The sequence below is a fragment of the Parasteatoda tepidariorum genome, chromosome 4 (assembly GCF_982258835.1).
Source record: "Parasteatoda tepidariorum strain Cologne lab strain chromosome 4, Ptep-v5.0, whole genome shotgun sequence".
In the NCBI taxonomy this organism is placed as follows: domain Eukaryota; kingdom Metazoa; phylum Arthropoda; class Arachnida; order Araneae; family Theridiidae; genus Parasteatoda; species Parasteatoda tepidariorum.
The window spans coordinates 100,334,316-100,403,253 of record NC_141758.1 but is presented as its reverse complement, the minus strand read 5'-3'; the positions used below and the strand labels follow the sequence as shown (position 1 = coordinate 100,403,253).

Sequence of the window (68,938 nt, the reverse complement as noted above, 5' to 3'; positions counted from 1 at the left end):
GGAAGTGCATATTTAATTGACAGTTAATTTACGAAACAAAAAGTAGTGTTACTTAAAAAGTCAATAACGGGTAGACCCAAATTCTCGTTTTCTTTTCGCGTACTCTGAAAACATTAGCAAAACCGGAACTTAAAAAAGTTCTTTTCTAATTGGAAAGTGAAATTAATGAAGTTGACGCGAAGACCGACCGTGTAGACACTCTTCAATCATATTCTCGGCGTGTGATTGATAAAATAAGATTTATTTATAAAAGCTACGGGGATTTTTTAAAGGGAAAGGATGTCAACCGCTACTCAATAAAGCGTGTCAAATGTACCACAAAAGAAGCCAAATGAGAGTACTAGTTCTAAAAAGGGCGCCATATTTGTTTGGAATTATATTAAAAGTTAAGTGGAACTTCTGGGTCACGTGTCGAATTCGGTTTGAAAAGCGGAAGTGGTTTTCAGAATTCGTTACAGCAAATTATATATTTTTTTTTACAATATTTGCCCTATGACCAAAATATTCTTTTTTCAAATAAATAGTTATGTTCTCCAAAACAGTATCGGTCCTAAATTGTAGTTACTTAACAAAATTGAAAATTATTATTTCATTTGTAGAAAAGATTTAAAATAAATTCGAAGAGATTTAAAATAAATTTATAAGTCAATTCGCGATCGCAACGCTCGAGTACGCCGTCTAGCGGGAGCCTGTAAATATCGGACATTAATTTATCACGTTTTCATTTAGTTCCATCAAAGTCATTGACTGAATCAGACGCCATTTTTAGCAGCAAATAGGAAACAAAATTTCCCTAAGGAAAAGGCCGAAGAACTTGAAAAAAATCTCCAGAATATTAGTAAATCTTTCAGGAACAGAACACGCCAAACATTTGAAGAAAAATTCCTCAATAATTTTTAATTTCTATTATCAACAAACTTGCAACTGATGACTTCCGATTTCGGATACTGTTACAGATGTGTGTATTAAGGTAAAATGCATTTCTTCTGTCTTCAATTCATTACGAATTAAAGTGAAGTCAACATTGCTTTCGTCATTCCAGTGAATAAATATGAATTCAGAACATACAGAATTGTAATAGTTATAGAATAGTATATATTTCTTTATCCATATAATTCGGAAAACAACAATAAAAAATTATCCAAGTTACTTGAAATAGTGCCATTTCTGCTGATTCTTAATTAATTTAAATCGTTTTCTTGGTAAGTTTTTTTTAATTTTGAAAGAATAAGTTCAACTAGAATTCAGCTATTCTGTTTTTAGCTAGATATTCAAATTCATATCAATTATAAAATTTTGCTGTGTAGTATGTTATCTAAAAGTAATGAAGGTATAAACTATGTATCTATTATTTGAGAATAAAGTTTTCAAACAAGGAACTTATCATTTTGGAATTCTCCGGGAATCATAAATCAGGTAAGTGCAATGATTTTTACAATAAAAAATTTGCTTGTAAATATTTTTTTTTCATTTGATGATGGTTCTCTACACTACAGAATGGGTTTTTACGTCTGATTAAGAACTATAAGAATAATAAAAAAAGAAACAATATGAAAGTTTTTATTTCAATGTAAAGAATTCTTAAAATCGTTTTTTTATCCTAAGAATTCTTTATTTTCCGTTTTTTAGTTTATAATTTTTTGATAAAAATTGTTCTCAAAAAACTTTTTTTGAAAAATTAAATGGTATAACATTATGTGTTTATGTATATTTCTTGTATATTCCAATGTTTGAAGTAATATGATTCAGAAAAGTATGGAATAAAAATTCGGTACTAACGTATTAACGCCACCGCCGCTACAGATTTGGCGGTTTTTAAGTGCCGCTAATCTACACTTAAAATTTTTGCGACAATTCATAAAATAAAACACTTTATTTAAAATCAAAATAGTTAATCGGATTTCGGTGGAAAATGAGCCGATATAGAGTTTAGCATAGATTCAAAACAATCATATCGCCATATGAACTCTGATGAATAAAATTCCAAATGAAATAACATTTCCAAAACGTACGTTTACCAAGATAAAGTTTTATGTTGTGGGAATTGGTACATTTTCGTTTTTTCGGTAAAATATTTCCCTCCTGAAAAAATAAAATTGCATCTTGTTTTGTTTTTGGCAAATCCCAAAGACGAATATTCGTAGCACTAAAAATGGCGACAAAAAAGAATTGTTTTTTTGTTTTTGTTTCGTCAGCATTCTTTATTTTACGTTTCTTAGTTTCTAAATAATGATTTTTATTGAAACTTGAAATTTTTTGATAAAAATTGTTGTCAAAAAACGTTGTTTACAAAATTAAATTTCATAAAATTATGAGGCTTATGTATACTTTTTGTTCATTTTAATTTTTGAAGTAATATGATTCTTAAAACTATAGAATGTAAAGTTTAAATGGGCCTTTCATGTTATATCATTAAATTTAGTAATACTATTTCTCGGGCATTAGGTTTTAACTCTTATAAGAATTTTTTTCTGTTAATGTACAAATATTTTTCCGATGTGTTTTGGATATTCCTTCTCTAATAAAAAGAGATACCATTTTGTTTTCGGTTGTACAAGAAAGAAGATCAAGCATTTTTCTTTTTTAAATTTAATAAGCCACATTAAAGAAGGAACGTTGCAATGCTACACGCTACATTAACGACGTCTCCAGAGTAACTGAATGACGGTTCATATAGAAATCGCAGGTAAGCGTCTCATACAACAACGCCCCCTATAGTTCGTTGCGATCGCGAATCCTACAAACAAAAAAAAAAAAATCTTATCTTTTTATCATAAGCAAAGCAAGGGTTCTTTATTCTAAACGCAAGAAAAAATTAATAATTATGCATTTAGCTTATAAATGGTTCTGAATGAAACATTAAGCTCTTAAATTTTGAAATATATCTTCCTAATTTTTTAATTATCGAACTTAAATTCATTAAAATACACGTTTATGATTATTTAAAGCATAACATTTAGTAATAATAATATAAATTATAGATTACAGAGTGTGTTTATATTTCCTTCAAGAAGAATTAATGTATAGCTCGCAGAATTAAAAACGGACCACCGAGACTAACTTTTGATTTAATTATCGGATGTTCATGTTTTAGGACTTTTTTGTTTCGCATTAAATTCCCCCCTCCCCCGTAATTATGTAGCGAATCGTATTTGGTATTTAATGAAACATTTGAATGATTTGAATTGGTTTGATTTCAGTATCTTAAAAATTTAAAAAGTTTTAAGCAATTTTCTAAGTAGTTTTTGTACCTTTTAAAGAGAAGCTCAAAACGAAAAGTGGCTTTCTAAAAATTTCATTTTGTACTATTAAACAAGATTTATTAAAAATGAGACCGGCAATGTGGGGTATCATCCCCCTTAAAACTATGTTTTCTTTCCTTATACCATCACATTTTGGTTTTCGAACGATTATTGAAAGGTATTATCATTTGTTATTTAATTTTGTTTCATGATACAAAATAAAATTTGTGAAAATCCCCTGATTGTTTTGAGCTTTCTTTTAAAAAATACAAAAAATTACTTAGAAAATTGTTTGAAACTTTTTAAATTTTTCAGATATTTAAAACAAATTTTTTTCATTAGTTGTTAAATATGATTCACAAAAAAATAATGAAAAATTTTTTGTAAATTTTTCTGCGCATGCTCAGTGTAAGGAAACTACCTTAAATGCTTATATCTCGCGCACTTTTTAACGATTTGTTTTAAAATTTTAAATCAATAATTTTGCAATTAATTTTAAATTGCTCCAAAAATTTTGTTTAGTTCCATTGAATATATTTAAGTTATACTAAAAAAATGCAAGGCAAAATAATTGTTTATAAAAATACCCATATCTCTATTAATATTTACCGTAGGTTTATGAAATTTTATGCAGTCATTAAAAAAATAACAACTAAAGTAAACAATGCAAGTTACAAGTTTTTTGCTTAATTTTTTAGCGTAGGGTGTTCAAAAATAGTTGCTTTCTTTCGTAGTTTATTGTCTGTCTTAACTGTTACCTCTGAAAGCTTTTAATCTTATTGGTACGTATGAAAAATCACCCGAACTAAACGTCTCTAAAGTTACAAAATTAGCTTTTTAAGTATTTCTTGAGAAATTTTTAAAAAAAATTAAATTACAAAAACTGAAAGTGTCTCTTTCGTTATTGCAGGGTTGGGAATATGAAAAATTCTATTCTGAATATGCGCTCTTTTTCTACTCGATATTCCAAGAGATTTGCCAGTCACAAAGTTATTTGTTATTTGCCCTACACTCTGCATGATATGGAGTTCAATGTTTAAATGTCAATGCTGCCAACAACTACGAATTGTCCGTAGTGTTTCGTTTTTTTATTTAAAGTGGTAATAAATCTTATAAATTTCCTTTTAGTTTTTGGATTTATAAATTTAAATTTATATGATTTCGACTGCCGCTAAGGCAAATAAATCAATCTTATATATGAGAGTCAGTTATAGAAAATTAATTAAATGTAAGCCATAGCAATAGTAAAAAGTTAACTTTATCTACGAGTGCATTTCAATTAGTCTTCCACTACCACTTGGGAAATACTTTCTAAGAAAGAGTAAAAGTTGGCAGGTCTAGACTTAGTGCTGGGCAATTCCACGGAAGTGTCAACTTTTAAGTGAAATTTTTTTTTTTATGAATTGCATATTATAACTATGTTCAAAAATAGCCAAAGTCTACATATAGTCTACATATTGCCGTTTCATTTTTGATAATTTTAAATTTTTTGAATCTGGCAACATTCTAAAGTAATCACATGGCTGACAAGTGAATTGTTCACATTTGTGCTCAAATTGTTTTCTTGAAAAATACTTATAAAATAAAAGAAATGTATCTTTCTTTTGCAATATTTTGATAAAAATATGCATATAGAACAAAATTTAAACATTTAAAACATTATTATTTTAAGTTTAATATATAAAATAAAAGTAACTTCTTTTACGTCATTCCGTCACATGTCTTAATAATGCATAAATTTCCTGAGAACGAAGATAAGATGTGACATTGGCAAGTTAGATATAAAACCTCTTCAGAGACAACCTAATTTTCAAACTGTTAAAATTTTTACTAATTCTTACATAAATATTAATCCTGTTTATCTGTTAAATTCTGTTTATCATTTACATATTAATAAAATATTTTTTAAATGAAAGCTTTCTTCTACTAAACTTTTTGTCATTCCGTCACGGTCATTCCGTCACAGCAAATAGATGTTAATAACTGCTAGCCAACCTAAGGTTAATTTTCCAAATTCACATTTTACATTGCTTACACATTATACTAAAAGTATAAAATAGTTCAGAAAAATAATAGCTGCAAAATTCGCAGAAACTACCAGTTCTAAGCGGCATGCCAAAAGCTTGGTTGCAAAAATGTCATTCCGTCACGCAAAGGAAAAGTTCGTAAAATTAAAAGTAAAAAAAATAGAAAATCCTGCTTTTTTAGTTTATGAAGCGCATTATGCCAATAATAATGATATGCATGAGAAATTTTTTTATTTATTTGAAATTAGATACATAGAAACTTCAATTAATTGTTATTTTGCAAGTCAAAATGTCATTCCGTCACATATGGAATTGCCCTGCTGAGTATTGAAACAGTTTAAACAAAAATGGAATTATATGTTTCCTATTTTAGTGTTAGCATTTTATTAAATGTTTTTTAAACGTATACGTATAAATGCGATTCCCTCAATAGCATTTTTGTTTTAAAATCAAGCGAAACAAATCATAAGTTTTGAAATACAGCTGTTAATGTTAAGAATGGCTGCTAATTTTTCGGTTCATTTTTTTTATCCTAACAAAAGTATTAAAAAAATTGATTGGAACAACACGCGGAACAATTTGCAAGTTTATTTAATTTGCTGAGCAGTGTGAAGTGAAATTTAATAGATCGCTTGGCCTATTTGAAGTAGCAATTTTCTCGATTGATTTGTGAAAGCTAAAACAAAACGGTTCAGTAATTTTGGGTAAAAGGAAAATAGGTGTTACGAAGGTTATGCAATAAAATTTGCCAACATAGTTTTGACTATTAACTTTCGAAGTTTTTCTTTATTTTTGTTTATTATTATGTTACATTTTGTTTCCGATTATTATTGTATCTTTTGCAACTGTAACCTTAGTATTTGCTGCATTTTTAAATTTTAATCAAGATAATGTGATACCTTCTGAAATAAAAACGTAAATTTTTCTACTCATTTGCTTTCGATAAAAATCTAATACTCTTGTAATAAAAGTTGTTTAAGATATCCTTAAATTCCCTTGATTATCTAAATTACTTTTCCAATACCAGTTTTTTATTGGCGCTTAAAAAATGTAAAAATAAAATAAACATTTATGTAGAACTAAGTGCCTAACCCACTAAATACAAGGTTCTAACAACTTCTGATGTAACTTATGAATTAGACATTCATTTAGTATAAGTATTTTATCTAACGAGTACGTCTTTATATCACTCCCCCCAAAAGAAAAAAATTATACATTCGAAGGATTTTTAATACATTTTCACTTTTCTAATATTAATTTTGAAACCTAATATTGCCTAATATTTCCTTTCGTGCCTAATAATATTGCCTGTCGTGCCTAATATTGTTTTAAAGAAACAATATTGATGGATTCTCAGAAATTCCTTTAGGGCTAGAGAGGAATTTACTAAACCCAACTAAAACAGCTACGATGTTTTTTTTGTTCGCGATATTTCTCAGCGTGTTTTGCCTAAACTGTATTTTTCTGTTACTGATTTTTTTCTCTTCTTTCTCGAATTTTTTTTACCTGATTCGGTGCAATCGTTAGTTTATGACACAAACAGAATTTTTTTTAATTTAAAGTTTTCTTTTGTTTTTGTTTAATTATGAATAAAGTATTATAATTACTTAAATTGAGAAAATTGGAATTAGTTTGAATTAGAAATTATTGAATTAGAAATGGAATTAGAAAAATTGGAATAGAGAATAGATCGGAATTTTATTCATTTTATTATTTTTTAATTCCATTCATAACTTTAGATAAAATCGTTTGTCAATTACATACAAAATATTTTTTTTAATTTGACAAATTTTTTTGTCTTTCTTTAATTATGAAAAAAAAGCAATGTAATTGTTTAAATTAAAAAAGAAAAATAGAAATTTACTTGTTTATCGAGAATGAAGAATGGATCAGAATGGAATCAATTTCATTAGTTTTTACTTTATTTTATCGTTTATTTAGATGAAATCGTTTGTTTATGCTACAAACAGGAATAATGTTTTTTTTTAATTTAAGGAATTTTATTTTTGCTTAATTATGAAAAAAGCAGTGTAATTTCTCAAATTAAAAAAATAGTAATTTATTTGTTTATAGAAAAATATGGAATGGAGAACGGATCAGAAATGGAATCAATTTCATTTTTTTTTTCATTTATCATTTGCTTAGATGAAATCGTTTGCTTGCAATGCAAAGATTTTATTTTTCATTTAAAGATTTTGTTTTAATTTAATTATGAAAAAAGTGATGTAATTACTTAAATTAATAAAATTGGAATTTGTTTGCTTATAGAAAAACTGGAATAGAGAATAGATTGGAATGGTATTCATTTTATTATTTTTTAATTTCATTCATAGTTTTAGATCAAATCGTTTGTTAATTACATGAAAAGGAAGAAATTTTTTTTAACTTCAAGGATTTTTCTGTCTTTGTTCAATAATGAAAAAAAAAAGCAAATTAATTGTTTAAATTAAAAATTTAAATTTAATTTACTTGTTTATGGAGAAAGTGGAATGGAGAATCAATTTCATTAGTTTTCACTTCATTTTATCGTTTATTTTGATAAAATTGTTTTTTTTTTATGCTACAAGCAGGAAGAATGTTTTTTAACTTAATGAATTTTATTTTTGTTTAATTATGCAAAAGAGCAATGTAATTTTTTAAATTAATAAAATAGTAATTTATTTATAGAAAAATATGGAACGGAGAATGAATCAGAATGAAATAAATTTCATTACTTTTTTCTTTCATTTATCGTTTGTTTAGATGAAATCGTTTGCTTGTAATGCAAACAAGAATTTTTTTTTTCATTTAAAGGTTTTGATTTTTTAATAATGAAGAAAATCAATGTAATCATTTAACTTACTAGAATAGAAATTTAACTAGTAAGAATTAATAGAAATTAAACTTACTAGAAGAAATTTTAACTTACTTAAATAGAAATTTATTTACTAATGGTGAAAACGAATAGAGAATGGGTTGGAATGAAATCCGTATCATCATTTTTAATTCCATTAAGCAAATAAAAGTATTATTATTTATTTTATTTATTTGAAATTAAAAAAAAGGGATAGAAAACTGGGAAAAATCCCAACCCTCTTTTTTTTTGCAACAAAGAAAAGTTTTAAGTCATTTATTTGGTTCTTGCATTTTGGTTGACATCAAACCTCATCTGACCTATCACCAAAAAAAAAAAAAAAAAAAAAATAGCACCGTTTTTTTTAATGGAATGACAACAATCGTTATTATCAATAGGTGTCCAAAATATCAATTAACTGTGATGACACACACGTGTCGCTCATTACATTATTTAGAACTACCGTCCAACTGCGTTTACATCATTCACTTCCTTGTTTTTATTTTATTAAAAAAAAAAAAAAAAAATGCCCAAACGATTCTTGTCTATCTTAGAGGAGTATCTATTTCTTTTCTTTCTCTTACACCACCACACCTTGAAAAGAAAATGGAATAAAAATAAGTATGTCGACAACTCCCCTCCCTCCCAGACCCATTCCTCACTTTCACTCTTTTTTTCTTTTAACCCTTGGGTGCATACTCCCCCCCCCCCTTAACGTTACATCACACTTTCATAACTATTTATTGCCGGCAACTGACTCTGAGTCAAAGGTTCTTCAATGAAAATAAAAAGAGGTTGACTATTTTCTTTTTTGTTCCTTTTTCTTTTCTCTTCCTTTCTTCTTTCTCAGGCTCTTCATCGCATGGGTGAATATGTTGAAGAGCGAATAAGATTTGATAAATGAAGATGAATAAATATTTAAATAAAGATTTCCGGCGGGTTTTCGGAAGTGGACTTTGGTCATTTAGAAGTCGGCACGTGAACATGCCGAAAGCGTGTTTGTTTGTGATTTTTCTGTTTTTTGGACGGATTGCGGGAAGGGTTGACGGAGCATGTGCTGAATATGGTCAAAATAAAACTTGTCATGACATTCGAAAACGGAGTTTGTGTGAGTAACGTTATTATTAATTATAGTTTATTTTTGATTATGAACGTTTTTATAGTTTATATATTCTAAATATGATCGACAATTTAAAGGATTAATAATTAAATTTTCTCATTCTTGATATTGGTTATTGTTCGGATATTGCAAAATTAAAATTTTATAAATGGATTTATTAATATTTATAACTTAATTTTTTTAGTATTATATTAATATAAATATTATAGCTAGTAATATTTATATTTGAATCTACTTTTGCGTTTTTAAATAAATGAGTCTGGGGAATTAGAATTATAATTTATATATTCTAAATATAAACTACAATTTAAAGGATTAATAATTAAATTTTCACATTTTTGATATAGGTTATTGTTCGGATATTGCAAAATTAAAATTTTATAAATGGATTTGTTAATATTTATAACCTATTTTTTAATTTTATATTAATATAAATTTTATAGCTAGTAAAATTTATATTTGAATCTACTTTTGCGTTTTTAAATAAATGCTTTTTAAAAATGGGGAGAATTTAAGTTATGAAAAGAACTGATGAAAAATATCATTTATCTGAATATTGCAGTTAAAATTGCTTGTAACATAACTATACATTTATGTTTATTAACTATTTTGTTAGTAGAATGTGATTTTATTTAAACTTTTACTTTAATTTGTTGTTAAATTACACAATCAGCCTTTGAATTCGTGAAAAAAATATTCTTAATTTAAAATTGTAACCATTTTCACTGCACAGAACTTTATTTAATTGCTAAGTTTGTTGCGCGGAAAAAGTTAGAAAATCTAACAAACATGTTTTCATTTAATAAAAGGCGTATAATAAATAGATAGATATTTTTAAATTTTTACATTTTGAATATGAATAATTTTTAATATATAGTTTTTCAATTAAAAGCAAATCCCAGTATTATTTGACAGAATTTTTTTTCAATTGGCTCCATTATTTTGACAACTTTTTTTTTTGGAGTTGTTTGTTAAAATGAATGAATTCGTTTCTGTTTTAGTTCTTTATTTTTATTTTTTAGTTTCGCTTTTTCTCTTTGCTGTCCAGTAAATATAGATTAAAGAAAAAGGCTTTTTTCGGAAAAATTAATGCACTAGGTATTTTTTGACAAAAGGCTTTTTCATGTTATTATAGATAATAATTGAAAACACTCCCACTTTCTTCCGTACGCTTCTCCCAGGGGTGATTTGAGGAGAATAAAATTTCTTCTAGAAAAACAAGGGAGGCACTGTTCTCAAAGTAATTTTTCACCCTGAGTTGAATAATTAATAAGTTAAGTAAAATTTATTGCGTATGAAAAATAAATTTTTTAACACCATACAGTAAATGTATCCGTCTTTTTATACATGTTATCTTTCATTTAAAATATGCCTTAAAAATTTTTTTGCTGAAAATTTTTTTCGTTTTCTTATTTAAAATTTTTTTTTTATTATGAATTAAAGATATTCGTGTAATTCTAAATATACTATTACCACATTCTTTTATGTTCGTTATTTCCTGAAAAAGAGACATTTATTAAATGTTTTGAATAAGTTTTTTTTCCTTGTTCTCTCTTCAGCTGATTGAGAGGTTTTCTTTTATTACATTTTATTCTGTAAATATACTCGTAAATCACATTGATGTTCACATCGCTATTTCCTCTTTCATTTTGAATTAACCTTACTGTATAGGTTTTCATTCAAAACATTAAAACTACAAAAATGATTACTATTTTAAAAAAAATAGTGTTTTATTGTTGATCTTTTGCATTTAAGAGAATTTATATTAATTCAATGAGACGAAGAGTAAAAATAGGATTTTAACGCGACACAAAAAAAAACGCATGGCAATATGTTAAGTACCCTTCCCTTAGTAAGTGGTAAAATTCACAATCTTGTGCTTCATATTTTGACGGTAGAGATAGAGAGTGAAATGGGAGGGGGAGAATCTTGCTATCTAGACAAGTGAAAAATTGTTTCCTGTGCCTTTTGTTTTCTTAAAATCGAATGAGTCTAAACACGAGTAGGGGGCGGAGAGCTTGGTTGGTAGCGCGCTGGACTCACGTTGGTGAGAACGGACGATTAATCTGGCCGCTGGCCGAAGACTCCCCATGTTGTAAATGGTGATGGGTCCGGTCACAAAGTCCTCCATGTTTCCATAGCAAATTAAACCATTGTGGGTACTAGATTGGAGATTGAGCGTTAACTGTTTCAGGACAAAATTAAGATCTGTGGAAAGATTGGAATTGGGGATTGGGTTCGCCTTGTAAACAGGTGTGACGTATGAGTGTGACAAGTCGAATTCTTGACCATAGATGGCGCCACTTGAAAACAAGAACAATTGCACCCACAGTGCCTTAACGGCGTACGACTACAACTAAATATGAGTCAATAGATTAACAGCTCAAATGTTACAGGGGTTTCTTATTTATTAAAAAAAATACTATTTTTGTCTTATACATATTTACACTTTTTACTCCACTATCTGATAGCTAAAAGGGCAAACTGGGTTTTGTTTCTTGTGGTGCTCTGTTTGACATTGAATCAAACGACGCCAAACTCTAGTTGATAAAGTAAATAGTTTAAAAAAAAGTATAAATAAATGTGAATGATTTATAAATAGTATATTTTATTAAAACGAAACTATACAACTCTTCAACTATTAGGCTTATAGTATTGTATTAGGTCTTATTGGATTCGATGCAAAAAAACAAGCAAACACTGAAAACAATAATTAATGTGTAGATACAGTAGTTTCAGATGCGTAAATATTTTAAGTCAAATAACTTATTTACCTACGTACGTTAACTTTTTGTTCATAAAATCACTATTAATGCTATGGACTCGAAATTAGTCTCAAAAACTAAGCACAAATTAATACAAACGAAACAATACCTCAGTTGTCAAGATAGCTACTAGATAGCAATGTCAAAAATGCACAACATCAGTACAAGTAAAAAACAATTGACTCTTGCTTGGCCTAATTCAATTCAGAACAAAATCAACTAATATACTATACTTCACTTGTCTATATAGCAGTTATTTATTTTTATTTTTTCTTTTATCCCTTTCTGCTTATCCCACAGAAACACGGACTCTAAAAGCCCTCGAAGCTCACGCGAGAACATTTAAGAGAGCTTACTCACATTTTCTCCTTAACCGTTTTTAGTCAAAATATTTTATTATTAGAGCTCCGATGGCTCAGAGGATAGAGCGTTCGCCTTTCAATGAGGTGAACTGGGGTTCGATCTCGGCTGTGGCTGGTCGATACGAATTCCGACCACAGTGCTGATGTGAAATATCCTCAGTGGTAGACGGATCATGGATTAGAGTCCCCTTGAAGGGGTCACTGACCATTTCCAACTTTCTTTCATTACCTGCATATATAACAAATACTGATCTTTGCTCCTGCGGCCAACAAGGTTAGCCTGAACATTATCTCACTAGTTGTCCCCACACTGTCTCCTGGCATAGTCGTTAACCTAGCTCAACAAATTTAGAAATTTGGCAGAAAACTTTTATTACAAACAATACTTTAAACAAAAGATTAATAACAGTAATGAACTTCTTAGCGGATAAGGGCTATTTATTAAAATTTTAATAATCTCCTATTTCACATGTATAATTTTTTTTCTCTTTGTTTTATTTCTTCTTAAATTCCCCACTTTCAGTTTAAAAATTTTTTTCTTCTTCTAAATATCACGTTAAGTAGAATATATTCAAAATTAATACCGCTGACTGGACCCGTTCCTAGGCTGGAGTGGAGCTGGACTAGTGGCCAAGTCCTGGGCTATATGGTTAAGGGTTTTTCATTACCTAGGTACATGCTCAGGGCTTGGAGGAAAGAAAAAAAAAAGTCCCCTTGCCGTCAGCTAACCATGGCAGGTTTTCCTCTCAGTGTAATGCAAATGCGGATTAGTGCCATCAAAAAGTCTTCTACGAAGGCAAGCTTCTCCCCATACTTGATCCAGGAGTTCCCTTGTCTTCTGAGTTGGGTTCAAAATTACAAGGCTACGTAGTTGAACATTAATAGTCGTAAACCCAAAAATTGGGTCGGCTGTTCAACGACGGTTATAAAATAAAATATAAAATATTTTATTAGTCTAACTTATTTAGTCTAATTCATTTATTTAGTCTAATTATTTACTTAGTCTAATTATTTATTTACTCTAATTATTTATTTAGTTTAATTATTTTAATTATTTAAATATTTTATTTTCATTGTTTAGTGATGTTTTGAGAATAAGAGAGGAGACTAAACGCTTGAATACCCAGAAAATAAAATAAAAAAATTGCGAAAAAACGAATGAATGCGAAGATACGGAAATATCGGGTAAAGGTTTGAGCCGATAAGAGAACGCTGTTGCTTACTAATGTACAAAAATTCATGCGCCGCCGTTAATCCTGTATATGTTGTAAACTATAATTGCTTGCAGCTATTGTAAACTATAATTGATTATAATCTAATTGTAAAGTGTTTGATTGTGTATAAGAATGTAGATCCGAAAATGCAGTCTAAGGGCTGTAGCACGTAAAGAAGCTTTAATCATAAGTAAGTAAATATTCCGGTCAAACAATAACAATATATAATAGTTTACAATCATAATTACAGTATATAACTTTATAAACAGTTTACAATCACGTTACAATCAATTACAGTTTAAAATAGCTGCTGGACAGCAAGCAACATCCACATAGCACAGTAACAATGTAAACAACAGCGCTCTCTATCGGCTTAGTACGGCACTGCCGCACACACATTCCTTTAAGAAATAAGCTTAGTTAGGTCCTCTCTACCTGCCTTTACATTTTCGTCACATAATTTTGAACCACCGCGTATAAATAAAGCTGGAAAATACACCTAATATATCTGAACTGACTACAACTCCTTATGCTTTTTATTTTACTTTATAACCGTCGTTGAACAGCCGGCTCAATTTTTTTTGGTTTACGACTCTTAGTATTCAACTCCGTAGCCTTGTAATTTTGAATCCATTCTAGAAGACAAGGGAACTCCTGTATCAAATATTGGAAGATATTTGCCTTCGTGGAGGACATTTTGATGGAATTAATCCGCATTTGCGTTACATGGAGGGGGAAACCACGAAAATCTCCGACGGTTAGCCGGACTGCAAGAGGACTCGAACCCATGATACTTCTACCACTGAAAATATTTTACATCAGCACTGTGGTCGGTGCAAGCCCGAAGTTGAATTCGTATCGACCAGCCATCGATGGGATTCGAACCCGGGAACTTCTCTTTCACCGGCTCTTTGCGAAAATTATGAGTAAATATTAGAATGTGCCTGGGGTAGAAAAAAGAGGCTCTGTAAGCTAGAATCAGTTACTTATTAAAATAAATCAAAGAATTTTCATTAAGTTAATCAATGCTTGTTGATAAACTTTTTATAGTTAAATAATTTTATCTTGTAGTTAAATGATATAGTTAAATAATGCAAAAAATGGAGCAAACGATAATTTGTAAAGATTTATTTTAGAAATTAGGAGCAGTTCAAATATTACATAAACACACTTTTGCCAGTTTTTGAATCCCAATTGTCCTCAAAAATAAGCAAATCCCACATTCCCTCCATGCTTTCTAAAGAAAGTCAATATACCCTCCCCCCCCCATTATTTTTCGCTACCACTTGGACTTTTATTGGAGTAAACTAATTTCAAGATTAAATCCAAATAAAAAAAATTTATTTTGCGCAAAATTTACGCTTTAATTCAATTTATAAAATTTTGAGTAGAATGTTCTTTAGGAATATTTTGTGTATTTCATTTTGTGGATAAAACTATTATCTTCTTCAAAAAATTTTTTTGTTACACTTTTTTTGAATTTCCAAAAAAATTATGAAAATAATGAAATTTTAATGCCTTATGTACTAATTCCTCCGCCTCGCTTGTCAGCAAAATTAAGTAAATCACAACCCCCTCCCCCCCATTAGATGCTTCCATAATATTCAAATGGTCCCTTAAAGGGAAAAACTAAAAGAAGCTCACCTCTCTGACTTAAAGTCATAAAAAACTTAACGCTTAAAAAAATCATTTTACCTTTCTTCAAATAATGAGAATTTTATGTATTTGAAAATTTATCAGTGCTGCACTTAGGTTTACTCTAGTCGAACATAAGTATATCGTAAATTTTTGAACGTTACTTTGGAAAAAATTAGTCAGAATTAAATATAACATAATAAAATGAAAACGATTTTAAATAATCTCTTGAAATTTAATTAATAAAAAAATATCGTTTGCAAACCAAGTTTAAATGTTTCTCCTCATATGATGTGCATCATCGAATAATTTAAAAACAAAATTATCGGCTTAGAAATAATACAATAAAGTTAAAATTATTTTATAAAATCTTTTGCAATTTAAAACAAAATATCGTGTGCAAACCAAATTTAAATGCTTCACATCTATGTAGGCATCGTCGTATTAAATACAAATTACTCTTTCATTGTTAAAAACCCGAGACACGTTCCAGCCCTTGATTCTTTTTACGCGGAAGACTTTCATGTCCAACACCCATGTTTGAATAACAAAAAGTACGAGGAACTAGTTGTTGAACAATGCTTTAGAGATTAGATGTATTGCTGGGAAGTCAACTGCTGTAGAAACAAAAGGAATATTCCCCTGAAATTTTAAGCAAAACCTTTAATTCCATTGTGAATGTTTAAACAGAAATCAGATATAATGTAAAAAAGTAACGTAATTTTACCTGTACTATTTATTTTTTTGATTGAAGTTTATTTCTGTAAAATTTATTGTATGTTAAATATGAAAGTAAAAGTTATTTTTTTTGTTTAAATTGAACACTGTATGATCGTTGATACATTTTTTTTCTAGATGTACGATTTTAAACGAGAAATAATTAAATAAAATAAAAAAAGAATTGAAAGTCATGTTTTCTAAAAATTATATTTTGAGCAAATCTAAAATGATAAAGATAAATCACATCAATTTCGATAGAAGTAAATAAAATGATTATAGCTTATAATGTATTTTTTAAAAATTTCGAACTTAATTTATTCTTTTCAATTTAGTGTCTCTTAGTTAAATTATGTTAGTTAGAAAATAATTGTAATTTGCATAAGCATAAGACCAAGAGATTCAGTTGAAATTTGAGCACTCTGGCTTCTCGGAAAGTGATAGAAATTTCAAAAGAAGAGAAAATGTATTTGGTTATTAAATAACAATATAAATTTTGTATGTAGCTATGAGACACTGATTATCGCTTCATTCGTCAATTGGTTGAAAAGTGGTAGAAATTTTTGTTGAGGAAAAAATTTCTTGTGACGATAAATTCTGCTTATCATTAGATAAAAATTGAATACTGAATTAACACCACGCTTTAGATAAGAACAGACCAGGGCTCAAAAAACCGCCCGTCCGCCTGTCCTCGGCGGTCAAAAATTCCCCGCGGACAACGAATTTCACGAATCCGACGTCCGCTTGGACGGCCATGTTCGTGATACATTTTCAATTTTTGTTATCTTACAAGAGTCTAGCGCCTCATTTCTAAAATGGCCCTCTAATCTAGGAATACAGCAACATACTGCACATGGTGGAATTGATGTTTACTCTGTCTGGGAGTACTGCAGCGGAAATTTTCAGCAATGAACTTACAAAAAAATACATTACGTACTGGTCTTAAACAAGAAGCTTTAAACGCAATTTTGAACACCTACCTAAATGGAAAACCCCTTTCAGATTTCTGTGCAGAAACCTCTGTAAATCATTGGCTTGATTGTGGAACTGGCAAACGTCATATTTGATTCATTTAAAAAACGCAGTACCTTCGGACAATATGACATTCCAGATAACTTGACCCTTGTCATTTAAATTATTTCATAAAAGAAATACTAGGTTACTATTAGTAACCTAGTATTTCTTTTATAACTGTATAATGTAATCCTAGTAACTACCAATTCATTGTGCAATTTATATAAATGTTTGTAATAAATAAGAGAAAATTATATATTTATTTATTTAGAAGCTACGGGTTAGTTTCAAAGGAGGACGGGTACATTATTGGACAAGACGTCCTCGGGGACGGGTAAAATTTTTGAGTTTTTTCGTGCCTTGGAACAGACCATAGCCTTAATTAAGAGCTAAAAGATTGCTTCGTATCTTCAATTGATGCTAGAGGGAAAATGTGTTGCATTTTCTTCTGATAAATAAGAGCAGTCCACAGCCTTAAAAAAGTGCTAAAAGATTGCTTCGTATCTTCAATTGATGCTAGAGGGAAAATGTGTTGCATTTTCTTCAGATAAATAAGAGCAGTCCACAGCCTTAAAAAAATGCTAAAAGATTGCTTCGTATCTTCAATTGATGCTAGAGGGAAAATGTGTTGCATTTTCTTCAGATAAATAAGAGCAGTCCACAGCCTTAAAAAAGTGCTAAAAGATTGCTTCGTATCTTCAATTGATGCTAGAGGGAAAATGTGTTGCATTTTCTTCAGATAAGAGCAGTTCACAGCCTTAAAAAAGTGCTAAAAGATTGCTTCATTTCTTCAATTGACGCTATATGGGAAAATGCGTTGCTGTTTCTTAAGGTAAGAAGGCGCAATAAATTCAGCTGATTAAAATATCGGTTTCCATCAATTGCCAGTCTTCAAAGTGATGAACTGGGTGATGTAAGGAAAATGATGAGATCAGGCTTAACGAGGATTGCCATAACAACTACAACCTTCTTCTTCATTTTAACACAACAATACATGAGTAATCTTTAAACAAAACATATATTCATGAAAAACGCATGAATTTTGTTTTCTCTGTCACTATAAATCGAATTTATAGATTCAGAAAAATATGATGTATGTAAACTTTTCAGATAATTATTTATGTAGGTCCTTTCAACACAAAATGTCTCATTTCCAAGAGCTACTAATGTTGCGTTTGTAATAAAAATTAAACTATAAAGTAAAAAGTGAAACAAAATAGAATAAATGTTAATTTGTACGTTTCGAGGAATAAAATTTGAAAAAAAAAACTTTTTCAATAAATAGGTGAACTTTGAAGTTTAATTGAAGCATTCATCATTCTATAGTCTGTTCAACGAGAACTGATAGTGAAAGTAAACACAGCGGCGTGCTATTTGGCGGAATACCGTTGTCAGCTTGGCTCCGGATTAATGACTAATAGCGCCTATCAGTCAAGCAAAAACTCTTATTTCTTAGAGGGTTGTTTGTTTTGCCGTGGTGTCTTATTGCAGGTGTTTCATGAGCAATATGGAAAATAAAGTGATAGATTTAAGTCCTCCTAAAAAACGGCAAAAGAAATCTTACATAAGTAAAGCTGAGAAGGAAATAATATTGAACATTTATAAAACTGAAGTGCATTCAAAACCAGATGTTCCAATCATTAATGTGGCTGACCATGCGGTGTCTCAATCGGGAGTTAGCATAGCTTCTGTTTTCAGAATTATTAAAGAATATAAAAGGGATAATATATTACATTCACCGAAGAAGACTAAAACTTGTAAAACTTTTTTGGATGACATTGACGATTTAGACAAAAAATCTGTAAGAAGAAAAGTTCATGATTTTTTCCGTCGTAACGAAATTCCGACAATAAACAAAGTTCTCAAAGCTGTGGACGATGATTCTAATTTACCAAACTTTAAAAGAACGTCATTTTATTCCCTGTTAAAAAAATTAGGCTTCACGCATGCTTCCCTTAGAAAAATAAAGATAACAGTTTGATACAAAAAAATGCAGTTCCTTCAAATATATTTTTAAATCAATAGGTGAAATATAAAACTATTTTAAATATCATTTAACTTTTTATAAATTTAAAAAAAAATGTAATTATGAAAATAAAGAGTATTTTTTTAACATATTCTTTCAATTCTATACGACTTTTACGATGGAATTATAAAAGTTGTTTTACATAGATATTTAAGCAAAATATAATAAAACTAATTTAATTTAAACTTAAAAAAAATACATTAAAACTATTCTCAAAATAAAATTATGTGTTTACTGAAACAATTAGAAACGTATTTTCATGTAAATATTTTAATTTTGCGCTTTCTTATCTAACTTTAAGGTATCAAAAACCGAATAACGTTTTCGTTTTTCTATAAAAGCTCTGTCGATTCAAACGAAATCGCCCATTCAGCGAAAAAACCGTTGAAGTGGCAAACGTTGGCGATCAAATAGCAACCCTTATGTTTACTTCCACTACTGCACTGCGAAGGAGAATATTTAAAGGGTCTTAATAAAAAACTTTGTCTAGCTTCCCGCAAAGTTTAGCAACAGTTTTGGCGGGAACTGGCAGAACTATTAAAACTCGAAACTGTCACTCAAATATTTTTTTTAAAATTAAAATAATGCATCATTCCTGGAATTCTTTCGATTTTTTTAAGAAAAAAGAGTGCATATAGATAAACAGAAAAAAAATTCTAAACATTAAATCAAATGTTTTAATTACTAAATTTACGATTGCAAAGGTGCCACCTATTTTTAAAACAAATTCTGATTTTCTTTATAATTGTTTTCTACTTAAGAAAAATCTAAATTTAATATTACTTACAACAAATTTACAAACGTATCTTGCTCTACATTTTTTTGAAATTAATTATTTTGAGCCCATTGTAGGAGAAGTAGCTCATTTATCTATATTACTTCCCCGGGAATATAAAGGAAGGGCTAATTTAAATACAATAAAAATACAATTAATTTGATACTACCTGTTATATGAAAAATATTCATTAACATCTAGTATAAAATTACTAAGGGGGAAACGAAACGTGTGATTAAAAGATAAAATTTGTTTTCATTTTTATCACAATAAATGATTAGATTTCTTTAGTTTTATATTACACTTCCGACTGTTTGTTTCAATTCGAAATTTGTATTTAGAAATGTGTTACGGCATTAAGAATCAATTAAAAAGAATTAAAAAAGTATTTCATGAAACTGTCGTGGTTAAATTGAATTTGGTCGCTTTTTTTAAAAGTTTTTTGCCATAGCTTTAGGCCATTATTTTCAGGGCTATGTTCAGGTAGAGAGAGGGCCAAGGTGGATACGGCCATAAGGGGGAATCTAATCGATGACCAAGAACATTAATATTTTAATTTATTATTTTTTTCTTTGAAATAAGCTCCTAAATTTCATTGTAATTGAATTAAAAAACAAAATTAAATTTTAAACAAATATGTTGCAAAAATTTAATTTTACCGCGAAATTAAATTTTTTCAAGAGTAAATATTTGGCTTAAGCAAAATATTTTATGAAGATTTATAAAATATTGTTTTTAGAACTAATTATAAGGTCTTAGATTACGATAACATAAATATTCTTAACTTTGAAGAAAAAAAAATTGCGATTATTTCTTTGGAAATAATGCAATTTTTGATTTAGAATAGTTTCCATTTTCGCATGTCCCGCACACGAAAAGGAAAAAAAAAATAAATTATCTTTCCAATTCTTTTAAAAAATTAATCTTTCTAAATGATTTATCCTCCAATTGATCAGGGACGAAAAGTTTGCTCCGGCATCTAAACTGTTTGCTTTGTTAATGTAAGATATGCTCCTTCAAAATTGTTTGAAAACCGTTGTAAAAATAATTCCAATAAGCTTGGTTTAGTTTGGTTATCAACATAGTACAGGAAAAAGTACCAATGCTTATTATCCAATAAGTATTAAAAAAAAGTATCAAAACAAAGTATCAAACTACTAGACATTAAGCGGTCTCCGTACTAAATTTCGATTTATGTTACAGCTTCGAGCGTTACATAGTTTAATCTATATTTTGCTTTAGCAAGCTTTACTTTTTTTTTTTAGTAAATTAAGTTTACTTTAGTTTAATTATAACAGAAAATGCTGTTGACGAGTGTAATAGGAAAAGCATATCCCACAGAAATTAAATCTAATTTATTATGGTTCGGATTTTAAAAAGAAAATTTTTTAAAAGCTGTAGTTTGGTTTTAGAATATAGTTTTGAGTTTATCAGAGTATTCGCAGGTCGAAGTCAACTCGCCTAATTTACGAATTGCTTAATTTACCTTGAGGACTGCAGGTTTAACAAGGTCCATAAATTACAGGGAGCTGAAGTAATAAATGCGATTGAAATATATCTTATCAGAATATATTTATACTATTGTACTCGTATTATTATATTAAATAAAATGTTTAATTGTTATACATTATTGTACAGAAGTATCAGTCAATGCTATCGAATAGAAATACGTGCCGATACTTTCGAAGAGAAGTAGCAATAATAAAGAAAGCATTGATACTTTTGCAATGTTACTAATTTTGATTAATGTCGTACTAGAGTTACGCACCAATGGACTGTAGACGACGGTTTCAATTTAAAAGAAAAATGACTACTCTAAGCTAAGTTGTTGTTGTAGTTCATTTACGTGAAGACATGCTCTCACAATTTTGATCCTCTGCAGAGGGAATTACACCCCCGCTTCGGTAGCCTGACGACCTGCACCAACACCTCCTAGAAAAGAGTAGGCCTCTGCACGGGTTACCATAAATATCCTTTAGTAGTTCAAACGTAATGACATATTTCGTATTTTCAACCACTGCGCAGCTTAGTACCCTGAACGTAATGACATCTTTCTTATTTTTCGTCAACTGCGCAGTTAACTTCGTCACATCGGACTACTAAATTGATTCGTGCTGAGGCCTTCCTACTTCTAGGAGGTGTTGCCTGCACGCGAAGTCGAGCACTTTACGGTAGAACAGTTTAACGAGGACCCATACTGCACACCCTCGATCCCTACGCAGACTAATTCAAGTGGTCACCCACCCGTACACTGACCGCAGCCAATGATGCTTGACTTCGGTGATCTGTTGGGAACCGTGTCTTAACGATCGATCAGTTCACTGCGGGACTACTCTAAGCTGAGAATATGATACTAGAAACAACCTATTAAGTAAAATATGTCAGGCTAATAAAGGTTATCGGTTTGATTGTGTGCGATAGATTCTGTAAAATGGTCGATATTACTGTGTCTAGAAACAAAAATATTCTCTCTTTTTTTTTAAAGCGCGATTTCTTTTGAATATTTCTATATTTAGCACTAAATGCAAGTTAAAAGTAACATTTTAAAATGAAGGAAACGATTTATGACAACGCAATGTCAGGGGATTTTGTACAATAAATCAGAAATGATAAATGGCTTTGACAAATAACTGTTGTAAGTTTTTTTTCCTTAGAAAGTGAGATTTTGTAGTGTGGTGTGTAATTGTGAAGTATGGCCAGTAATGTGGGGGTTTTATTAATATATGAACACAAAAGCCATGAAAATACGATTTGTGTTGAGATTTTGTAGTGTAATGTGTAATTGTGTGGCTTTATTTATATATGAACACAAAAGCCATGATTTTTATATCTCTCAGTTTATGTATGGTTTTATTTTTATAATTACTCGGTTATTTTTAAAATTATGTTCATTAAAAGTGTTATGGAAGAATTTTTTTTTCTTTATTTGAACAAAAAAGCTTTATTCAATATAAAAATACGTAAATTAGTTTTGAATAAAATATCGTGATATATCGAAAATTATTGATATTTTCTGACGATGCATCGTGATATTAAAAACCGAGATATTGTTTAGCACTAGAGATGATACAATCCCTCTGTTTTGTCTGGGGAATTACTTAAAAAAAAAGTCAATTGGATACACCAATTAAGTTGTTTTACTTACAAAATTAATTAACTTCGAGCAAAGTTGTTAACGAAATCAGTCAAACCTTTTCTGTTTTATTCAATTAATCGTAAAGTTAAAAATTTGATTTCTCGAAAACTGTTCGCTCGATTTCATTCAAATTTTTTATTTTGTCATTTAAAATTGTATGATTTAAAATGATGTAAAAACTTGTATTAATTACTATTGGAAATTTTTTCCACTATTATTAAATAATTAAAAAAAGATATTATCAATGATAATTTTAATAATAATATTAATAAATGTAATTTATAATAAATAATATAATATATAATAATACATATAATATATTAATACTATATAATTATATATACAAATAATAATATTAGAAAATATCTATTAATTTTTTTTACATGAAGTTATTCTTGAATAAGCGAATTTTATAATTTCGTACAAAATTTTCCCATTTTCCTAAAAAGTAAACGAGATTTAACGAAATCCGTAAAACATGAATTTAACATGAATGGGTTCAAAATTTTGACCCGTTCCCCTATTTCTGTATGGGGACCATATTTTCTAGATTGCGGTTAACCCCACCCCTACTATGAGGGTCAAGATTCCCGAGTTCGCAGGAGGAAAAAAAATACGCGTTTTTCCCTAGAAAGTACGTTTTCATGTCTTATTTCGTAACTTAAAATATCTTCCTCATTGATTAATTATCATAGTTAAGGTTTGGTCTTTTGACCATTTAAATTGAATCCTAGAATTAGATAAAAAAGTTATTCAGAGTATTTCAGTTCATATAATTTACTTAAAATTAATATGAATACTGTCCGATTATTCGATGAAAATTTTAATGACGTAGAAGATGGAGTAGAACATTACGAATCTAACAATTAGCAGTTAAAGACTCACTAACTTCAGATTAAACAAACTGCATTTTTCTAGAGGTCAGGCTGAGCTATTCTTGAAAATCGCTTAAAGTAAATTTAATTCCTCCATAATTTATAATTTTAACCTTAATACGCGGTTTTTTACATATTTAGGTAATCCACGTGATTGACTTTAATTTCAGACTCGAAAAACTTTCTTTTCTTTATTCGTTTAAGAATTGAATATATTTACCAGAAATGTGTTTTAACTAAATATTTTATTCCGTATATAAACAACTTCCTGTTTCGAAAGGGTCAAAGGCCAGTACACGATTCTTTACTTAAGGTGCTAGGTGGTGTTAATCTACCCCCGCATAGAAAAACGTTCCATTATTTTCGAATTAATTATGGTAAATTGTTTGGCTTCAGATGAGTTAGTCACGTTTTGTTTACACGCATTACGATTGGATTATTATTTAAGAAAAAATATTCAATCATAATATAGTATGCGGTATTTAAATGTTCAATTTAAAAACACTTTCACCCATGTTGATGTTTCAAAACGCTAGAAGCATAAGTAGTTATTGGTTTCCGATTTATTGAAGAATTTTATCATATTTACGTTAAGTTGTTTATAATCGTAATACGTGTTTTATTGTTTTTAATATCGCTTATTATCAGTTGTTGGAATTGAAAGGCTTGAGGAAATATAGTGATTAAATACATTGGAATTTTAATAAAACATTTCTGTTAAAAGGAATTAAAAGATAAAATTGCTAAAATGACCTAAATCATTCTTAAAAAAATTCAAAATAATACATTCAAAATTCTTAAACCGTAAAAAAAATTATGCTGTTTGTTTAAAAAATGATTAAATTTGAAGGGCCTGAGATAATATAGTAATATGCCACATTCATTACAAAGGTGACTTTTTTTAAAACTTCTGTTTCTTTGTAATTTTTCCAGTTGGGTATCTCGTAAGTTTCCAAAATCGCCGGTAGGTGACAACACAATAGATAGAAACATGTTGTTGCATAGTGGGTTTACCAAACACTCTCAAAAACACTTTTTGATTTGAAAATGTGGCTTATCATTTTTTAAAAGTATTCTCACATTGCACTACCTATAATGCATACACTAAGAATATTTGCCAAAATTGAAATTGTCAAGGTCATTGATTAAAATGAATATATGTATTGTATGTATATATATTTTTATTATCGAATGAAGTCATGATGACATTTGCTTCCATGCATTTGCTAACCGTATCCGCGTTTACATTTAAGTTATTTAAAAATATCTGAGGAATCTAGAAATATATCATTTCTTTTAGTGTTAGAGAAGACGGTGTGCTACCACGACCTGGGATGCTTCTCCAATGGTCCTCCATTCTATCACCCGATATATCGTCCCCTCAGTGTTGTACCGCAGTCACCCGAAATCATCAATACCATGTTTCACCTTTATACTCGTAGAAACAAGAATAGACCCGTTTTTCTCTCCGTTAAACGAGGACGAAGCATTAAGAAGACAACATTCAATCCATCTGCATTAACTAGGATGATTATTCACGGTGTTAATGACAATCAATATATCAATTCTTGGTTCCAGGTTAGTGCGACTTTATTCAAATGAATGGTTTTATTTAAACTGTTAATGAACTTTCCATTTAATGTTTTTACTACTTCGTTAAAATAAGACAATTTATTGTATTCTCTTACATTCTCTTTTATTTAAAGAGCTCAATTTTATAAATTCTCTTTCATCCCTACTTAGGCCGAGTTTCTAACTTCGATACATTCTCCTAATTTGTTTCTAATTTTGATACATTCTCCTAATTTAATTCCAATTTTGATGCATTCTCTTAAATTTTTTTAAAAATTATGTTTATCTTATTTTTGCTTTTTTAGGTGATTACAATTGTGAATTAAAATCACATAAATATGAGAAAGAAAATTGAATCAAATGGCAAATTAATGTAATGAAAATTCAAACATAATTGAAGAAATATTTTTAGGTTAATATTCAGCGAGTAAAAAATTAATAAAAACAATTTTCAGGTGTGAAAGTGTTAAATGGTGAATGTAGTATTAAAATTAATGAATAGCTTTAGACATAAAAAATGAAGGGCGTTAATGAACGGAATGATTAAATGAATCATAGTAGAAAATGGTTAAAAAAATTAATAAAGGATTTCATAAAGGAACTGATTTAATGAAATTAATATGAATAAAACAAGGTTTAAAAGAGTTTATAAATAAAAACTAATTAGTCCATTTGATTTTAGTTCTTTGTGCTACATTGCAATAATTCCTTTTTTCAAATTAAAAAAAAACTGTTAGCTCGGGTGTTTTTTATTAGGTAATTGTTTTTAATGAAAGACAGTAACTACAAATGAATAACATAAATATTTAAATCTGAATAAAAAGTCTCAGCTCTTAACCTTTATAAAGTGGTAGGTAACAGAAGAAAATATCCAATTAGGTTTAAATATTTACATCATTGCAGGATTGAAGTCAGACATTTATAGTTCAATAACGACTTTATCTCATGAATTAGTAAATGAAAATTTAACTTTAATGCCTTCAATTCAAAGCAGGAATGAGAGTCGGAATAGGTGAATTGAAGATTCGACAGGGAATGAATGAAAGAATGTCATAAAACTGGTCATAGTTCGTGATTTTCAATTTTGTTCTGTGTTCTATTTGTTTTTTGGTGCAGAGGCTGAAGGACGCGATTCTGGAAAGAGCAGACGAAAATGTCATCATTGTGGATTGGAGCGGATCCAATAGATTTCCTTACACAATTGCTGTGGCTAATACAAGAGTAGTTGGCGCAGTCATTGCACAATTCATCAATTACTTATATGTACGTATACAAGCTTTTTCCATGATCTTAAATTGTTAAGTATTATATTTAATTTATTGTGTATATACCCAATCATCAAGGAGGAAATGTGTAGGTTGAATATATAATTGGAATATATTGGAATATATAATAAATTTATCTTATACATATATGAGGATGAATGATTATGTTCTATAAATTAAATCAAAATATGATTCTGATTTTTAATTTTAAACATTTATTTTTGTATAAAATAGAGAATATCTGAACACTATCCAGTTAACAAATTATTCTAGTGGCACAAATAGTGAAAACTGAGCACGTCAATATGTTTCTATCACAAAATTGCCAACGACGCTCTGCACACGTCGGCCGGTAATTATCATAAAGAAGTTGTTGTTGTCCTAGGCCATTAAGACAAGGGGTACGATTGTTCTTGATTTTCAGTGGCGCCATCTATGGTCAAAAATTCGACTTCTGTCACACCTATTTATAGGGCAGACCCATTCACACATCCATTCATCCTCAGATCGTGATTTTGACCTGAACCAGAGAACGAACAATCTCTAATTCAGGTATAGTTTGTAATGGGAAATATAGAACTTTGTGAAACGACAGATTTAACGTGCATCAGTCACAATTTATAGCAGGGGGAGTCTTCGGCCGGCTGGATTCGAACCCCAGTTCTTACGAACGACAGTCCAGCTTCCTGCCAACCAGACTATCCCGGCTACATAGAAAATAAATTCGTGGTTAATATCACAGAAATAGAAAAGATTGTTCTATAAAGCATCGGACACTCACAGTGAGTTTCGGTAAACGCATCTGGAATTTTCTTGTAGGCGTCGCTAAATTTTGCTAAAATGAATATTTTTTTAGAAAACTGTTGGGGCTTCTCCTGAGAGTTTTCACCTGCTTGGGCACAGTCTTGGGTCACATGTAGCAGGCTATGCTGGAGAGAGACTTCACAAGCTTGGAAGGATCACAGGTTAGTTTAATAAATTCTTGCAAATAATAATGATCTGCATAGGTTTAAAGGAACTGAGTTGTCATTTTGATGGATTGGGGCTATATCTGTCGCTGGATATCAGGATGTCTGGTAAACGCACAATGCTAATCGGATATCGGTCCCAAAAGTTAGGAGCTTTAACCTCCATGGCATCATGGTTCAGAACAGACTGTTGCAAGATTTCTTTACTTCTTTAATAGATTTAATATCTTATGCAAGTCTAAAAATAATTTTTGTCTTTAGCCTACATCATTTCTGTTACTGCACTGTGGGCCAGAAGACTATGATTTCTGGCCAAAAGTCAAAAATTAAATTTTCAACTAAAATATGTGTAGGCAGTTTTAATATAGCCCAAATTAAGTATTCATACTCATTCCAAACATTATAATTTACTTTTTGGACCGACGAGAGTACAATGTAATGAAAAATATATTAATAAATTTTTTTTTATATGTAACTTTTAAATTTTTATTTCAGAACTATATATAGGAATTTCACCTTACTGTTACGTTTTTATCAGAGTAATTAGTCTGAAATTATAGTACAATTTTTCAATTTGCTGGATTAGTTAATACTCTTGACTAACTTATAGTTTATATCTTATCATTTGACATTTTACAATGTTTGAATGACTTTCGAAACTTAGTTCCAAGAAGTTCCACGAGGTAATTAGTTAAACTTTTTTTGTTGTCTTCTTTGATGTTTTTTCTTTCGAAAAAACCTGCCTCATTTTGCCCGTATTGCAAAGGTGGACTAAATATTTCGATAAACAAAAATTATGTTTTTTTTCTTCATGTTTTCGCATTATTTTGTAATATAAGTTCGGAAGTATAATTTGATTTTCATTTTTAATATAAAATTACGAAAATTATTATATTTTCATTGCTATATTTAATTATTTAAATGTATTATATATATATATAATTTTTTTTTTTTTTTGCTCGCCATATTTCAGCCGCCATTTTGTTTTTTTGGGCATTTTTAGTGTGTTTCAAAATTTCAACTATGAATTCAATTTACCTGCACATAAAAACCCCTAAATAAAAACCCCCCAAATTTTGAAACAAATTTTATCGAAAGAGTAATTTTGGCCACGAAACCTTGAATGCTGGCCCACTGTGTACTGTAAAGAATGATTTGTTTTTCTTAATCACGCATGCAAAAACTTGCAATATAATTTTTTGTTTTGTTTTTGTTTAATTAGTTTGTTTTGCATATGGCTAATTTAACTTATAATTTGAAAAGCATAATATTATATATTCACATGTTTTGGTTAGAACCGTTACTATGAAAGATTCTCGACATCGCTGAAGTATAAATACAGAGAGATGACGTAGAGAAAGGATGCAAATACTAACTACATATTTTATATGTTTGAAAAGCACTTAAAGTATTCAAATAAACCTAAAATCGAAGGAGTATAATGTTTTTTACCAGCAAATTATTTTACATAGCGCTAATGAAAATTTATTATTTAACAGTTTAACATCACTGTTTTTCACTTTTAGTCACTAATTTTATTTATAATTAGTATTTTGAACTGTAATAATTTGCCCTTTCATTATTACTTTGTATGAAACCTTCATTATAAATGAAACCAGACTTAAACAAGAATTTCACCCTCAAGAATACATTTTTTAAAATATTTTCAGCCTGTTTTAATTAAAAAAAATTTAAAATTTAAATGAATGATTTTTTTAAGAGAAAAATCACAGTTTATTTAATTGAATGAATTTAAAAAAAAAAAACAAATCAAGGGATTTAAATAGCGATTTTAATCAATATTTGAATCAAGTGATTTAAATCATGACAACCCTGATTCAAATCAATTTCATTCACCTAAATATCACTTGAAAGAAGTGGACCTATAAGGAATTAAATAAATGGGGATTAAAATCATATTTAGAATACCTCTCTGTCTAATTCCCTTTTACAGTTAAGTTCATTTGGGAGAAAATAGATTTCTTAAGAGGAAAAAAGGCATAATAAAATAAACATTCATAAAAACTTGGTAAATTAAAAATCCTGTGGTCAAAGGTCCAATTTTTATTACAATTCTCCGTTTCTCCGTAAATTAGCTGGCGGTTATATGCTTTCATCAACTTAATATCTTTGCAAAAGTCGTCAAGAATAAACGCTTTTGTATATATTTTGTTCATTTCCATGTGTCATTTAAACCTTCAATCTACTATTTCTTTTTCTTTATATTCCACATTTTCGCTATTTCTTTCTATTGAAATGCTATTTTAGGTCTTGACCCCGCTGGACCTTTTTATCGCCGAGTTCCTGACAACGTTCGTCTTGACCCGAGTGATGCTGTGTTGGTTGATGTAATCCACTCAGACCCGGGAGAAACTATTCTTGAAGGTAAAATATTTTTTATTTATTTTGTATGCAAATTTGGCGTAAATTCTTTTCTTGCAGTTATCTGAAAACGTTGAAAGTTATTTCGATAAACTGGCTATTTTCCTTGCTTAAAAAAGAAAACTTTCGTGTATTAGACAGCGGCAAATCTGGTAAAAATGAATTGATAAGAACTTCCTTACGACTGTGAAATTAGCACAAATTGAGGTTATGTCAGCGTTCTCTAAGGAATTAAATTAGTTAAAAGAACTTTACAATTGTATTGCCTCGAAATTAGTACAAAATATTGTTATGGTGACACTCTTGCGTGAATTGATTTTTTCAAAAGAACCCCTTAAAATTTTTATTTTTTTAGAATCAATACAAATTGATTAATTTCGGGTTTACTCTCACAAGAATCGAATCATTCAAAAAAACTTCTTCACAATTGTATTATTCCAAAATAAATTTAATGTGATGGTATGACGACATTCTTGCAAGAATTTATTTGGGCAAAAAAAAATTCTTAAAAATTTTCTTTTCTTGGAATCTGTAGAAATTGATGTTGTGGCGGCACTCTTGCAAGAATTGAATAGGGCAAGATAATTATCTTACTTTTTTCTTTTTGTAAAATTAGAACAAATTAAATTAATTACCAAATTATATAAAATGCACTGTTCTGGATAACCGTGGTCATATTATCCAAAGTATCCTGTCCCAACTGTTCTGCATAACAGTGGTCATATTATACGTAAAATTTGAACCCAGGTGCCACCCTTAAAATAATAAAATTACCTTTTTTTTCAAATTTGTTATATGTTGTATCTAAGAAACAAAGGAAATATGAACTACACCACGGTGGCCGATAATAAGTCATTCCGATATTGCTTCACAATTCGTAATTTAAAATCTGTAGCATTGTCACTCTCTTTTACATAATTTTAAGGACAATAAAATAAGATACTTTTGAAATAAGCAATTTTTATCGAAAGTGAATGCATTTCAAAATAATTCTTACGATGCAAAAGTTATCACACAAAGAGGTGACAAGCGTAACGAACTAATACCAACCTTTATAACGCTTCACTGATTTCAAACGACTTTTTCGAGATGATATTTATTCTAAGACGAGGCTTGAATATTAAATACATTTTCCATAATTTCCTGGAAACTTAAGCTATTTTGAATTAGTGATTTAATAATTTTTTCATTGTTTTTTTAACGAAATTAATTATGCGTTCATAATCATTACTTTATGCAACATCAAAAAAAAATCATCTTCGAATACAAATATGTTTATTTCAGAACAAAAAAAAAATAAATAGTTTTAATTGACAAAAAAATTTGTAGCTGGAGATTTTATACGACGAATCAAATTTAAGAAATACGTAGGATGATTATGATATCTGACAAGCATACCTTTAGAAATTACCGAATAAATTTTTTTATAATAGTACTATGAGGTAAGCGCCCAAGAATAAGATTACAACCTATAATCGCGCTCTCTTGTTTAGAGTTATAGTGGCAGAATTTCTGAATTTTCTAATGAGAACACCGATTTTATTATTTTTTTTCTTTTAAGAAGAGTTCCTCCCAGTACAAAATTTAAAAAGGAATTGAAACGATGTTTTCAGTAAAAATAATTGCGATGCTAAACTAGAGCTATTAAAAAAAATTCTTGTAGTAAGCAAAAAATTACTCATTACTGTAGTAAGTAAATACTCATTTTAATCATAAAAATTTGTATTATTAAAGTAACAAAAATATTTTTAAAATAATAAAAAATTATTAATTTTTATTATTTTAATTATATTTTTAAATTATTTAAATATTATTTATTATATTAAAATATTATTTATTATATTAAAATATTATTTATTATATTAAAATATTATTTATTATATTGAAATATTATTGATTATATTAAAATATTATTTATTATATTAAATGTAATTTGAATTATTAAAATATTATTTATCATATTAAAATATAATTTAAATTATTAAAATATTATTTATTATATAATATTATTGATTGCATTTATTATTAAATTATTAAAATATTATTAAAATTATAAAAATAATTATTATTAAAATATGTGAATAGTTGCTTTCCGCAGAAGAATCATTTAATTCTCAACGAGTGTTGAGTGTAATCGCATAGAAAATAAAATTCTAATATTTGTCAGTAAAATTTAACCAATGTTATATGAATGAATCATTTTTAACTAGTAATATGAATTCTTTAGTTTAAATGACTCATTATGATAATGTTGATAAACAAACTAACGACTTGAATGCATTGATTTGAATTATTTGTAATAAATTGTTTTCGGATTAGGTGAGTTTAATACATTGATTTATTTAAAAATTTATTTCATTACTGGTTTGAATTACTTGCCTAGACCCATTTGTTTTCTCGATTTATTGGTAGTTGTACTTTTTTTTGCATGACATATGTATGCATACTTAAATAAAAATACAAAATATTTTTCAATATGAAATATTGAAGAATATTTTAGCTGTAAAAATATACTACTATGCGTCAATAATTGTCAGGATAAGTGTTCTTAGAAATAAAATTATGAGGACAATATTTATCGAAGCTCTCGTTCTAGGCACACACATATACAATACTTAAACAAAATTAATAGAATACTGTTATTTATGCAATGAAAAATATCATAATTACTTCAGCTGATTGAAATGAATACTTTTTTGAGTTAAACTTGACAAATTCGGAACTTTTTTAAATTATTCTTGACGAAGCAATGAAAAAGTACAAATTCGTAACACCTATTGTTTTCGCGTTAAAAAATCTTTGGTACATATTATAGTAATGCTCATTCAAGTCACCCTCATTACTTTTGGACAGCTGCAATTATAGTTATGAAAATAGTGTCTAGGTATGGTAAAGTAGTGCGCTACAAAGACCGCTAAAAGCACCACCTTTTGGAAGGCGGCAGAAGTACTATTCCTTTCTAGAAATCAGTTGAGATAAGGGAAAAACAGGAACTATGAAGTTGTAGAAAGGAATTATTAGTAGAAAAAGATATTTTGTGACCGTTTATTCTAGACACTACTTTTTAACAGTAGCTAGATTCCATAGTCTTTATAGTTGACTTAGAAACCACTACCTTTCAACAATAGCTTCATTTCAAAGTTTTTTTAGACATAATTTTTTAATATTAGTCGCATTTTATTGTCTTTTTAGTTTACTTAGACATCGCTTTTTAATATTAGCTACTTTCCATTGTTCTTTTTAGTTTACCTAGATACCACTTTTTAACAATAATCGCTGCATTCCATAGTTTTTTTTAGTGTACCAAGACACCACTACTTTTTAAACATAGCTACTTTCCAAAGTCTTGGACATCATCCTTTAACATTAGACATCACTTTTTAACATTAGACATCACTTTTTAACATTAGCTACATTCCATAGTCTTTTTAGTTTACCTAGGCAGCACTAATTTTTAATAATAGCTACACTCAAAAGTCGTTTTAGTTTACTTAGACATCACTTTTTAACAACAGCTGCATTCCATAGTCTTTTTAGTTTAAGTAGACACTACTTTTTAACAATAGCTATATTCTATAGCTAAGATGATGAGTACGGACTTGCGTATTTCGTATCTCTCGTCTGAGCATCTGTTGAACATACCTATCGATATTCTCTAATTTCTATGAATATTTAACCATCCATTTTTCAATGTAAAACTTCTAAAAATATGTAAACTAATGAGAATGGGAGTATTATACTAAAATTAACCTTTAAAAAATGTTATATTTTCATAGGTTTTGGGACAGCAGAAGATGCAGGAGATTTAGATTTTTACCCAGCAGGTGGAGATCCTCCTGGTTGTGATAAGACGTTAGCAAGATCTATTGTGGAAGACCGTCCTACTGAAGGTATGTTTAACATCTTAACACTCAGTCATGTTGATTTTACAAGTTATCAAATTCAAGTGCTGAAGAGCATTCTTTAAAGTTACTTTTCAAAATATTAATCATAAAAAAAAGTCTGATTGCTTTTCAACGCGGAAGCAAAGCTTCAATTTTGTTCGGTAGGGCCACGATGGCTCAGGGGATAGAGCGTTCGCCTTCCAATTAGGTGAACCGGTATCGAATCCCAGTGATGTCTGGTCTATACGAATTCCGCATGCGGCTCGCACCGTGCAATATCCTCAGTGGTAGACGGATGATGGGTTAGAGTTCAGTTGTCGTCAGGCTAACCGTGGGAGGTTTTCGTGGCTTTTCTCTTCATGTAACACAAATGCGGCTAGTTTCATCAAAAAGTCCTGCACGAGGGCAATTTTCTCCCAATACTTGATCCTGGAGTTCCCTTGTCTTATGGATTGGATTCAAACTTACAAGGCTACGGCGTAGAACATTAGTTGTAGTAAACCCAAAAATTGGGTCGGCTGTTCAACAACGGTTATAAAATAAAATTTTGTTCAGTAATACTACCTTGTTGATAATAATTTCACGGGCTTTAAAAGCGGCAAACAGCTTAAATATTTAAAAAAAAGTGAAATTTAAGAAAAATCTTTAGTCCCCCCCATCGTGATTGATATTTAATGAATAATACTCAATTTAGTAATTATCAATGAATAACACTCAATTTTAGTAATTAGTGAATAACACTCAATTTTCCGAATTTGGTGTCGAACAACCTAAATAATTGCGTAAAAAAATATTTTAATTCAAGTTAACACCAAAATCGGCCGTTCATATACAGGGTTATTCAAAATTCCCTCCGGGGTTTCGAAGAGGTATAGTAAAAAAAAAAGAGAAGAATATGGCAAAAAAGAACATATGAAATTATTCCGAAAATATTCAAGTTTTAATTTAAGCAGTTGCCGGTAGATGGCAGTAAGATGTACCACTGAAGTCAGTTGTAGTAAACAAAATGGTGTTTACAGGCGGAGGGAATTATGAATAACCCTGTATATACTCTAAAGAATGCAGTTAAATCTAAACAATAATTAAGAAAAATGCTCACACAAAGTTTGAGAGCATTCACACCATCCGTGAATTCTTTCCTCTTCAAAATATGCCTATTTTGTCGAACTTTATACACAGTTCGAAGATGTTTAGATGTCAGTAGACAGATTTGAGTACGAAATAGCGTGGAACTTGCTATCGTGCTCGCTGCTCTAGCGTTACAAAGACAAAAGTTTGGCGTTGGGAAAATGCGAGAATGTTTTTAGTTGTGTAATAAGAATAATCAGATATTAATTTTTAAATATCTGTCAGTTGTATTTAATATTTTTAAAATATTCAATTTTTATCCGCTCTTATTTAATTAAGCCTTATTCGAAGTTGTCTTAATATTTTATTTGATATTTTCGAGCTAATTTCACTTTAAAAATTAGTGAGTGGTGTATGCATTCTAATCTGTTTTCACTTTTAATCATACCGTAAAAATAACTTCACGTACGCTTATTATACTCTTATCATTATTATACGATAGCCTGGTCGGTAGGGCGTTGGTCCCACGTCCGAGAGTTCGTGGGTTCGAACCCCACCGGCGAGGACTCCCCGTGTAGTATAGTGAATGATTCACGTTAAATCTGTCGAGTTGCGAAAGTCCCCCGTGTTCCCATAACAAATCAAAACCTCTGGGGGTACTGGATTGGAGATCAATCGTTCTCTGATTCAGGTCAAAATTACGATCTGTGGATGAATGAATGGATGTATGAATGGGTCAGCCCTATAAACGGGTGCGACGTATGGTGTGGCAGAAGTTGAATTCTTGGCCATAGATGGCGCCACTGAAAAACAAGAAACGCACACTCTGCCTTATATTTGCTCGGTTTCACCAAGCAGGCTTGACCGTGTGGCAAGTGCCATTAGAAACAACATTATTATACGACTCTTAATATACAATTTAATATTACTAAAACAAAATATTGTGGGTAACTACTTTACATCAAATGTAGTATGAAATGTATTACGTCACTAAGAACTATCTTTTATGTTTAATTACTACAATAATAATATTTGGTGTTATCTAGAACCTTTGGTAGTTGCCACCATTCTTGATGAAATTTTTTGCAGTGTATAGTGTGTCAAAAAAACGGACCACCTTGTATAACTTTTGATATAAAGATCAGATTTTCACGTTCTAGGACTTAATCATAATGGTTCGAGGGGGTAACCTCAATCAGGCTAATTAATTAGTGTAGACGATATTTTAAGTTACGAAACCACGCACAAAACCGTGCTTTCTCTGAATAGACACACCTTTTTGTCGATGGATTCGGACTTCTGACCCCCAAAATATAGGGGGTGGCCGCAAATCTGGGAAATATGGTTCCCATAGTTCGGTCAGGAGAGTGACCCAAAGTTTGAATCCCTTAATGTTAATTTTACTTTTTGAGTATCTTGCCATATCTTAAGAACTCTTTATGGGAATTGAAAAATGTTTGCACGCAATTATAAAAAAATTGTTCCTTTTTTTTGCTGACATATACACGGAAGAGCCATTACATTATGACCACCCTCTATCTATAACAATGGGCTCACCCAGGTTTTTATGGTTTCTCGCCCAGAAACAATGTTTTCATGGGGCACATTAGGACCCATAAACCTCATAGAACAATCTCTCACGTTTGTAAGCTATTTGAACATAGTTGCAGACCAGGTTCACCCATTCATGGCAACAGTTTTTCCTGAGGGGGATGGTGTTTACCAACAGGATAAGGCACCATGCCATAAGGGTCGAATCGTCGAGGTGCATTCCAGTGACTTTCAAGTCATATCTTGGCCTCCAAATTCACCTGGCCTTAATCCAATAGAGCATTTGTGGTCCTACTTGAAAAACCAAATTCGTGCTGCCACGCTCCCCTCTCGCAATGTGAGGGAATTACAGGATCAGTTGGTGAGCGCTTGGTACCAGACAACTCAGACTACCTATCAGGAGTATCCTGTGGAATCAATGCCACAGCGGGTGCTGGCAGTTTTGAGGGCTAAAGGTGGTCCTACATGCTATTAGCAGGTTGGTCATAATGTAATGGCTCTTCGGTGTATATCCGCTTAACACAAAAAAATATAAAGTATTTTTTTTAAGTGTTCGACCTTTTATTTTGTAGAGCATATTTCTTATATGAATAAATTTACTTAGTTAATCCGATTATTTTCTTTTTCAGCAATTGGGAACTTGGTATCTTGCCAGCATTACCGAGCTTACGAGTTCTTCATTTGGTCTTTCAATCAAAATGGCTGCCTCTTTGTAGGGGTGGAATGTCCATCATGGGAAGAATTTCTGAAAGGGAACTGCAATTGTGGTCTACATGGCGAGCTGTGTGCAATTATGGGAATATTTGCTCCTACCTATGCTTTCCCCAATGGAAAACATTATAAAGACAGAAGACTGTTTTTAAAAGTGGGGCTTGAACGACCTTTTTGTGGTAAGAAAATGGCTTTTGTTTGCGATGCAAGGAATTTCATTAATTTTCAAATTCTATTAAAGTTTTCCCAATAAAAACCGTAACGACTAGGTTATCTTTTTAAACAAATTTCATTAATTTTCAAATTCTATTAAAATTTTCCCTATAAAAACAGTAACAACCATGTTAACTTTTTAAACAAATACATCTGTATTTATGAAAGTGGTGTCTAGATGGTGGTGTCAAGCGGTTATACGATTCAGTTATACGATGCTAATTTATTGCAACAATACTTTTTTATTCGTAGCAAACATTTCACACATTTTTAGAAATATTTATAATTTTCCTATTTAAGAGCATTGCCAAGGCTTTTATAAAAAGGGGTAAGTTCCTGTCTATACATTTCATGATTTGTATTATACAAAAAAAGTTACAAGCATATTTATAATAAATATTTATAATGAATATTCATAATAAATATTTATAATAAATATTTATAATAAATATTTATAATAAATATTTATAATAAATATTTATAATAAATATCTATAATAAATATCTATAATAAATATTCATAATAAATATTTATAATAAATATTTATAATAAATATTTATAATAAATATCTATAATAAATATTTATAATAAATATTTGATAATAAATATTTATAATAAATATTTATAATAACAACAAAGCGTCATTAAAATGATGTAACATAACATTACTAATGTTACATAATCACTTTAATATATCAGTCGATTATAAAATATGTTAAAAATACATAAAGTTAAAAGCTTTGTCTTTTTTATGAAGATGGGAGCATGGAATATACAGTGATTATTACAGGGTGGTGAATACTGAGCTACAAGTTAAAGAAAATGTTTTAAAAATTACTGTGTTCAAAAAATAGAAGTGAATTTTAAAAATAACTACTGATAATCCTATTAATACTGGTTATAAAACGAAAAGGCGTGACCATGGTTTCCACAAATCGTGTTTATCTCCACACCACTATATTCCTACTTTTTACTGAATCTTATACTGTAGTGGAGGCGAACAACATTTGCCGATACCATGGTAAAGGAAAGGGAAAAGTATTTAGAGTGGGAAAATCGCGTAATCTTAAGGCAACTATTCTTTTTACAAAGACCATTCTGTCTGATATGCTCATTATCAGTGGCTGTGATGTGGCGCAGAAGAATAATCGAATCGATCCTGTTAAATACGAATACTCAATAATAATAATCGAATGGTGTTAAATATAAAAACTCAAATCGAATCTTAAATTACATAATATGTAGATTTTAAAATTCTGTATGAAGCTAATATAAATTAGAAAATATTTTTTTTTCAATAAAAGTAGACATGAAAATTTTTTATCTCTCTGGTACTATATTAAGTTAAGTTACTCTTGTGTTATTGTTAAACTATTCTATTTGTCATTTATAGTGTTTTTTTATCGTTTTATCCAGTTTTATTTCAGTATCCATGAAGAACTGGGTTCTTTCCGGACAAAATAGGAACCCTGGCTGCACTGAACAATTCTATGAAAAAAAGTCTTCCCCTATTTCATTTATCAATTTATAATTACACAGTTATACAAATTTTTTAGATATATAGTCCCTGGCTAAATTATTAGACAGTGATATAACACAAATTATTCATGTATTAATTGGTTAACATTGTAATGCAGTACGTTAAAAATAAACACAAATACGGTAAAAATATACTTGAGGGTGCCCCTTGGCGAAATTGGCGACTTACGTTTGGTGCCATTCCTGTTTGTGCGGAACACCATGGTAACAGGAATTGCTGTCAAAACATAATGATATTTCAACAAAACATCGGCCAAAAATTTATAGAATTGCAATAAACCTAATATAGGTAAAATTAATAAACCAAATAAAATGCATTTTGAAACGAAACAAAACTTAATGGAGTAAGCACAGAAAGAAAAGGAAAAAAAACCAACTCACTTCTTCATTAAGCTTGAATATCCTGAGATTTAGGTGCACAGAATTCTCTAATAGCAGTTAGATACTGTCTAAATTTATCATGAATAGAATCTGTGAACCTCCATCGCCACATAAATTCGGCGAAATACGAATCGAAAATGGCGTCTGTGGTACCGGACTGGCGGTGACATTTTTTTCCAAAGTCCCTTTTAATGACTGCCCGCATACCTTCGATCTTATTGACCAGAAGCAAAAGTAACCTTACCAGCAGGTATCCAAAGTAGAACTAACGGACCTCTGAAATTACATATACCGTTGAACATTTAAAATAACACTAAAATCTAAACCAATCAGAATCACGATTGGGTTTACCACAATTCCTGTTACCACGGTGTCCCGTGCAAACAGGAATGGCGCCAAACATAAGTCGCCAATTTCGCCAAGGGGCTCCCTCAAGTATATATTTACCCTATTTGTGTTTATTTTTAACGTACTGCTTTACAATGTTAACCAATTGATACACGAACGTAAACAAGTGCAAACCGGTTTCAGTCACGTAAAAAAAATAAAGTTGTATAGTATCACCTGATAACTAGCATTTTACATAGAATCTTATAGTGCGTCGAATAATTTGACCAGGTTTAAGTGTGATTCTTCACATTTCTAACGTATTTTTTAAAGATCAGGTTTAGAAATGCAATGCGTTTAATTGATACATGATGATTGATACATATTTTTTTTCAGTGCATCAGTATCAGCTGATTATGTACCTGCATAGTGTCGGCGGCCATGCTACATACGGGTATGATGTAGATTACGCAGAGGTGATCATTCGAGGGAAATTGGAGAAGCTTAAAGTTAAACTGGCTGTTGGGTAATACCTTTATGTTTTTTACCGTTTATTCCTGTGCACAGTGGGCCAGCATCCAAGGTCTCGGGGCCAAAATTAGTATTTCGATAAAATTCGTTTCAAAATTTGGGGTTTTTATGTGCAGGTAAATTGAATTCGTAGTTGAAATTTTGAAATACACTAAAAATATCAACAAAAAACAAACAAAATGGCGGCTGAAATATGGTGAGCAAAAATAAAAAAAAATATTATAAATACATTTAAATAATTAAATATAGCAATGAAAATATAATAATTTTCGTAATTTTATACTAAAATGAAAAACAAATTATATTTCCGAAGTAATATTACAAAATAATGTGAAAACATGAAGAAAAAAAACATAATTTTTGTTTTTCGGTATATTCAGTCTACCTTTGCAATATGGGCAAAATGGGGCAAGTTTTTTCGAAAGAAGAAACATCAAAGAAGACAACAAAAAAAAGTTTAGCTAATTACCTCGTGGAACTTTTTGGAGATAAGTTTCGAAAGTGATTCAAACATTGTAAAATGTCAAATGATAAGATATAAACTATAAGTTTGTCAAGAGTATTAACTAATCCAACAAATTGAAAAATTGTACTATAATTTCAGACTAATTACTCTGATTAAACTGTAACAGTAAGGTTAAATTCCTATATATATTTCTGAAATATAAATTTAAAAGCTACATTAAAAAAAAAGTTTTTAACATAGTTTTCACTACATTGTACTCTCGTCGGTCCAAAAAGTAAACTATAATGTTTGGAATGATTACGAATACTTAATTTGGGCTATATTAAAACTGCCTACACATATTTCAGTTGAAAATGTAATTTTGACTTTTGGCGAAAGATCATGGTCTTCTGGCCTACAGTGTTGTGACAGAATCAGAGCAACATTGTCGCAGAACGTTATAGAGTTCTTGCAGAAATATTTTTCTTTTGGGAAGAAAAAAAAATTATTTTCTTTTCTGCAGAAATTTATCCGTTAAATCTGAATCGTGCATTTTAAATATTAACTTTTTGGTCTTGATCAACTTACGCCGATAGTATCGTAAATCCATGTAGTGTTTCGATTGTATTTTCTGCAGTTTATTGATTTTCACGTGGATTTTAATTAACCCGATAGATTTCAGACGATATTGGGAAATTCGAATAGTGCATTTGTTTACTTTTTAAAGCAAACGATCCTATCGTTTTTTTTTTTTGGCAAGTATTGCTTTTGATTTCCATATAGTTTTTAAAATCCTATATTACAGCAGTAGTAATAGCCGGGGTACAGGGGACGGAAGGGACGTCATCTTGGAAAGTCAAGAAGTGCTTATTTCTGCCCGTATGCAAACTGGAAGTTGCTTATTTCTGCGGGCAGATTCAAAGATAATAATTATATGTTTTATTATTTTTTTTGTGAACACAGCGCTCATATTACCTTAAATTAGTAACATAAACATGCATTATTATTGAAATTGTCTTGCAGAAATATATTAGTGCTAGAGAGTTTTGTAGCTGAAAACCCGCAAAAATTCTGCAACAGGGTTGCTCATGCGGTTTTATTTGACATCAATAAAATTATTTTTTTCAACTTTAATTCTGCAGGGTAGAAATTATAAATATCGTTTTACTTCTTGCGCTGAAACTCAATTTTTTTTATTATGTTAATATAATTCTGGGTTAAAATGTAATTTTTTTCTGCTAAAGTTATATTATTCATAAAAAGTAATTAAAGTAATTAATATTCATTAAAAAGTAAATAATATTCATTAAAAGTAATTATTATTCATTAAAAAGTAATTAATATTCATTAAAAAGTAATTAATATTCATTAAAAAGTAATTATTATTCATTAAAAAGTAATTAATATTAAAAAGTAATTATTATTCATTAAAAAGTAATTAATATTAAAAAGTAATTAATATTCATTAAAAAGTAATTATTATTCATTAAAAAGTAATTAAGATTAAAAAGTAATTAATATTCATTAAAAAGTAATTAATATTAAAAAGTAAATAATATTCATTAAAAAGTAATTAATATTAAAAAGTAATTAATATTCATTAAAAAGTAATTAATATTAAAAAGTAATTAATATTCATTAAAGTTATATATTTCACGTCGCTAAAACTGGAATTAGAATCTTTTTATTTTTTAGCCGTAGTTCTAAGATTAATTATATTTTTCTGAAAATAACTTCTTCAGTTAATTAGTTGTTTTCGTAACTTTCTGTGCATAAAGGCTAAAAGGTAAATTTCACCACTTCGGTACTATAACTACATTTTCAGCTGCATCTTGAATTAATTACATGGGATTATGGAGTGTATATAATATACATGTAAGGTTAAAGTAATGAACCTGTCCATTAACAATTATAACTTATTATTAATAGTAACGTGTGATTATTATTAATAATAACGTATTGTTATTATTAATAATAACCGGTGTTTATTATTAATAATTAATACCCGATTATTAACCATAATAACCCGCTATTATTATTAACAATAAACACAGGTTATTATTAACATTAAACACCTGTTATTAGTAATAATAACCGACGACTATAGCCGATTTATAGATATAAGCCGATTTATTGCAATAATCGCAACGTACAAACACGCGTTTAGTTAAAAGACAACATTCACTTACTCCATGTTATAAAACAATTAGCGTGCAGTCACGTGACCTTTACTAGGGTACGCACCGATATTGTCTTTATAACAGTCGTTAAACAGCCGAGCCAATTTTTGATACACAGCTACTAATTTTCAACTCCGTAACTTTGTAATTTTGAACCCAATCCAGAAGACAAGGGAACTCGTGGATCAAGTATTGGGAGGAACTTTGCATTCGTGGATGACTTTTTGATGGAACTAACCCGCATGAGAAGAGGATTCTAACCCATGATTCGTCTACATCTGAGGATATTTTACGTCAGTACTATGGTCGGTGCGAGCCGGGTGCGGAATTCGTATCGACCAGCCATTCCCGGGATTCGAACACTGGTTCGCCTCATTGGGAGGCGAGCGCTCTATCCCCTAAGCCACCACGTCTCGTGCAAGTTTAAATGGAAATATTGCTGTATTTGTTTTTTTCATTTTAATGAATTTCAAACATATTCCTTCCTTAAAATACTCTTCGATGTATATAATATCGCAAATAATTCAAGACACGTTAAAAATGATTTCGAAATCCGGACACATACATCCCTATTTATATCTCTATCATTATTATTATTCCTTTTTTATATCTCTATCCTTATTTACAAACCGCATGTCTCTTTGCAGCGTGAATCATGCAAAACCAACACAAGCGAAAAAATTTCTGGTCTCAACCGATCGACCCATTGGAGAAGTGTTATCTGTTACCATTTCGTTCTTGCCACCAAAACATCATCAGGAATCCTACATCTCAACTCATCTCCATGGATATAAAGAAAGCACGATAGTGGAAAAAATGGAAGTCAACTACCTTTATCCACTGTAAGTATATTACTCACGAAATCTTAGTGTTTTTTTTTCTCCATGCGATATTTTAATGTTATTTAACAGGTTGGGCCGCTACAACTGCTTGTAATATACATTTTAATCTTTATCAAAATAAGTCCAAAAAGTATACATATTAGGAATGACAAATTATATCCGACTATAATATATTCGTAAAGAGGAATGCTTTTTCAAATAGAGAAATTTTGCTCTTTCACTTAGCCCCCCCCCCCACTTATTACGTATTTTATTTTTATAATTTCATAACTGTCGTTGATCAGTCAATCCAATTTTTGGGTTTACGACTAATAATGTTCAACTGCGAAGCTTTGTAAATTTAAACTCAACCCAGAAGACAAGGGAACTCCTGGATCAAATATATTGGGTGAAATTTACCTTCGTGGAAGACTTTTTTTGATGGAACTAACCCGCATTTGTGACACATGGCGGAGAAAACCATGAAAACCTCCCACGGTTATCCTGACGTCAAGGGGACTCTAGCCCATTATTCGTCTACCACTGAGGATATTTTAAGTCAGCGCTGTGGTCGATGCAGAACTTGTATGGACTAGCTATCGCTGGGATTCGAACCCGAATCACCTCATTGGAGGACGAGCGCTCTATCCCATGAGTCATCACGGCTTCTACTTATTACTTATGTAGATAACTTTCACCTACTACTTATCAAGTATATAGTATTCTGTGCAACTCATTTGCTATAACTACAGAATTTGTGCAGAACCTACGTACAAATTGTTAACTGTCCAAAATCTTTTTTTTTCTTATTACCCCTTTGACGCAGAATTTTTATTAAACATATTTTTCATTATTTTGCATAAATTTAGGTCAAAATAAGTGGAAAATATTATATTTACTTTTTTAATAATTTATGGCTATTTAATACAGCATGACACACCGATGTCTCTTTGTGCGTCAAAGATGAAAGTTACCGAACATTGCTCACTTCAAACGCATATTTTCAGTTTAGGGAAACAATTTTTCCTCATTAAAATTTCTTAAATTTACAAAATCGCAGGATCGATACATTTTTGAAGCATTGATACATTTAAACATTGAAAACATACGCGGATTGATACATTTTGAAATTGATAGATTTTTGAATAGGAACGAGAAAAAAAGCAAAACTACTTTTTTTGGATTTTATATTGTAGTACAAATATAATTCCGATAATCTGACAGATTTCTTCAGTAACAATTATATTGTTTTTTTTATATAATTAAAAAAATACCAAAATATATTTATACTTGCAATTAGAGCTTCAGAAAAAAATATATAAAAGGGACACCGGTGTCCCATTTGCGTCAAAGGGTTAACACACTCTTTAACCTTGATTTACAATTAAATGTAACTTTTATCTTATATTTTCAGGCCCAAAACTCTCACTTCTAGCTTGCTTTGTCGAACTTCTGAAGCCCCATACAGACATGGTGGAAAAACATTTACGCTAACACCACACTGCTATTAGTAGAAGTAATGAGAATGTGTTTTCTGTATTAATCCTGCAGTTCCCTGGCGGGTTCTTTAAGACAAGCCATGAGATCTGCCAATTAAGATAAGTGATTCTGCATTTGTTTACTACACACACTGGCCAATGAATTAGATCTATTTTTCTTGGATAGATTAATAACATTATATAAATAATACAGGGTGTTTATAAAGTCTCGAACTCATTTTGATGTTTAATAACTCATAAAATAATAAAGATAGATTAAAATTAATAACATAAATGGTTAGATAGACTCAAAAAGTTTCATGACTCTTGTCAATGAACTTCCACGTGTGCCCCCTTCGTCGCACGGAGAATATCAAGTCGATAGTCAATTTCACGCCAGGTAGCGGCAAGCATGTCGGCATCCACAGAGGATATTGCGGTTGCTTTTAGGTCATCAGTGTTCGACACGATCCTCCTGTAAACATTGTCCTTTATAAATCCCCAAAGAAAAAAGTTTAGCGGCGTTATATCAGGTGATCTGGGTGGCCAAGGAATTGGACCTCCTCGCCCAATCCATCTTCCTGGAAAATGGTCATTCAAAGAACTACGAACGATGATACCCCAATGAGGTGGTGCACGATCTTGTTGCAAAAAGACATGTGGCTGAAGTTCTTCTAGTTGTGGAAATGCGAAGTTTTCCAACATGTCTAAATATACGACTGATGAGACCGTCTTTTCTGTAAAAAAGAAAGGCCCAATGACTCGGTCGTGCATTAGTCCACACCACACATTAACCTTTGGGGAATCCCTTTGTGTCTCACGGTATTCATGGGGGTTTTCAGATCCCCATATGCACACATTATGGCGACTAACAATGCCTGAAACATGAAAGCTTACCGACGTGCTTGCGCTACCTGGCGTGAAATTGACTATCGACTTGAAATTCTCCGTGCGACGAAGGGGGCACACGTGAAAGTTTATTGACAAGGGTCATGAAACTTTTTGAGTCTATCTAACCATTTATGTTATTAATTTTAATCTATCTTTATTATTTTATGAGTTATTAAACATCAAAATGGGTCCGAGACTTTATAAACACCCTGTATTATATTAATAATATTATATTTATATTATGTAATTAATTATCATGGATAAATAATATTTTCCTCGATATCCTTTTGCACGAATAAAGTATTCGTTGAATCTGCAAGTTTCTGGAATGCATTTATGTTCAGCACATTGGCTACGCTGACTTCAAAATCCTGTAAATTAGATGGAAAAGAAGATTTCTGTTTTATATATTTTTCCGACATGTCCCGAATATTTTTATTTGGTTAAGATCTGGAGTTTGCGATGCTGGAAGTCAGATTGGTGTTTATTGAATCAATTTTGTTCACTTCCGGTACGATGTACTTATGCTTTATCGTTCATGAAGTGCCCGTCAACTTCGGAACAAAAATGCGACATTCTAGGATGAGTTTGATTTTCCAACGTGTCTAGGCGTTGCATGGCGTTTGCTTACCCTTGAGGAACACCAAGGCACCCCCTTCCATACCAGCAGAGCATGTTTCACATCATGGTACTCCCATCAGACCCTTGTACACTGCCCGAACATGGTAAGAGAAATTCTTCCAAGCTCCTAATTCATTAGTCAGTGTGTGTCAAAGAAGCCAGTCGGATTTTCAAAATGACTTGAAGGTGTTTTAAAAGTCAAAAATAGAATTTTCGAGGATGAGATATAATTTATTTGGCAAAAATCATGCAGGTGCGTGATGTATTTAAAATTATATTGTATAAAAATGTACATTGTATAAAAGTGTACAATGTATTAAAATGTACAATATATTAAAATCCGCAATGTATTAAAATGTACAATGCATTAAAATGTACAATGTATTGAAATGCACAATGTATTTAAAATTGTAAATTATGATAATCTTAATTGTACAAATTCATTCGCCTTGTATCTTGTGAAATTACATTAGGGCAATCTATGATGTATATTGAAAATGTATTCCTATGCAAGTTCATGAGAATGGATTAGCCATTCGTCAGTACAGTGGTTTAGCAACGGAGATAATTTGATGAAATTTTTCTTGCCCAGTGAATTATGTAACAAAAATTTCCTCATTAAGCAGCATGGTATTTATTTGCAAATTAGCAAAAAGCAAAAAAAAATGGTCGATATACAAGAAATTTAAAATTAGAAATTAGAAAATCGGGTTTAAAAAATCGATATACTGCTTAAAGGTAGTTGAAGAATAAAAATCGGTACTTTTCTTTCTTACATCTTTTTCTTTTTTTACATATTTTTAATCGATCGGAATTGAGAAAAAATTTTAGATTTAGGTAATAAATAATAATGGTAACATCTAAGTTTAAGTAATATTGAGGTCGTATTTTACTTTAAGTTAAAAAGTATCAAATTTTCTGTGTGACAATTCGTAAGATTCCTTTACTCGCGGCAACACTTTAAACAAATCCTTTTCAACCTTCACAGCTTTACTTTTTGTAAAAATAAAAAAAAGATTGACGGCTCAAGGTTAGGCGATTTTCCCTCTCTTCACACTTTTCCCCAGAGCGTTACTATGGTTTCAACAAATCCTATTTTTCCCCAAGCAAGCGAACTCATACTTCTCATTCATATTGCGTGAGGAAAAAGCGAGATTTACAGAAGAGCATAATTTCTGAAAAGAAAAATCTCAGTGCCTGTATATATAAATGTATATATTTTTGTATATTTATGAATACTTTTGTAATTTATTAGAAACATTGCCAAAATAAAATATTTATGTGCCGAAGAACTCTTTTCTGTTTTTTAAACTATTTATGAGGAGTGTACCTTGAATCTGTTACGGACTATGATAAATATTATGAATATGATGAATCATTGCAATCGCATATTCAATATTGCGATTTCTCATAAATTCTTAATCATTGAAATTACTGAAGAGAAAATTTACACACATTCATAATTTCACGTAATCATTCATACACAATAAATTATTGCGATGGCTATTTCCACTAAAGCGTTTTAGGCTTATTGACGTAAATGTTTAATTATTGGAATTGATGAAGAAAAAAATAGTCAAATCATTCCTAGTTACAAATAGCATCCATAATTAATAAAAATAATGCAATCACTACTCATAAAAATAGTTGCTAAAAATTATGAACTAAAATTTTATTGAATGACTCAATTGTCATGTACCATGATCCATTTAGTGAAGTTGGTATCAATTATGATAATTTTTATAAAAACGTTACTGTTCTAGCAATAAATTTTTATGTCAAAGAATTAATATATTTTCAGAAAATTAAATACTTTTAATTACTAGAATTCATTAATATATTTTGTCTATAAAAAAACATACTTTGTCTAAATCTTCCCCTTTATCCTTTTTATTGACATTATATATATATATATATATATATATATATATATATATATATATGTAATACAAAAATTAAATACTTTTGTATTAATAAAAGCATTAAAACTTCATTCGTTTTCATAAAATATCTTTGGTAAAGGATAAGGGTAGAAATTCTATTTTGGGACTTCAAGGCTAAAAACATGCCAATGAATAATAATTAGATTTATATTTCAAAAGAGAAGTTATTTTAAGATCTTTCACTTCCAAGGAAAGATTAAATGATTTTCTATGAGTAATAAATAAATTTGATGAGGCGTAAGAATACAGAAAAGGCAAGATGGCTGGCCTTTTTACACTTTTTAATTATCGTATAAAACTGAAGAGCAATGATTTTTGCATGGCTTTTTGTTGTTTATAATGCCTGACGAAACTACGTCTATTTAGACGGGATATGTGTCTCCCCTCTCCAGCCTGGAGAGGGGTGAAAATGCTATTTCACCATCGTTTATTAAAATAAAAGATTATGCCGAAACTGGACTCGTTTATCATGCTGTTTTGACTCTTAATTAACTAAAAAATATCGGTGTGGCTCCATCGTTATTTCATATATATATATATATATATATATATATATATATATATATATATATATATTGTAAAAAGTGATGAATTATTTCATTCCCTTTTTATTTTTTAAGAGAAGAAAGTGTTCCGAAGTTCCCGCTGGCCACAGGTTGTCAACCAAATTTATGCTAAAAAACATCGCTAGGAGTACAGAAAGGTCTCCCAATAGTCTCCTTTTCCTGAAAATAGTTGCTTTTTTTAATCAGAAAAGTTGCCATAGACGACTCAGGCGAAAATAGTTGCAAACAGTCGCATTTCAGTAGCCTGTTGCAACCCTGCAATCACTTGAATGTCAATTTCTTATTCCGAAAATGTTTTCCTTTGTATAAGTTCCAAACTTCATAATTAAATATTTTTAATAAACTTTATTTATTTGAATAAAATGAAGTAACATTGTTGGAGTGATTTGCGTGAATGCTTCGGTGAATTTTTACTGTATTCGTAAACAGATAAAATTGTTGCTATGACTACTCACAAGAGCATGATTTAAGCTTATTGTCGTGAATGTGTAATGATTGAAATTGACGAAATAAGCCAAACCCTGATTGATGTATCTAGTTTTTTATTATGAAAATATGTTTTGTATAAGTTTCAAACTTTATGTTCTAAGATTTAAAAAAAAAATATTTACATTTATTTACACAAAATGGACTATTAGTGTTGTGACATCATTGGTGTGGTTTGTGCGCATGCTTCGTGAGTGAATAGTGTTTGTGTTCCAGAAAATTTCTCCGAATTTGGATCCCTGCATAAGATTGTTGAAACTTCAGATTTTGGCCTGAAATTAAAAACATGTTTGGATGTATGAAAATTTGGTTTTTACTGTAAATTGCACTCTTTTTTTTCCTTAGGAAAATTAATACAAGGTAAATTTTAAAAAAATGTTCAACTTTGAAACACAATTATTCCTATTTTATGAACATAAACAATGTTAAGTTAATTTGTTGTTGTTCATTTACGTCGCACTAGAGCTGCACAATGGGCTATTGGCGACGGTCTGGGAAACATCTCGGAGGATGATCCGAAGACATGCCATCACAATTTCGATCCTCTGCAGAGGGGATGGCACCCCCGCTTCGGTAGCCCGACGACCTGCGCGCGAAGTCGAGCACTTTACGGTAGCACAGTTTAACGAGGACCAATACCGCACACCCTCGGTCCCTACGCAGACTGATCCAAGTGGTCACCCACCCGCACACTGACCGCAGCCAGTGATGCTTGACTTCGGTGATCTGCTGGGAACCGTGTCTTAACGATCAGTCCACTGCGGGAGAAGTTAATTTGGCATGTCTTATATAAGGAAATTTCAATAAGTTTAATAACTTAGAAGATTTTTCTGTGAGAAGTAAAAAATATTTTTGAATACTATTATTATATTGAATGCTAAGATTATCTGGAATAATTTATTTGATGAAAATAATTTGAGTTAAGAGACATGCGTTTAGAATTCAAGCAATTGTTCGGGATCAGATCTGAACCATGTTATCAACCTATATCATTAGAGTAACGTGAAAGCTTTGGCTACTTTGTTCTAATATTATATAATAAAACTAATGTATAAATATTGTTGATATTAAAGTACGCTATAGTTTAATTTAGAAGAACTAGTATAAAATTTATCTTCAAATTTTCATAAACTGTTGTGCAAAATGAAAAAATGTATTGAATAGAAAAACAAATGTTGAGTTTTTAGTTTTTTTGTCCATCATGTGGGGGAATGAAAACTGTAAAGAAACAATCGCTAGGGCATCTCGGAGTCTAGAATTTTTTTTAGTGTTGTAGTTTCTAATGAGACTTGAACAAGTCAAGCTAGGCAGCCATGAATCTGAAGCGGAAGGACATTTTCTTCAGATCCATGTACCCGTGGCACTGTTCAACAACAGACCACAACACGTCGATTCCACAGATTTTGAGAGCACGTATATCACATGAACTCGGTGGGTCTTAGTGGAGTTGAGGATCGATTCTCGGCCCATCAGATTCTTTAACCTCAAGGTAACCATGGCCAAAGGGATTTTTTTTATTTAATAGAATTAATTTAAGACAAAAAAAACTTAAATTGTAAACTTTTTTGACATTTAAATGGGTTCTTTTAATAAAAAAATACTTATATTAAACTTTTAAGAGTGCATCCTTTAAAAATATGTTTAACTTAATCTATTCTAATAACATTTAAACATAATCATGATAAAATGTTACTAATATATTTGTTTCGAAATAAAAATGGCTACTTACACAGGTAATAGATAGTTGATTTCGATGTCTTCCAAGGACACGCAATGCGCATGCTCCGTGTGCTGAATGGAAGCACTTGCTATTTCTGGTTTTCCTACGGGGCTTTCAAAAGTGAGAAGAAACTTGTGCGTCTGCCACTCTTCCAGCAAGTTGATACTAAAATGAATTTTTCGAAGATTTCATTCAAAATATTAGCGCTGATTATTTGTAATTATTAACAGAGTTAGGATCTTGACGACCTTCTTAAAAATTATCCTTAACAAACGCAAGAAACAAATTAAAAAATGTTATTAAAATGTTTCAAAAACATGTTTCATATTAGCTTTTTTATAAAAAAAAATATTCGTAATTAGCGTTTATACATTTAATAAAATATTAATTGAAAAAATGCAATTTACGGGTAAAAAAACGTAAAAAACCTGATAAAGATTTATAATTGTTCTTCAAAATGACCAAAAGCAAATTCTAATAACATGAAAAAATCTAGTCAACACCATATATGGAAACGTTACTTTTAAAAAGTAACGAGTAAAAGTACAAGTTTTTCTAAAAAAAGTAACGAGTAAAAAGTAAAAAGTTCTTATTTTAAAAAGTAACGAGTAAAAAGTACAAGTAAAAGTATAAGTACTAAACAAAAAAAGTAACGATTTAAAAGTACATTTCTAGGAAATCGAAAATTCAAAGTAACCTAAAATTTTATTGAATAATATTCTTATGTTCTTTAATGTTTTTGCAAAATTGTTGTTATTTATTTAATTATTTTTAATTTTGAAAGTTATGGACATTAATTTATTTTTAAATTCGTAAGAATATTATAATATAATTTTATAATATAATCGTATAATATAATTTTAAAATCAAATATAATTTTAAAATCAAAATTATTATGGATTTGCACGAAAAAGAAATTTTATATATTGATTTTAATTTTCAGTTCATTATTTTTATTTATTTAAACTACCATTGATTTAAAATTGTTTTACTCTATAGAAAAGCGTTTTAAAAGCACAAACATAAACAAAACAAACACGGAGTTTCAGATAGCTTTGTGATCGTTGAGCTAGTAAAAAATAATTGAATGTGCAGTATAAGTTGAAACAGAACAGTCTGCAGTTTTATTTGTAACAATGGCTAATGCTGAAGTTATGCGAGAAAATCATTTTCCGAACATTTCTGCTTAACGGAATAATTAAAATTTTTAAACAAATTTTAGTATCAGCGGCTAAATTAATATCTTCGAGTTTTCAAGAGTTAAAATAGTAATTATAATAGTTTTCAATAGGACAAATAGTTCTGAAGTTCTTAGAGATTTGAATGGGCGTTGTTTGACAAGGTCGGGCATAAACATAATTTTAGTAAAAAATGTACTAGGTATGTAATTATATGTATTGTATGTATGTATATGGTAATGTATTTAGTAAAAAATGTATTAAGACAAAAATGTATTATTAGTGAGTTCAAAAAGAAAATTGAAAAACGTAATAACAAAATCCAACATTTTTTATTTGAAATGTATTAAATAAATGCATAAAACTCGAAAATGATTGAAAATAACTTGCTAATTAATATTTTTATTCATTTTGCAAAATAATTGCAATTCGAAAGTGGTGTCACTGAGTCTGCTACGAGAATTTCTCAAAACGTGTTTAGCCACGCTGAATAAGCGCTCCACTGGAGGTCAAGGTATTTAAACACGAAGTTAGCTGTGAATGCATATTGCACATTAATTTTATAAATTTAAAAAACATAAGCATTTTTTTTAAATTTAATATATATATATATATATATATATATATTTTTAGAAATTTTGCCGAGTTTTAAAAAAAAGTAACGATTTCATTCGACATTTCCGTTACAAATACTTGTACTTTTTCCCTAAAAAAGTAACGAAAGTACAAGTAAAAGTACTAAATTTATAAAGTAACGAAGTACAAGTAAAAGTACGTACTTTTTACTTGCACCGGCGGTACAAGTAACGAAAGTAAAAGTACCGCCATATATGGTCAACACCAATTCTTGTTTTTAGAATAATTATTAAAAAAATTAGATTTAATGCAAAATTCCCACTGATTAACACCCTTGAATTAATAAAACAAAATTTTAATTCCGAAGGAAAATGCTCTTAAAATTGAAAATATCGTTAAAAATTCTTAAGAAATGAAGGGAAAAAATATAAAATGTGAGAAAAAAAAATCACAAAAAATTATCACCCCATAAAGGCAAAAATAACGAAAAATGAAAAAAAAAGAACGCTTTTGTTTTCAGCCTATCACTTATTACTATGGATAATTAAAAGAATAAATGAAGAATAACTATGGATATTTAAAAGAAGGAATTAAGAGAAACAAATTTTGCGTCATATCTTTCTTTCTTCTAACTCTTTCATCAAATTGACACAAAAATTAAATTTAGCAATACTTAATTGAAGTCTTCACTTTCAATATTGTTAAATTGTTATTATAGAGAATGTTCTAAAAGTGATACGAAAATTGTTTTAAAAATCATCCAACTGATTGAATTTAAGGAAAACTCAATATTATTACTCTCAATATCTTCATATATAATTAATTTTAATATTATATCTTTCAAAAAACTCTTCTAAAGGACTGATACTAAAATAATTTTAAATAAACAGGACTGAATTTTAAAAAATAAGTCTGATGAAGCATCAATGATTAACAGCCGACGTTATGATTAACAGCCGACGTTAAACAGCCGAAACCAAACTCTGAATTTAAGTGCAACTCCGTAGCCTTGTAATTTTCATCTGTTGTATTTTTTATTTGAAAACAACGAAATTTCTGGATCAAATATTGAGCCAAACTAGCTTTCGTAGAAGTTTTTTTTGTAGAACTAACATTTGCTTTACATGGAGACGAAAACCTCCCATGGTTAGTCCTACGACAAGAGGACTCATGATTCGTCTACCATTGAAAGCGTTTTACGCCAACATTATGATTGGTACGAGCCTGGAATAGAATTCAATCAACCAACCATCACTGGGATTTGAACCTGGGTCACCAGAGTGATAGACGAACATTCTATACCATGAGCTACCTCGGTTCCAGGAACACAGGATTTTATATCCGTCGTTGAACAGCCAACTCAGTGTTCAACTCCGTAGTCTTGTAATTTTGAACCAAACCAGAAGACAAGGAAACTCCTGGATCAGTTCCCTCAGAGGTACTTATTTATTATGGGAACATAAAGGACATTGCGACTCGACAGATTTAACATGCATCAGTCACAACTTACTATACGGGGAGTCTTCGGCCGGTGGGGATCGAACCCACGAACTCTTGAACATTGGCCCATTACCCTACCAAGCTATCCCGGCCTCTGGAACACAGGATTAAAAACATAAAAACCTGTTTGGTTGCACAAAGAAATTAAGAAAAGGTTAAAAGCTGTTATTTATAATATGCACTAGTTTTTTTCGGCAATCGAATAGGATTCTGTATTACTTATTATCTTCCACAATCGATTACTTTCAGCAGGTTTAGATAGACAATAGACAGATTTGAATAACATTTAAGTTTTATTTGTGTGACTTTAATATTAATTTGCACCTAATAAAGTGTTCTTTTTATTAACCTTCTTTGAGTAATAAATATTAAGGGTGGTTATTTCATAACACCCCATGTATCGATTAATAATTAAATTGTGTCATGTGACTTACCTTATTTTCAAATGCTCTTGAAAACTGTTCCTTGCTTTTAATTTCAAATTCAGCACAGCATCGACTGTTTCATAAGTCTTGTGTTCACTGTTCACTTCCAAATGAACTATGACTTGATACTGATGCACTATAATAAACGTAACATAATAAACGTTTACTGATTGATGCGTTTAATGATACTAATGTGTTTAATTCGCATTACTTATCTGCAATATTCATTTATTTGTATTTTTTCATAGTACTCAATAGGCTATTTTTATTATCACCGATATTAAACAGGCAATCTTTATTAAATTAGCAGCTGCCCATGTCAAATTTCATAGCCTCATAGCTTTGATCCTATCCCAAAAGACAAGGAACTAGTATTTGGAATAAACTCGTTAACTTTTGAAGTTATATGACGGAACTAATATGGATTTGCGTTACATAAAAACAGGGTCTGTCCAGGCCAAATTTACTACCGTTTAGTTGGTTTAGTGGTATCTTCACAAATTCAACTTTGGGAAAAACGGTCGTTTCACAAAATACTTTTTCTTAAAATTTTATTTTTGTACCTCGTAAGAAACGATAAATTCATACTTTTTGTGTTGATTTTTTAATATAATTTTTAATTTTCACAAATTATGTGTAAATTTCACAAAATAGGTACCTTTCAGAAAAACCTAGACAGACCCCTGAAAAAGGAAAACCAATAAACCACCCAGGAATATTACGGTGTTAAGAGGTTTCTAAACTATGATCGGTCTACCATTTAAATATTTAACGTCAGAGTAGAAAAAAAAGCTATTGTTGATCTACTGTACTCAAAAATAGCTAAATCAAATCAAAAACAATAGTGAGTTCCTGGATAAAATGGCACAGAAAGTTATGGGTTAATTTTTTTGATCTTTTTTTTAAATTTAATGAAGTATATTTATTTATTTTAAAAAATATATAAGGCATTGTGTTTTATTCGTAGCTTTTTTTAATACAATTTATAAAAAAGGAAGATTCTCATGGGCCCCCTTTGTGCCAGGGGCTCCCGGGTACTGCCGGGTCTGCCCATGCGTAAAGACAGTACTGCTTAGAACTAATGAAATTAGAAATTGATTCTCAGCTGTCTTCGATATAACTATCAGAAATTATCTTCCCTTATCTATGAAGTTAGCATTAGGATATATCTTTGCAGTGGATATATTTATGAATTTCTCATAGATATATCCTAGGGCAGGGGTGGCGAACCTTTATACACCAACGTGCCATTTTTTCTAAGAAATTGTATAGAGAAATCACAGACGTGCCGTCAAATAATTTTGACTTCATGATTATTGGAAAAATAATAATACTAAATACTATCAACTCAAAACTCTTTATTTGCATTGAAACGAAAATACATTTTGCAATGTCTTAGTTATACGCGTAATTCAACTTAAAGTAGCATCAGTGGGACTTCTGTTATTGCAGATTAAATGACAAATAAGTTATAGGTTGTAAGATATTGGTTTAAGCAGGACTGTTGATTTTTTTGCTAGTTATTTATTGCTAGCTTGTTTTTTATGGTTATTAATTGTTTTTTTAGCATTTTTTGTTAATTTTTTTATTAATAATTGTTTATTATTTTGTTTTTTTTTTTGTGAATTTTAATTTAATTGTTACATATGCTTCATAGTGTGTGACATTTGTGTAATAACAATTCATAGTGCAATAACAATTGTGATCGGTAGCGTGCCCAAAATATTGTGTCGCGTGCTTTAAATTGCACGGGTGCCATTGGTTCGCCATCCCTGTCCTAGGGCAAGTTAAAAATTAAAACAGAAAATGTAAAAACACGTGTTTCAAGCAGACTTAAATATAAGCTAATGTTAATCATAAAACACCAAAGACAAAAAATGTAAGGGTTATCCAAAATAACTTTCACTTGAAAACATTTTTTTTAGAAAAATAAAAAATACTTAGTTTCACTTATTTTTTCACAAAAATGATTATTAATCCGATTGTCGATAAGTTAACTTTGATATCAGTTTAATCCTTTTTAGGGCCGTATTTTTATAAAAATGTTATGTTAAAATATTTCGGGAATTGAGATTGATTTATAAAAAGAAATTAACTTAACTAATTACAATGAATTTATTTGATTTCCGAAACCATTGTTTTAAGGGGTAGAGATTTTTTAAAATTTCACTAACTTTTAAGAATTGGCTATAAACTTCAACTTTTGAGCTTATACCGAATATTTTATACCGAATCATATATTCAACTGAATTTAAAAAGTTGAGTTTATAACTTCAAATAAGCTTGATGAGAAATGATCAAATTAACGAACGCATAACGCACAAAAGATTAAATAAATTAATACCCTGTTAACCACAGTTCTTGACATAACGCAAACCTTTACTGCTGGACAAATTTAAGTAAACAGAGCAAATTATTGATTTTTTATTTTCTTTTCTGAAGTAATTTACTGATAGCAGCACAATTCATAAATGGGAAAATATCGTCTCAACGGCATTTAAAATTAATGGAGTTGGTGGGAAATAAACTTCCCACGACTGTCTAAATGGTTAAAAAAAATATCTCCTCGTAGCATACAAGAAATGACAGTCTTCCGACACAGAATTGCAGTTGAGCACTCTAGCTCGTCGGAAATTCGTCGAAACTTATATTGAGGGATCACACACACGCATAAAGACGAGTTAATAAGAGCATGAGAATACTATTTAACATATATATACTTACAACAATATGGCTTCTCCTCCCAAAGTTGTAGATAATATCTAGTTTCGTGTTCCGCAGGTTCGCTGTACTGTCCCATTAATCGACATCTCTCACCGTTATATCCACAGTTACAGTGACCTTGGAGAAAAGCATCGTAACTGGAACATTCCACACCGACAAACAGACATTCAGTTGGAATTATAGACATAGAGAAGAACTCAGTGGCCCGCATGCGCTGGCATGATAACGTGTTTTTAAATGCTGGAAGGAAAGATTTCATGAGATATTCTCGCACAACCAAAGTATTTATAATAAATTTTGGTTCTTATATACATAAAAATCAAATGATGCATTCTCATTGGATAAATTTGGACTGATAAATCACGTGGTATGATTCAGTTTTCTAACATGGAAGATACAAATTTTCAGGTTGTCATCCACATTAAGTAAATAAAAGTTAAAAAAGTATTTTTTATAGTAAAAAATTTTGTTTTCCCAAATTAAGGACCAGTAATATTTATTTATCATCCTTTTTTAGAATTCTCTACTATCAGCTTATTCGTATGGTTATTGTTAATAATAAAAACTGGGATTCCTTGGAATAAAAATAATTTTATTACCTTATCATGCAGTAGTTTATTAACATATTTAAATTGGTTACTGAATTTACTAACCGTTTTAACTTTTATATCATAGGCTTTGTGTAAAAACTATGTCCGTCCTAGGCAAATACATTCAACCAAAGTATTGAATACAAAATTATAAAACATTAATTGGAATTAATTTGTCGCACTGCTATATAAAAAGCTTTTTTTTTGAAAAATTTTAACTAAAATTTTCAAGTAACAAAAAGTTAAATAGGAATTTAAAATACAAAATTGCAGATGAAATTGCTATGGTTACCAGGCAAAATGATTATCCTCATAGAAGCGGAAGCTAAATCTGTGCTCATACATTACATTATGCATGAATTATATTCAACGAAGTCAAGCATCACTGGCTACGGTCAGTGTGCGGGTGGGTGACCACTTGGATCAGTCTGCGTAGGGACCAAGAGGGTGCGGTATTGGTCCTCGTTAAACTGCTCTACCGTAAATTGCTCGACTTCGCGCTCAGTACGTAGAGCTACGGAAGCGGGGGTGCCATCCTCTTTGCAGAGGATCAAAATTGTGATGGCATGTCTTCGGATCATCCTCAGGGATGTTTCCCAGACCGCCGCCAATAGCCCATTGTGCAGCTCTAGTGCAACGTAAATAAACAACAACAGCATGAATTATATTATACATGAATCTTTGGATCTTTCAGTTGAGTCCCGCAGTGAACTGATCGTAAAGACACGGTTCCCAGTAAAACGCCGAAGTCAAGCATCACTGACTGCTATCAGTAAGCTGTTGGGTGACCACTTTTATCAGCCTGTGTAGGGACAAGGGAGAGCAGTACCGGTTAAACTGGTCAACCGGTAAGGGCCTGACTTCGAACGCATTTTGTCGGGCTACCAAAGCAGGAGAGCCATCCCCTCTTCAGAGGATCAAAATTGCGATGACATGCCTTCGGATCATACTCATGGATGTTTCCCAGACCGTCGCCAATAGCCCACGTGCAACTCTAGTGCGACGAAAACGAAGTACCTACCTACCTTTCAATTGCATACTTTAAAATTTTGATGCAAAAATCAGTTTATTGTCAAGAAATTGCATCGATTGTTAAGATTGATGAGTGAAGCGAGAAGAAGGTATAACCTACTAGTGTATGTAAGTACAATGTTCAATCGCGATTTCTAGATTTAACTAAGAAGAGGTCTTTCTTGCCGAGCACCAGTTCCTCATCTCTGCAGGGGGTTCGAATTCCACCGTTATTCTGGATGCATTTGATGGAATGTTTTTCTCTAATTTATGCAGGTCTGTTCTTCAACTTGATAAGGGCTTGTAAAACATATTTTGTAATGAGCAATAATTGTATTATGTGTGCGTAACACTAAATAAATGAACCAGAAACACACTCATCCATAAGGCATTCTAAAACCTGTAGTATTATAAATTGTTTCAAAAATGAAAACATAAGGTATGAATGAAAAACTATCAGTCGATACAGCGTTTATTTTTAATTGTCAATTAATAAATAAGTATAAGGAAAACAAATTATGTTGAATTAGGAATTCACTTTAAATGCTAAAAAAAAAAAAAAAAAAACAAGATTTAGGCTGTGTGAAAAAAGTAATATCATCAAATACCCTTATTTTAATAATAGGGTTTTAGGTTGCAACCCTGTTTGGATCAACATATGGTCCATTTCAGTTAGCAGATGTCGATGAAATTGTCGGTGAAAGATGTGGATAAACCAGATGAATCTGAACCAGATGAGAAGATAATATGAACCAGAAAATTTAGTTCAAATTTCAATTGCCAGGTAAGAAAACAAGTCGTTTAAAGAGAAAAACACAAACGCACTTACAAATTCGAATTCACGTTTAAAATTCAGCTCAAATAAAGATCTATAACTATTCAACCACGACAAGTTGGTGTGTGCAAAGTGAGCCTAAAGCGAACCGGAAGAGTTTAATCTAGCAATGCATGGAAAGAAAGCATGGAAAGTCGAAGTGAAAGGAGGGTAGGTATTTTTTTACGCTTCCCAATGGGCTATTGGCGACAGTTTGGGAAACAACCTTGATGATGATCCAAAAGCATGTCATTCGAGTGTGTGAGGCCACTTCTTCTATTTTGGCATGGATCTGAAATCTCAGGAAAGTTTCTTCAGATCTCTGTACCAGTGGTACTGCTCAGCTACCAATCACAGGACGTTCGATTCTACAGATTATACGAACACGTATATTGGATGTACTCGGTGGATGTTAGCGGAGTCGAGGATCGAACCCAGTACCCCGAGGATCGGAGTCCGATTCTCTGACCACTGGAATACCACGGCCGGCCCTAAAGCATAAATGAAAAGTTATTACTATTCAAACACGACAAGTTGGCGGGTGCAAGTGAGCCTAAAGCGAACTGGTAGAGTTTATTCCAGCAATTTAGGGGAAGAAGGCATATAAAAACGAAGCGAAAGGGACACTGAGAGTGAATACAGACGATTTATTCGGCTTATTTTAGAAGGGGAAGGAATACAAAATCTAACTTATTTAAAGAGTTTTCCATGGTTGTGAACCTAAGATTCGAAATGATAAGCCAGTTTGGAAATCTCGCCAAAAATAAATAATAAACTTTTTTGCCCGATGAAAATATTTCTACAAAAATGGATGATAATAACAGCTTAAAACTTAAACAATGATAAAAATTCTACTTACATTCGAGCGGAAGAAGCTCGGTCAGAAGAGGGTTAATTGGAGCCAAAACTAAGCAGGAATGTTGTTTCCCGCCATTTGGCCAAAAATTGACATCCCCCAAGTCTTCTGTTGTTCCTGAACCTATAACACAATTATAATTTTCTTAAAGCATTTTGAGAGAAGCACGTTATTTAGAGAAGAACACATCATTCACCTGTTAAGATGAGATTAGATTAGGTTTCTTTCTGATTGAAATTATGCTAAGTTTACAGAGTGGCCATAATTTAAGTAAAATTGTTTAAAGTTTGATAATGAGAAAACAGCTGAGTCAAACTCAATCTCATTTGCTGTAGACTATTAGGCCTTAAAAATCTGATTTTTAAAGGAAAGAAATATTCTTTCTTTGTTTTTCGCCTCCTAGGAACACTTGTAAGGCTATTTAATTAACGCAATAAGTTGAGCAAGCATAATTTTTTTCTTCTTTTCTGTTTTTGTTTTTGTTGTTGAAACAAACTTATTCAGGTGGAATATCTTTGAAACTGAAGGTTGCAGGTACGTGCCTCGAAGTCAAAGAAGAACTTTAGGGCTTGAACTGATTTAGACGTCGAGAAACTTTAAGTATGCTTCGAGGTTAATTAAAAACGCATTGCTTACAGGTGAACAGCAAACAACAAGTACGTAATTGAAGTAGGACAAACATCAAATTAACTCGTACAACTCACTACTGTTCAGAGGAAATGTGGTTATATATATATATGTATTATATATTTATTTATTTATTTCTGAAAGAAAAAAATGTGTTTTTCGAAAATCATTTAGATTATCAATCATTAAATTTTTAAAATCTTTAGCAAAAAGGAAGCCTTGATTCCTATGCTTTAGTAGACGCGAATTCACATTTGAATCAAAAGAGAAAAACCCGATCTAAGTTTGACGAATTGATATCGAGGTCATTAAAAAAGTAAAATTGAAGTCATCAAAGCTTATCAAAATCTACTTTTTTTCCCCAGATGCTTCATTTAAGAATATAATGTTTTGCTTTTAATTCTTCTTTTGGTGTGATTGACTTCGATATTGATTCGCAAAATAGCAAAATATTGATATTGTTTATTTTTCCATTTAAATATTAGTTCGAGACACCTTACTCCATTTTTCAGAACAAAAACGTTCCGAAAGTGTATACAGAATGATAATTACAAAACATCATGCATGTGAATTTAAAAAAAAATAGATAATTTTTAAAAATTTAAGGTTGTTGCCGTTTTTTGACATTTCGTATAACATCTTCATAAGTATAATTTTAAAAAATGGATAGAATTTTATATAAATTTCGAACTATGATAAAGATGAAAAATGAAGAAGAAAATAAAACACAAATGAAATAAAATTGCTACATAACTTCGATTAAATTCCTTCCTGGGTTCGAATTTATGACGTCAACATAGAGAGCATCAGTGCTTTCTAACTTAACTTCATTTTCTACACTTCGGAAATACGGTCCAGATGGATCTAAGCCTAAAGAGAAAAAGGATTTTACTTGTTTATTAATTAATTAATTAAATTTACAACTTAAAAACATTAAACAGTGTTGGTAACTTGCTGGATAGTGTTCGATTTATAAACAATATAGTATTAAGAAATTAATATATGATTCTTGTAGACTCCAATAACTGATTGTGAAGGACTTTAATTGCTCATTGTAAAGGAGTCCAATCGATAATTGTTGAGAATTCCAATTACTGAGAGTACTATTGAAGAGTTTAGTTGGGGATTAAAATCAAGTCTCATTTGCTAATTGCTGAAGAATCTAATTGCAAATTGTTGTAAAGTCCAATAGCTGATTTATAAAAATTTCATCTAATTGTTAAAGAATTTAATTGTGATATGTTTAGAATTCTAATTGTTGAAGAGTATAATTGCTGCTTGCAGATTATTCCAATGACTTATTGTTAAGTTCAGTTGCTAATTATTGATCAATAATTAGCAACTGAAGTTCAATAATTAATTGTTGAGGATTTCAATGACTAATTGTATAGGAGACCGGTTTCATTTTATTTTATAACCATCGTTGAACAGTCGACCCATTTTTTTGGGCTTACGATTACTAATGTTCAACTCCGTAGCCTTGTAATTTTGAACACAATCCAGAAGACAAGATAACTCCTGGATCAATTATTGGGAAATTGCCTTCATGGAGAACTTTTTGATGAAACTCACTCGCATTTGCATTTAATGAAGAGATCTATGGTTAGCCTGACAGCAAAGGGATCTAACCCATGATCCGTCTATCACTGAGGATATTTTGCGTCAGCATTGTGGTCGGAGAAAGCAGGTTGCGGAATTCGTATCGACCATCCATTGTTGGGATTCGAACCCGGTTCGTCTCATTGGAAGGCGAACGCTCTATCCCCTGAGCCATCACGGCTCGTGGAGATCAATTGTCAATTATTGAGGAATTCATTTACAATTGTAGAGGAGGTGGATTATAGCTGGTATTTAAGATTACAGACCAGGCAATTTGCAGCGTTAATACTTCAATTCAAAGTGCCTTCCTGTAAGAGTGGACTGCTTTAAATCTCTTGCATGTGGAGAAAAGTAGGGGATGTCTGAATTCATCAATGGAAAACCATCAAAAATCTTAACTTGAGTGACAACCAATTATCGGGGAAAACGTTAAAGGTTCCTCGGAAGGATTAAAATGGGGGTTGCTAATCCCCCATTTTAACAATTAAACCTGAGTTAATATTCCATTCGTGTTTTTTTCCCGTAACCCACAGTCCCTGGCCAAATTATTAGACACCCTGTTACATTCTATGTAAAATCTGAATCACATACAGTTTTCTTTTGATACTATACAGCATTACTGTTCTTACGCGACTGAAACCGGTTTGCACTTTTTTACGTTCGCGTATTAATTCGCGAAATTCGACGATATATAATATAAATTCAACGATTGGATAAATTAAGACGATATATTATATAAATATAGAATATTTATTATATCAGGTGCTATGTTAGTACATTATAATAATTAGACCAAATTATTGGACGCACTGTAGGGTTTTAATAATTAAAAGTTTTGCACCGAGTTTATATGCAATACTTTTATATTTAAACATACATGTAATGGATTTTTATAAAGCAGATTTTTATACACTTCCTATTTGTATTTATTTTTAACGTATTGTATTACAATGTAAAGCAATTGATACGCGGACGTAAACAAATGTAACCCAGTGTACGAACAATAGAGCTGTAGAGTATCACCTGCGTCTAATAATTTGGCCATGGACTGTATATAGCCTACCTGTTATACGACCTAATCTGCTCAATCTTTCTCCGGCATATCCAGCAATGTGAGCACCTAGGCCATTGCCAATTACATGAAATCTTTCTGAATCAGCCCCTAAATTGTCCTAAAAAGACATTATAACACGTTTTATTAAATAATTACAGATATAGTAAATAATATATAGGACATAAATAAATTAATTCCTCATTCCCGAAATTCATTGCTCTTACACGAGTTAGTTTAAGACTGTTCAGCGCAAGGTTTGTCGCTTTATAAAACAACGCTTATTAGCGGTTAATATGATATTTTCACAGCTGTTGTGAGTTTGCTATAGTCATTCATGAGTGTTAGGTTAGGTTTTATCTGTTATTACCTAGCGCCCTCTATTCTAATTAAGAAATTTGAGCAATATGTTATTATAAAGAAAAGCCATATTTTTCTAAAAAAATACGTATGGGGTAAAACTTTTCAAAAAGTTATTAAAATGCAAAATTTCACAAAAATATATCAAGATATTACTTTGTAAAATGATTAAAAAAATTCAATTTATTCTGCGAATTGAACTGAAATCGCAAATTTGAATTTATTCTTTTTGAAAAAAGATTTGTAAAAAAGATTAATGCTACAAAAAAATGAGCGTTTCGCAAAAGAAAAAAAAAAGAATTTCATTGTTTTTTGCAAAATTATTTGCAAAAGTAATGAAATTAAATGAATTTAATAAATTTCATCTCGGAGAAAAAAGTCTCGCCAATTGGAGGGTTTAAAATTAAAAAAAAAAAATATTTAGGATGTTTCTTTGTTTTAAGGCCATGATAAATTTTTACAACAAGATGGTAGAGATGGTTCAAAATTATAACTTCGTACCGAATTACTTAGCTTATTAAGGCACTTAAACTCTAGCTTCTTTTTTATTTTTCTTGTCGAAAGAATTTTTAAAAACATCCTTAAATAAACCGGTTGTCTATCAGATATTTTAAATACTCAAATTTCAGGGTAAAAGTACATAGTGTTTTGAAGAGTATTTTGTGAAATACATTGGTAAAAACTTACGCTAAGGTATTCGATGAGTTTGGCAACTTGAACTCCAACAACACGAGCATTAGCAGCGGTTAGAAAGTTAGGCATAATCTTTTCGTTTCCATAACCAACCAAAATGATGTTTTCATCACTTAAACTCAAGAAGTTGTCCTTTGTATCCTTGAAGGTAACATTCGAAATAAAGATTTATTTTCTTTAAAAGAAAAGAAAGAAAGAAAACAAGATAGGAAAAATTCGGTAATATGTTCAAATATATTAACTATACAAGGCGAGGAAGAAATGCAAAAAGATGGAAGTAGTCCCAAAAAATAAATATTGAAAAATATAGTTCTCATTTTTTTATTCAAAAATATCTAAACAATTAATTCGAAGGCAGACAATTGTAAATATAAAGAAGATAGAAATACGAAAAAAGAAATATTGAAAAAAAAGCTCTTATTCTTTTATTCAAAAATATCTAAACAATTAATTCGAAGGCAATTTGAAATTGGCGATTCGAATTAATTCTAAACAATTAATTCGATGGTAAATGGAAGAAGATAGAAATAGTTTTGAAAAAGAAGTATTGAAAAAAATATTTCTTCTTATTTTATACAAAAATATCTAAACAATTAATGCGAAGGCGGCCGATGGTAAATGTTAGAACATAGAAATAGAACCGAAAAAGAAATATTGAAAAAAAAATAGCTCAAATTTGTTTATTCAAAAATATTTAAACAATTAATTCGAAGGCAGACTATTGTAAATATAAAGAAGATAGAAATAGTACCGAAAACGAAAAAGAAATATTGAAAAAAAAAGTTCTTATTTTTTTATTCAAAAATATGTAAACAATTAATTCGAAGGCAATTTGAAATTGGCAATTCGAATTAATCATAAACAATTAATTCAATGGTAAATTTAAGAAGATAGAAATAGTTTTGAAAAAGAAGTATTGAAAAAAATATTTCTTCTTGTTTTATACAAAAATATGTAAACAATTAATTCGAAGGCGGCCGATGGTAAATGTTAGAACATAGAAATAGAAACGAAAGAGAAATATTGAAAAAAAATAGCTCTAATTTTGTTTATTCAAAAATATTTTAGCAATTAATTCAAAGGCAGGCGATGTTAAATGTAAGAGGATAGAAATAGTATCGAAAAAGAAATATTGAAAAAAAAATAGCTTTAAGTTGTTTATTAAAAAATATCCAAATAATAAATTCGAAGGCAGACGATGGGAAATGTAAGAAGATAAAAATAGTACCGAAACAAAATATTGAAAAAAAATAGTTATAAATTTTTATGTGACAAAAATAGCCCTTATTTAGCTGTTTTACCATAGTTTGATTGAATTGGCGACTAAAGTGCAAATCTTGCCAACTTGTTCGCCAAATAAGTAAATTACTTTAAAACAGCTATTTCGAAGCCCATTTAACAAACTCCGATAATAAGTATTAAAAATCATGAAATTAAAATAATTGAAACTAAAATAATCGAATTTAAAATAATTAAAATAAAGAAAAGTACCGGTTAAAATGAGCATAGACAGGCAGTTCTTGATTAGGTATAGCTTCTAGCGACATTCGATTGTCTTTCCGACCATTTGTTGATATGTAATTCTCAATTCTTATGATAATCACTGTAGTTTGCAACCACTATGCGGAATTACCCTGTATGCTATTTTGAATCAATAAAAAATCTGACCTGTTAATTAAAACACCTATATTTTCTATCAGAATTATTTCATGCATGAATTTTAAGATATACCTGATTCATTCATTTTTTTAAAGAAATTCTCTAAAATACAGCTTGTCGAATCTCTCTTATCTAAGATCTTTAAATGATTTCGAGAAAGAAAAAGCAATAAATAAATAACAAATAATATATTCGGATACTTGCCATCATCCACGTCGATTGCCCTTCTCTGGTGTTGGGAACGAGAATTCTCGTCCACGAATTTGCGTTGAAATCTGAGCCGTCTAGAGTTTCCATTTGGAATGGTGATATAATTATTGGTATAATGTTATGTCGCCTCGTGAAGAAGTAAAATAGAGTGTTTTGTTCTTCTGGTGTCTGGGGAGGTACGCTGATGGGCCGCCAGTAGGGATGCTGAAATGGAGGTCCAGACCAAAAACAGCCAAGATCACCATAGCACACTGTTCTGAATTTGCTGACTGTTTCAACTGTAAATGATATAGACTGTTTCAACTGTAAATGATCAATTGTAAGTGATAGCGTGTCAGGGGTGTCGACAAATGGAGGATGTGGAGGTCATATCCCTCCTGTAAGGTTACAAAATATTCGAAATTTTGGGAAGAATGTTTTTAATGGTTAGCAAGTGTTTATGTTTAATCCTTTGACGCAGAATTTTTATTGAAAATATTTTCATGCTAATTTTCAATACTTCGTATTAATTTAAGGCAAATTAAGTGAAAAATATTATGTATAGCATTTTTATAAGTTATGAAAGGCAGCATGAAACATCTGTGTCGTTTTCTGCGTTTGGTAAAATCTTACAAGTGTTCTAAACAATTTTTCAAATTTTCATTTATTTAGATCTAAGAGAAACAGTTATCATCATTCAAATTTTCCTTAAATTTCAAAATCAATTATAGATAAAATTTTGAATATGAATGAAAAAAATGTCAAACTACGTTTTTTGGATTTAAAAATTTTGTACCAATATATTGCTGATCATTTAACGTATTTTTTAGTAACAAAAACCTTAAACCTTTTTTATCATTAAAAATTAACAAAATAACTTGTAATTACATATTAAGTTAACTTGTAATTAGAGAGTCAGAAAAAATATAGAAAACGGACACCGGTATCCTATCTGAGTCAAAAAGTTAAAATGTTTATGTATTTTTAAATATGTAGTAATAATCTTCTGTTATATTGTGTGGCTGTAAATTAATCACCCCCCCCCCCCCGAAAAAAAATTACAGTACTACTCCAAATGAAGGGAAAAAAGAAAACTTTTTATCCTAGCAATTGCAAATTACTAACACTTTCTTTTCCTTACTAGTTACAAAACGTTTAAAGCGTAAAAAAATTAGTGATTAAAACTAATTTGTTTTTTTTTTCTCTGGCAGCGAGAAATCTGCAAGTTAATCCCGGAATGGTCTTAGACAATTAGTCGTAACTTGAAAATAAGAGTTAGGAAAGTTAATTTTCACTGCTAACAAATGAAACTACGTTCAACTCTAATGAACGTTACTTTTAAAGGTGAAAAAAATTATAAGGGTTACATAAATTAAGTATATATATTGTTACGTTCAATTTTAATAATGGATTCTTTAAATGAACAAGACTGCACAAATGGATACAAGAATACAAAGATGATCTATTTATAGATAACAAAAAATACAAACATCGTAATGTGTACTATTTACTAACACAGATACTCTAACTCCCTTTCTTACGAGCTCAAAATTCCATCAGATAATATCTCCATCCAAAAGAACAACTCAGTTTCTTGACTATGGCTTCCATCAGTTTCTATGGAAACACTCCAGTGCATAATTGGGCACTTACAAACTCGAGAACAAGTGAAGTGATTATGCCTAACTATGTGATTTAAAGCAAATTTAATTGAATGCCAGTAAGTGGCAACACGCGCGCGTGTCAAACCTGACTGGCTTCTGAATTGACAAATGCCACGATTTACCTACGATGACGTCACT

The 68,938-nt window shown here is 30.3% G+C and overlaps 2 protein-coding genes across 2 annotated transcripts in view; one reads left to right on the top strand and one right to left on the bottom strand.

The window, feature by feature from the left end:
• The first annotated feature begins 8,962 nt into the window (after positions 1-8,962).
• Positions 8,963-45,130, top strand: LOC122271004 (pancreatic triacylglycerol lipase-like). Its single transcript, XM_087161823.1, has 10 exons — positions 8,963-9,210; positions 25,042-25,319; positions 26,430-26,576; positions 27,435-27,543; positions 29,815-29,931; positions 33,705-33,818; positions 37,061-37,321; positions 39,999-40,128; positions 43,406-43,600; positions 44,994-45,130. The coding sequence occupies exons 1-10, from the start codon at positions 9,003-9,005 to the stop codon at positions 45,088-45,090; spliced, it is 1,656 nt and encodes a 551-aa protein (XP_087017949.1). The 5' UTR covers positions 8,963-9,002; the 3' UTR covers positions 45,091-45,130.
• A 4,473-nt stretch (positions 45,131-49,603) lies between these two features.
• The window catches only part of LOC107441941 (pancreatic lipase-related protein 2), a 21,117-nt gene continuing 1,782 nt past the window's right edge, over positions 49,604-68,938 (bottom strand). Inside the window, exons 2-10 of the mRNA XM_087161822.1 lie at positions 67,152-67,435; positions 65,283-65,429; positions 64,248-64,356; positions 62,335-62,455; positions 60,962-61,081; positions 57,688-57,927; positions 54,973-55,099; positions 51,294-51,449; positions 49,604-49,836 (exon numbers count right to left, since the gene is read on the bottom strand). Coding sequence (XP_087017948.1) covers positions 60,994-61,081; positions 62,335-62,455; positions 64,248-64,356; positions 65,283-65,429; positions 67,152-67,435 — 749 coding nt within the window. The 3' untranslated portion in view covers positions 49,604-49,836; positions 51,294-51,449; positions 54,973-55,099; positions 57,688-57,927; positions 60,962-60,993. The remainder of the gene's footprint in view (positions 49,837-51,293; positions 51,450-54,972; positions 55,100-57,687; positions 57,928-60,961; positions 61,082-62,334; positions 62,456-64,247; positions 64,357-65,282; positions 65,430-67,151; positions 67,436-68,938) is intronic.

Excerpts from the sequence above, each read along its gene's own strand:
- LOC122271004 (XM_087161823.1), top strand. The coding sequence starts at position 9,003 with ATGAAGATGAATAAATATTTAAATAAAGATTTCCGGCGGGTTTTCGGA. Across the intron at positions 27,544-29,814 it reads CAAGCTTGGAAGGATCACAG|GTCTTGACCCCGCTGGACCT; the intron begins GTTAGTTTAATA and ends ATGCTATTTTAG. Across the intron at positions 33,819-37,060 it reads GGAAGACCGTCCTACTGAAG|CAATTGGGAACTTGGTATCT; the intron begins GTATGTTTAACA and ends TTTCTTTTTCAG.